The sequence below is a fragment of the Malurus melanocephalus genome, unplaced genomic scaffold (genome assembly GCF_030028575.1).
Source record: "Malurus melanocephalus ecotype Western Australia unplaced genomic scaffold, MMel_1.1 scaffold_74, whole genome shotgun sequence".
NCBI classification, from domain to species: Eukaryota; Metazoa; Chordata; class Aves; order Passeriformes; family Maluridae; genus Malurus; species Malurus melanocephalus.
This window is the reverse complement of record NW_026623306.1, coordinates 1,171,692-1,242,605: the sequence shown is the minus strand read 5'-3', so window position 1 is coordinate 1,242,605 and position 70,914 is coordinate 1,171,692. Positions and strand designations below refer to the sequence as shown.

The following is a 70,914-nucleotide window of genomic DNA, read 5'->3' as shown; positions in this document are numbered from 1 at the left end:
TTAAGGCACTTGATTCTATGATAGCATTACCGTCCTTGAAGAAACACAATACATTAATGGTTTTTATTGCTCATATTCCTTGAAAGATGCATTTGTCCTTTCAAAWCAGAGACATTATGTTCTAAAAATCCATTTCCAATTGAAAAGCCTCCCACTGCCTACATGCAGGTGTGGATGTTTTCTGATTACTGCTAATCAAACTTCAGGGTTGCTGCATTTCCCGTGCAAGCGAGAGCAGGATAAATGCATGTTAATGAAAGAGAGGAAGCAATGTTAGTCTCMAGGATTAAAACAGATGGGTTTACTCTGACTTCCACTGAGTTTGCAGAGAGGGAGCAAACATTTATTTTAGATAGAACCTGTTCAATTAGATGCACTGTTTTTACATACTGAGTGTATAATGAAAAATGTGTTTATATCCTTTGGGATGGCTACTCTGCAAGTTGGGGTGGGATTGTCCCCACTCAGTTTGTCTCCTCATTGTGTGAAGGGCAGTGCTGCACCATTTTGTGGCTTAGCTTGTGAATAGCACTTTGGGGCCAAACATGCAGCACAAAACRGCCAAGACAGGAGGCAGGAGAAACTTGGTGACTCCTGGCTTTGCACAACAAGGCAGCACTCACCTCACAGCTCTTCAGATGCTTTGTCAGCACACCATGTTGGAGTGAGCCTGGCACCGTTTTGTCAAAGCACAGGCTTAAACATTTCAGTGGTGTACAGATCCAGAGCTAAAGACACTCTAAGGGAAACAAAGCACATACTTTTTGGGTTACTTATGCCYGGTTTTAATAAGTTTTTCAGGATTTTTTTGCAAAGTACCACAACCTAYAAGGTAAATTAGAATTTCCAAAGCTGAAAGTGGTGCTGAGGACCCTGTGCTCTGCTTTCAACATCAATCCGTGTTTGAAATCCAGGTTCATTGGAGTGGGCTCCTGAGTACAGAAGATTTTCCTCCCCAGAGTCTTTTTCTGAGAYACCAGCAAATGTACAAGTAGTATTTTGACATCATAGGTAGAGCTGACTTCTTCAAATCTTCCTTATGTTCTTTGGTTAACACRTTTCTGCTTTTTAGGACTGCCATAGACACTTTATAGACCATGTAGTGTGAGAAGCAGTGGCTGTGCTGACACCTTTGTAGAGTTGTGGCTTCCAGCTCATTGTGAGCTTGGCAGTGAGTCTGTRCTGGAGGTTTTGCTGCCTGTATTAGGTAAGTGCTTTTTCTCAGTTCATGTTCCTCACTCCACCTACTGTCTGGTACTCCTGTTGCCACAGACATTTAATGTGCATGTGTTCACAGACATTTAGTGTGCAATGTGTGACCAGAGTCACTTGGAAAGTTCCTTGTATTCAGTAATAAATTGTACCATTTTCTCATGTAGCTGTTGCAGAAAATGTTGCAGTTAATTTCTTTTAGYAGTTTTTGCCACTCTGTGATGAGCAGCTGTTTGGGGCAGACTGCAGCTTTGCAAATGTGCACTCAATAGCCTTGTAGAACCAGGGTAGTGTGTGACTTCTGTTATGTCTGCTGCCTCCTTTGACAGAATTTCTGCTCAGATTAATTCTTTGTACKTTTTGCTTCCTGAAGGAAAACAGTGAAATTACTTGCAGTGACATTCCAATAAATTTTCATTTCAGTAAATTAACCACAGAGAGGCCACTAGTGACTCAGGCTGTTTCTTTTGATTCTTTTTTAAAAATTAATACTTTATTTTAAGAAAGAGACCTGCACAAAGACTGCACTTAAAATTGTTCTTTTGACCCAAATGGGCCCCATTCAATCTCCTGGCARTCAGAAGAAACACAAACCCCTTCTCTTAAGGGAGCAAATATAAGTGTGTTCTCTGTCAGTATGGGCAAATTGAACCTCCCTGCATCTTTTGGTTTCTCTGAACCACTCAAAGGCAAAAACCTTTTTAAACCTTTCTCTTTGCAGACTTCCACATACTTTTGGGGAAAGTGCCTCCCCAGCAGGGCCTGGTAATTGGCTGTGAGTTTCCAGGAGTCAGTAAAAGAAGGTGGATGGGGCTGATCTCTTGTATGAGCCCATCAGTTTTTGACAGACAGGCTTAAGGCGGAGACTAAAACATGTTAAAAAAAACATGGGATCCTAGCAAGTATGAAGAATGTTGTTGTCTCATCCCTTTGCTTTTTAATGGAGATTGCTCCCTCTAATACATATGAACATAYTGATTTCTCTTTAGAGTCAATGATAAAATGTGTTTCTGGAGCTTTGCTTTTCATTAGGCTGCATTTGTTAGCAGTGCCAATAAATCATGACATTGAGCTAAATGGAAGCAATGCTCTGTTACCCCCAGTGTTCTGACTGGGGCTGTTGGTTTGATACATCCGCAGGGATCAGCCTGTGGTCGGAGATGCTCCCTCCCATGTGCTTGGGAGGCCCATGGCAAGGGGCTTAGGGGCTACAGAGGTTCTGGAAATCCTTCCTAGTGTTTGCTGGAGCTACCAAGCCTGGACTTGGAATTTTAAATTGTGAGCTCAGAGACATGAGGGATGCAGGGAATATTAATTCTGTTATATATATGACTGAAGCCTTTCTGGGGAAGGTGATAAGGCAGCCCTGACCTGATAAGGGCAGCTCAGAGTTTTAATGCAAAGAGGAAATGGCAGACTGTGCAAATGATATCTGGTGTTTTATTCCATGGAAATCTAAGAGAATTGTTCAGTGGAAATGGTTTGAGGCCTTCTGCTAAATTAGGTGCTTGAAAGAAAATGAGCTGAACCTTTGGGTCACACCAGGAGCCTTTTTACTGAGTTGGGTGGGTGAGTTCTGKTTTCACATGGTCTTTGCTGAGTTTCCTCTGATTTTCTTGGTCTGAAATGGGAATTTTTGGCTGAAAAAATAATTGGTGGACCAAGCTTTGCAAAGGACAATGTATCTTTCTATATTGCATCTCATCAAACAAACCTTCAGAGGCCCATTTACCARATTAGGACTGGAAAATCATCTCAGGCTGCTCATTCAGATCAACAACTTTGGCTCTTCAGCTTTGCTTCCCTGGGAGATAACAGAGCAGGGCTGTCTGTGCCAGACAGGCTGCTTTGGATCCTCTTCTGGGGAACTGGGCCAWTGGAGAGCTTCCATTTTTCAGTAAAAGTATTTTAAATACAATCAGGATTTAGTGYGCATTATAGCACCTCTGCTAGGACAGAAGCTGGGAGCAGCAGGTTTCCACTATTTGCCTTTCTTCCAATTCCAGGTACTATTCTGCTGGCTGGGATTTCTGATACAATCTTAGTACTGGCATGAAAATAACAGCGTATCACATGGCAGGTAAATCTCTTTTCTTATCAATAATAAAGCACTTCATTTCTTGCATATTGTTGCAATGACAGCACAAACAATAAAACCTGAAGAGCAGTTACACTTTGACACAGTTGGAAGATAAACCTGGGATGATCCTTATCACTACTACAAGAAGCTACTCTCATTTWTTCTGCCTCTCTCTCATTGCAATGAACTGCATTTTCACACTGATACTTTGCAAGTTATCTTTTTTGATGCTGAAGAATCTTATCTTGTCTGCACCTCCCAGAGTGCTGAAAGGACTGCTGTTCTTCACCTGSTTGTAGACAATACCCTACTGTAGTCAGCTTGAACTAAATAAGTGCTTGAGGCCCAAGGAGGGCTTCCCTTAGACTGCCTCTGTGCTGCTGGGTTGTTCTTGCTTGCTGGCATATTGCTCTTTACTACAGTCATTCTGTTTGTGGTGGTTGAGGAAYTGGTGAGTTCTCTGCTGGAAAGTTTAGCAGATGTGGGAAAAAGATTGCATGCAGCGACTGAAGGCTCTGGTAGAGGTTAAGCAGATAGCTCTTAGGTATAATAAATACAGATAATTCTGGCTTGAGACACAGGCTGTAGAACTGCAAGGCCCTTTATAGCTCAATTTCAATTCAGGTCACACGGGCTCAGCCAATCAACCTGCTAATCACCTTCCCTGTGTTCCTGAGCTAGGCAGCAACACTGCAAATCCTGTACAACAGCTAAACCCTGAGTGCAGCTCCTGCACCAATGCTCACCACGTTGCTCCTCCACAAGCTGCCTTCTCTGTCCTCTGAGCCTTTCTGGTGGGCAAAGCCAGCATAGTCGTGCTTACCAAGATGGGATTGATCAGCCTGTGYACCACGTATGACCCTGAATTCTCAGATCTGCTCATATCTTTATCTGGTATGGCCACCACAGAAAACATGGGGGAAAAATAATAAAAGCAGGAAATCCTTTCTGGATTTGTGACGTTTCCTCTTTTTCTCTCCATACAAATTAGTGGTGTCCTTATTACTTTTGTGTTATAAATCACCACAAATCCCTACTCCCTAGTGTATAACGCTTCATCTGCTCACATTTACTACCTCATTTTCTCAGCTTCTGAGATACAATGRTTTCTGCTCATATGATGGACCTGTGTTCTTGCTTCACTCTTCTGCCCCTTTCATCAGACTAATCTCCAGCTTCCACAGAAGCTGCAAGCCTCACCTTGCCCTTGGAATCATGGTCCCTTTGTTGCATTTCATGACTGCAGAAGGACATTAGTTTGCTTCAGGCACTTATGTAGAGAAAAAGATGTTTTTGATTGCCTCCACAGAAGTGTAAYTTAAATGAGAGCAGCCTCAGACTGTGGAGGGACTACAGAGAGTAGGTTATTGTGCAAGGGTCACTGTGTGGAGGCTTTAACAAAACAGAGTTTCATGAAGAATATAACAACAAATGAAAGCAGGACCTTGAGATCTCAAGAGGAGACAATACTATTCTAATTCCTSTAATGCAAAAGCAACAATCTCCTTAATAGAGAAAGCCAGAAAGATTAAGAGATGCTGCTTACAGCTCCCAGGCATCAGCTGCAAATACAGTGATCTGCCCTCCTGTGAGGCTGGCTGTCCATGTTGTGCCTCATGAGGCTCTGCTGCTGCATGTGGCTAAAAGCAAATAGCTGTGGCTGGAGCAGCTGAAGGTGGCCTGTGTTGTTTCCTGTACAGGAGGGCAGAGAAACAAACCCCAAATCTCACCTCCCATTAGCACTGCTCTGGCAAGGCAATGGCCAGCAGGAACGCAGAGATCACCTGGAGCAGCATCTGGAACAGAAGGGTGCAGCAGGGCAAAATCACCTAACTCRGTTCAGTGGGATCACCTGGAGCTGTTGCCTGCCAGAAACCTGTCCAGTTGTGTTCCCGGTGCTCCTTCAGGAATGAAAGAAAAACAGAGCAGTGTTTTCATCCTGTGCCAAATGCCAACTATTAAGAGGTTAGCACTGGTAGCCAAGGGAACAGTCCTCCCACAGGAAAATAAGAAAAGCACAGCTGAGCAGCATGTGGAGAGGACAGAGCACAAAAGGCTTTTCTGACCCTGAGAACATTTGGGTTTTATTGTGGGGTTAGGGTTGTTTCTTTTTTTTAATGTAGATGTCTCATTTTAACCTTTTATCCTACAAGCCAAAGTGCTGGGGTACTCTTCAGCCTTTAATGGGTTCTCAAAAAGCTTCAAACAACTATTGCAATCCCATCAACTAAATACGCAGCTGGCTCTGAGCTCAAAAACTGCCTCTTTTTCCAAAACTCAGACCTGTGTGTGTGCGTGTACCTACTCACAGCCCCGGCTACAGRTGGGAAGTGAAGAAGCCCATGAGGAAAGGATGCATTTCTGTCCCAGCTCTCACCTCCTCTGCCACACAGGGAGTTTAAGTCTGGCTCTTATTTAATAAAAGCCCATCAACACCCATGTGTTGGTGCCATAGAGTCATATTCCCACTGGGAGTTTCACTCCATATGGATTGCAAGGTTAGTTAACAGCAGAGATTTTCAWTTGTGAAAGATTTCCATTTCAGGTTGTCCAAACACCTTGCAGATATCTGAGAGTTAATTTGATCTGATTTGAGATTCTATTTCAGAAAATACCTGATTTGAACATGCCCTGATCTGGATCTGGTTACTTCATTAAATTAGGATTGAGATGATTTCCTTTAGGAGCACGCATAGCTGGAAAAAATGATCATCTGTTTATATCCAGAGCTAAACAAGGTAGTCCAGCAGCTCTGAGGAGCCCTCCCAGGCTCCCTGTTGCACACAGTGTAACTTTAGCTCTTTCTGTGCTCTGGAGACATCAGGGAAAAAAGCAGTTTGATACTGCCCTTTCCTGGCATCAATAGATACTTCAATGGCCAAATTAAATTACCTGTCCTTTTGGTTTGCTGCCTGAGCAATGAGAAAAAATAGAATTTGCTTTGAATTAATTAATYATATGATCTCATTTTTGTATGAGGACAAGTAGGTTCTAGCTAGAAATAGTTCCTCTCCTATGCAATTTATTCCTCATCATTTCTGTTGTGAAGCTGCCCTTCTTTTCAGACTCTACTATTTTAAAAGATCCTGTTTTTCTTCACCAGCTCTGCAATGAATTGTCCTCTTGGAGTGATTGAGCYGAGTTACACTCCAGCAAGTCCCCTAAAGCAATCACACAGGTCCYAGGTGGGGGAAGCTGATGCTTGATGTGCTGCAGGAAGTGTGCAGTGTCCCTTYGGTTTTAACTGTATTCATAGGCTGRGCAGGATTGCACATAGCAGGCCCTAACAAGAAATAGCATTTATGTTTGTCACTTATTAGTTCAAGCCTCCAAGCACAGACAGTATTGATCAATTCCYCTCCACACATTCATCCGATCCATTTGCAGTGGCAGGACAAAAGCAGAGAAATAGCTCATATCCCASACTGCACAAGTACCTTACTGAAAGAAAATTTTCAAGCATTAAGCCTCAATGTAATTAGTTTTCAAGGCTGCATCTGTTTCCCAGCCTCACAATATCTGTGGTTCAGCCTAGTGAACAGGAACTGAATCAGAAAGCTTTGTTCTTTCATACTCACACATCAAAAGATGTTACCAACTCTCTTTTTGTCACCCTCTGTATGTCCCCAGYAACRTTAATGCCTTTTGAGAGCACCAAGSAAGGCGTGAGCAGCCTGGACTTGCAGCCCTTCAGCAGTGTGAGCAGCAGGCTCTGAGTACCAGGTGCTCTCTTTACCTCTGGATGCCATTTTCCCATGTGTGTACACGATGCTGGAATTTTACCCTGGCAAAGGACCTCACCTTTGGCTCTCCAGAGGSCAGTATTTTCACTGGATCTTCAAAGATACAAAACTTTTCCACAGCTGGACTCAAAGCTCTCATTGATTGTTGTAATATATCTGTCTGTGGCATGACAGCAAATATTCTGGATYAGTACTGAAAAATGCAGAGGGGAAATAGTCACTGAAATCAAGGGGAGTTTATGTATTTATTCAAATCATAGGTCAAAACCTTTTCTTGAAACTGTTCCCCAAAGATCACAATGGGGAAAATAGTATATATATATATTTCCAGAGCTCTGCAATATAAATATAGCCTTAGGTTACAATTGTAACTACAATTGTATAATATCTAAAGCAAAATTATCCTGCATTTGAAGGGACTGAAGGCTTTAAATTCTTCCTTAAAGGGTACAAGTGCTGCATAAGAAAATACCCTCTGACCATAGGCTCTAGCTTAACACACATATCAGGATGGCATTAAATTAGGAAAGCTCATAGAGAATTAGAACCAGACACTAGAGATCACATATCTCCTGTCATTTATAGAACGATATTAACCACTGCTGTTACTTTGTGTTGTAGTTTAAACCATCAGAGGATCAGCATCATCACTACGGTGTGATAGYGTGATCTGGAAATGGCCATACCCTGCTGTGGGAACAATAAACAGAACAGTCAGCAAATATCCCAGCATTTCAAGCTGCAGTACACAGAAAATAGAAATCACCAAGCCAGGTACACTGCAGAGATGTTTTGGCTAAGTGTTAAAGGGTGTGGGAAGCTTTCACTGTTTGCTGTAACAAAACCTTTGTGCTGCACCTATAGAAACCTTCACTTGCATTGAACTCGTGCACATATTCTGTGGCTTTTGTAACCATATCAGTCCCTGGCATCCTCTGGTATCCACTCCTGGGCTGAGGAATATGTGAAACTCATAAAACCTAGCAGAAAAGAACTTAGAGTAAGCTCAGGGTTTCAAAAATACCTAAAGCTTTTCACCTCAAATTATATATAATCTCTCTGAGGGCCAGCATCTCATGTTCATGAATACCACAGTGTGAGCTGTCAGTCTGAGGCAAGTTTGGGTTCCTGTGACAGCTGATGTCACTCTATCTCAGCCTCCCTGACAAGTAAGGTATTTTATATTGCCTTTGTGTCAGCTGCAGAACAGATAAGTAAAACAATTCTGTAGAGAAAACATTTCAGTTAAAAAGGCRTAGAAAATAACTTCTCTGAAGGGCCACTTGCGGTGTTGGCAGTGTCACAGCTCCTTATTTTCTCTTCAGCAAMTGTTGATAACACTTGTGCTGAGGTGGCTATCACATCTGTCTGGAATAATACTCTGTAAATATTATCAGAACAGCATTCAAAGGCCAGTTTCCCATCTTAGTATTTCTTGGCTTGTAAAGAATTGACAGGTCCTTGCCTTGCTAAATATCACTTGGAGAATAATCAGTTTGGGCCCCTATTGACATGGTGTGACCTGCAATGAGTCTGTAGCCATTCAGTGCCTTGTCCTCCTTTCCCGAGCTCCTGACATATTCCAGGTTTCCTTCTCAGGAGTTCGCAGAAAAGGTTGTTGCAAAGCAAAGCAGCTACAGTTTCCTGGGCAGGAAGCTCTATAGGAACGTGGAGTCCTTCCAGGGGCAGGAGAGCTGGAAGGAAATCAACCCAMTTCTTTTCAGTGTTTTTGGTGAGAAAATGAAATGTTCACGCCAGGCCATTATGTGTCAAAATARGACTGTCAGAATAAGGAACTTCTAACATAATTTCAGGTTAGTTTTGAAAATCATCACAGCCAAACAATTAATGTTTTCTTTGATGGCTTTCTTGCCCCAACTCTGTATAGAATGGCTCTCTGTGAGCTGAAAAGGACTTGCTGAAGTGCACTAGAATGGTGGGGGTGACAACTGCTGTATAAAYATGCGGGGTTTTCATCTTCTTTCTTCCTTCTTTTTTACCAGTTGCTAAGAAAAACTCTCCAGAGTATGTTTAAAGCACTGTACTTCAGTTTTGCATAGACAGAATGAGAACTTACAGAGAACTCCCACCACACTCGTGAATTGGAGCACATGAATGCATTGCAATTATGCTGTTCACAAATCTCTATCTGAAATCACCACTCCAAATTTGGCCTAAATTTTATAATTCCATAGCACAAAAATGCCTGACTGGTTGATTAGGGGAAAAAATATTACAAAAATATTTAAAAAAAATATTACATGGTATGGTATTACAAACAAGACTGCAAAAAACAAAGTGTGTCTGTAAGAAGTACAAAACATATTTGGAACAAATATAGCAGTGATAATTGTAACTAATGTTAAGAGTAGAAGGCAATAGCAACAAATCAGAAATATGTGATATAGCCTGAAATTAGTGTAATTAGTRGTTATTGTGCTCCCTTCAAGTATGGATACTGAAAAATGAAAGCACCGGGAGGCTACAGATAGAGCAAACGAAATCAGACATCAAAAATTTGGCACAGAATTGGTCCTTATAGTCTTAAGATGCTTGAGGAAATATGTTTTGTGTGGATTCTGGGCCATATTGATACAGTGTCTGAAAAATTAGAGCAGTGTTTGGTACTGAAATATGTGCTAGGGACTTTGGACAATCCTGAATTTTGGACTGTGGATTTCTGGATCAGGGATGTCATTATGGGTGCACTCAAATGGCCTAATGTCAGGATCTGAATTGAACCCCTGGGTGTTGCCCAAACACAGATTATTGCAATAATGATACAGCTGGCTATACTGCTTATTTTCTGTTCTGTTTCTTGCTGTACCATGACTCCTTTTCCTTCCTTTCTCTTCTTGCTTCAACCCCCACTAAAGAGCTAACCCTGAACAGAACTGCATCATTCTGAGGTTYAGTGGATGAGATGCTGTGAAGCATAAGAGAAGGAGGAATTCTTCCTTCTTCATCTACCAAAGAAGAAGAGCTGCTCCAGAGTTCTTCTCTCCCACATGATGAAGTGAAAAAATTGCCAACGGAGTGATTTTTTTTTCTGTACTGAACAAAAAGTTTGTGCTGTAACAAGGAACACTACTATTTTTGCTTCTTKGTGTGACAATGACACAAAGTCTCCCAGACCATCCCTCTGGGTGGGTGTGCACAGCCACAAGAACTCCCTTCACAYATACATTGCAGAGAGGAGTTGTTACTGATGGCTGAACAAAAGGTCAGCAAGYTGCAAAACTGCTTTTATTACAACATAGCACAGAAACTGAACCACCAGAACAAGTCTCATTTTCAACAATATCATGTGGCTTCTTTACCTGACAGCATCTTTTGTCCAGAATTAATCYAAATGACACTTAATGACACATGATGTGGTGTCACTGTTTAATCACGGTACAAAACCAGCCCTCCACTGGAGATCTTTTCACAGCTGCAGGAAGCATCCTGCAGAGAATGCTTTCATCATTTATAGCCATGTATTCACATGTCTATTTAATTAATTAGGGTTGGTCACCATTCCTTCTGAAGTATATTGCTGCTTTATTAATGGAGGTTGGCTGTAAGCTTAGATCAATGCAARCAAATGAAAGAGGAACCAGACAGTGCTTTAAGAGCTGTGAAGCTGAGATAAACTCCTTTATTTCTTAGGAAACCCACTGATCCTGAAGAGATCAACAGGTTCTTCCATATTTCCAAGTATTCCATTATGATCCCATATCTATCACTCTTTCTTTACGACCTCAGAGGCTTTGAAGAAAGTTTTCTTCCCAGGAGAACATACAATTTAGCCTTTGTAACATCAGGTAAAAAGAAAGAAAGAGCAGGGAGATATTGGCCTTTTGGTAATMCTCCCATAATACCACAGCAAGSCAGTTATAAGCTAAGATTTACAGGACAATTTTCACCTCTTAACAGATTCTGATTATGTCTGCCAAACCTTGAGGCTGAGAATAGACTACTATTCATAGTCTGTACTCTGCTACAGACTGCATTAACCACATATAATTTGTAATACACTGCAATGAGACTGGCTGACATTTTTTGGATGCTTTGCGCCTTTGGAGGGAAAAGAGTAACATAGGAGAGGACCTTACTTGTCTAATGCATCTGTTACAGAATCATCAAAAAGATAAAAAAGGTACAGGTGTGCCCAGAACAGGSAGCAAACTGTTCAGAGACAACCTGAAAACACAAGAGCCTGCCTTAATTTGGCTTTGTCTTTTCAACYGGTGGTACAAAATTGGATTACACTTCATAAATTTATCTTACACACTTGACAGCTTTATGAAAATGGTTTGTTTTATACTGTTTAAGCTCTGCAAGTCAGTGAGTTCTCAAGTGCTATGAAAAACCTCCCCCCAACAAGCACTTTATATGTGGCTTTAATTATCCAAAATGGGCCACTTTACTGAGGATGTTTTTGGGTGCCTGTTTGCTGTGTTGATTGGAAGTTCCTGGGAGGATCACTGACAGTCACTAGTCCTGATGGAAGAAAGCTTCTCTGGTGCTTGGGCTGAGAATCTGAACAAGGCACTCTGGGGCAGTGAGCATTAMAGGGCTTAAATATCACCCAATTCTCCAGTGCCTTGACCCACCTGTAATTGCTTACTTCTGAACACATGGATTCCAAACTGTTTTATTACTAGTATTAACTCCACAGATGTAGCATTTACTTACCTTTCCCAAGTGAAACAAACACCCAGAACAGTACCTAGCAAAAAATGAGGCAAAGTGTTTTCTTCTAAGAGCTTTACCTTTTTGAACTGCCAAAAATAGATAACTGTTAACAGAAAAATTACTCTGGCTTTTGCCACCACTATTTGCTTTTCCAGGCTGCTGAATACCAGAGCCAGACCAGTGCAGTAATGTTTTCATACACTGCCATCTGTTGTCCCAGGGTGCCTGTGTCACTGCTGTGCTGTGCTGCTGGGGTTTTTATTCCAGCAGCAAACATATCCTTCCTAAGAACTCGGTTAAATTGGAAGAATGCCTTTAATTCATCCATGCAGTGAGATTCCAACGACTCTGCTTTTCAGTTGTGGCCACAGCCMAATTAGTGCTGCTTTTAATCATGCTTCACTTAGTTCAATAGTGAAGTTTGTATCTTTATTCACTTCAGAGCTGGAGGATTCATGYTCTAAATGAGCAGTAAATTTACAGCAGAACATATACGCACATCACAAACTTCACATACATTTACACACACCAAAATTATAAAGGATCCTRTCAGTGTATGAATACATTTATACACATGATCCTGCTTATTTAAACAGCTGTCTCCGAATCTGTATGTTTAGCTACAGGTGTATGTAGGATATAGATTTGAGTCCAAGATCTGATCAGTTAGCACTTTGTTCCCTAAATCTATATTGTAAGAAATAGAAGTTGGTGTTTCAGAAGCTGTCAGGAAAGTAAAACAATTTGTGTGTGAATAAGGGGCAATCACCTGTGTTGGGAGAGCAGCCTAAAGCACTCAGGCACATATGACAGGCAGATACAGTCACAAACCAGTTGGCAACTGGAGGAAATAAGGGAGCTAGGAATTGGCCTAGACCTACAGAATTACTGATGAGTATCCCCGTCTTAGAGCAGGTCATTCATGTGTGCAGCTATCGAAATTCTGCAAATGCTTGTGATGGCACAGTTCTGACTGCCCAAGCTGGGATTAMCATGATTTTTGTGTTAGAACCGCTCTGAGCACAAGCCTTGGTATTGAYRCACTGGACACGAAAGAGAACTTTARAGCTTGAAACCAAGGGGACAAACTCCCAAAAAAAACAGAAATTTCTGCCTTCCTTAAAAAGAAGGGAAGGATCTAAGCAAACCACTTAAGAATCTGTATTCAAAAACACAGAAAGGCACAGCAGAGCTAATAATYTGTTGTATCCACAAAAATATAACTTTATTTGCATATCCAAATRCAGGGTATTTATTTAAGTGAAAATTGTATGCTTACAATTTAAATAACTAGCTCACTTGCCATTTAAAATCTCAGTCTTAATATTTGCAAGCGCTAGTTTTACTCCCCAAGTGTTAGGGAACTTGCAGCTTCTTTCTGCTCTTTGTGCAACTGTTTTGCCCTGTTTTTCAGATCCTCTGCCTTAGCATCGTTCTTCTCAACACCATCTCCCAGTTTGTACATGCGACTGGCGTTGGCACAAGCCCACACGTGCCCCAGCTCACAGCCCTTCAGCGAGTACTTCAAGGCACGGCTCATGTCCTTGGGGACCCCAGGTGCTCCTTGCAGGTATATCACACTGAGGTTGAAGCAGCTTGGAGCAAAATTGCCATCACAGCCTTTTGTGTAATAGTCTCTAGCAACAACAGGGTTGGGTTTATCGTCGTTGACTCTCCTGTCCTGGGCCAGCACTCCAGCACTGTGACATGCATTTGCTGACTTTTTCCCACCTTTCTCACACGACTTCATGAAGGATTTGTAGGCAGCTTTCAARTCCGGGCTGAGTCCACCTGCAAGCCAAGAAACAAAGCATTATGGTGAGGACATGCTAAAACAGCCGGAAACTTGTAGATGTTTCCCACCAGAAATACAGCACCCTTCACTTTAGGTAGCCAACATTTAGGACTTCAGAGACTGCCTGTACTTACCTATTATACAGATGTAGTTATAAAAAAGTTACACAAAGTTAACCTACATCTGATTTTTCAATTTAATTGAAGCAATTTAAGGTTCTTCATCCTCCCCCTACTTTTATACGGTGACCATGAGAGGAGCAGGACAGGTAGTCGCTCCTTCAAGGTCAGGAGGACAAGCAGGTGTGAGGTGGCCAAGTATTGGAAAAGGTCGCTCAGGGAGGTGGTACAGTCACCTGCGACTCGAGCGGCAGAACCCCCCTGCCCACCTTTGCCGAGGGCCTGGTAGGCCCCCAGTTTGTAGCAGCTCTCGCTGTGCCCGTGCTCCTCGCAGTTGTCGCGCAGCACCCGCGCCGCCGCCACGAAGTCCTTCTTCACGGCGTCCAGGTAGTCGGCGAAGCGCTGGCAGCCTGCAAGGTACGGGCAGGGGCTGAGCCTCCCACCGGCCCCGCAGCRGCGGGCGAGGGGCGCCAGCGGGGCCCTTACCGTCCGGGTCCTTCTCCTTGAAGCACTGGTAGCTGTACTCCACGTGCAGGTTCTCCAGGTACGCCCGCACCTCCTCCTCGTCCGCGAAGTTGATGAAGCCGGCCATGGCCGCGCTGGCTCACGGGGCGATCGCCGCGGCGGCTCCCACGAGCGCCGAGCGTTCGATCCGGCACCGCCCCGCGGGGCCGCCCCTTCCCCGCCCGCTCCTCCCGCCCTTTCCCCGGCCCCACCTCCGCCCCTTCCCCCGCCCCTCTCCTGGCCGCACCTCCAGCCACTTCTCCCACCCCTTTCCGGCTGCTCCTCCGGCCACTCCCCTCGCTTCTTCCCCAGCTTCTCTTCGCGCACCTTGCTCTGCAGCGCCTCTYATTACCGTTCCTCCCGTGCGCCGCTTAGCAGCACCGCTCCCTCCCGGGGTCACCGGGAACTCTTGACAGTTCAGCAGTTTTAAGCGATAACATACTGTTAGTATTTTAATTTCAGAATTTTGCACCACTGCCTACATAATTCTGAGGTCTGACTGAGCACAACTCGTAAAGTGAGACATGACTACACATTAATAGTGCTCTGCATGGCCTAGGAACCAGGGCTGCTTTCCCCATTCCTCAATCTACTTCCTGCACTCTTTTGCCTGGATTACCAGCTCAATAATTTTCATCTCCATTTTAGAACAGGGGTGCTGCTGTGAGAGACTGCTCCCAGCTATGGCCCCTTTCTGTGGTACCACAGAAGCTCTCACAGGAGCTTTCTGAAGTACTGGAACCAGCACTGAGCAAGCAGTACCAGGGGCATTGGAAATACCCAGAGACTGGTAAGCATTTAACACACAACAAACCCTGGTTCTCTGATGATCTGAGAATCACAGAATGGTTTGGGTGGGAAGGGGCCTTAAATATCACCCCCTGCCACAGCACGTACACCTTACATTAGACCAGGTTGCTCCAAGCCMCATCCAACCTGGATGTGAACACTTCCAGGGATGGACATCCACAACATTATGGATTAATTTAACCTGAATGTGATAATAGAACACTTATACAAAACATGGCACACAATCCAACTACAGCAGTTTTGAGCACAAACTAAATTTATTGAGTAAAGTAGCACATTAGAAATCTGTGTGATGAATTGCTTAAAAATAATCTGAGTTTGCATTAAAATAAATTTCAAAGACTATTTCCAATATTTGTTAATGCTTCATCCCAAATTATTTCAGTTGAGTTTTTGGGAGAAATAAAGCTCAGTTAAATCCTGTGCAGAAGCTCACATAGCAAGAAGCCTGACCATTAGGTTAGAGCTAATTGTGACTGACCGTTGCCAGCTGGACCAGCAGCAAACCCTGCCAAGTGCACGGCTGAAACAMCAGTTACAGCTTCTAAAATATTTCCTTAAAACTTTTCAGGCTGTCCAAAATTTGGGTTGCRGTTAAAACACYATATGAAGCTAAACTCTTGTTTTCRATATGCATTGGCCAAAACCCACTGCTATGGGTGTGAGAGTGCAGTAAGAAAATACATAACGTTTGGCCCATGCTAGCTGCAATCAGAGAATGTTTGTGTGAAGTCTCTATTCTGGATGGGGCCTTTGGAAGATGAATCGTTTTTGTACCAGCAATACCATTTCTTTGGAAATCTGGCTTTGAAAACATTTCAGTGCGCACAGGCTCAGCAGAAATTCCTTGAGTTTGTTAGTTTAAGTCCTTGAAGAGTCTGCTCTTGCTGGGATTTTGTCTTTGCAGTTTCTGCTKCCGACTTGAGCCGGTGCCAACTGAACCATATGGCTGCTCCCCACCAGGTGAGGAGAGGATTCCTGRATACAGCAGGGCAGGCCGAGAACAGGCACTGGGAGCACGAGGTCAGTCTGTCACTGAAARTTTTTACTGTCTGAGCCCAGTTTCTATCACAAATTCAGAAGACATCTGGTGATAGGTTGGAATGATTCAGTGAATTTAAAAGAATTTGAAAGAACAGCCTGGAAGCTTGCAAAGACATTATGAARTGGAAGAAACAYGTAATGGACTAAGAATAATAGTACAATCTGCTTCCTTATCTAAACAAATGTCTCTRTCCATAATTATATAAGTTGGTTCTTCTAAGCAGATTAGGTTTTTAARTGGTTAAATTCAGAACATGAAGATYCTTAATTCTGTGYCTGTCAGATCCTGAGCMCRTAATTTATTTTYACTACACCAGCATCCTAGTCTAAARAATTAGAAGTATAACTGACCTTTGTTATGTAGTCCTTCAACTGGTAAAACTGTGTTTCCTAGTATATATAGAATCTTTTGCCATCTTGTAATGACAGAAACATAAATAATTTTAGCAATTGTTCCTTAATATTTATTTATTAGTCTTGCTGGTTTACAAACAAGAGTTATTCAAAGCTTCTGTATGTAGAATCAACAATTCTTTCAGAGTAAACTCTTAATAAAAATTCATTTTATTTGGATAGGGTATTGGTATCACTCTTTACTTTGTATCCTGGAACAAAAAAACCCCAAACTATTCTCTTTACCAACAACATATTGGTTGGGAGACACATTTTCTTCATTACGACTGTATCAGAGACGTGAAATTACTTTGTATGTAATGGTTTGTGCTTATGGCAAAACTCCCTTCCAAAGCGGGTAGGAAAACCTATTGTATTGGTGCAGGTTATTAATCATATTACCAGAATAAACCAGTTTGTGCAGGAAACACTTAACTTGCAGAGGCTTGTGAGCATAAAGCGTGAAGCTGCCGTCAGTTCACCGCTACGAGAGGTCCCCAGGGACGCAGAGATCCTGCTCACTGCTCCAGCCGGGCGCTCACCGGCGCCTCGGTGTTCCCGGGTYCCGGCTCCACAGCCGAAGCAACCAGGCCGAAGAAAATGTCCCACACACTCGTAAAAAGCGAGGCCGATGCGCCTTAATGCGCAATGGCCCCTTCTSCTCGCACTTCGAGCCTCAAACGCGGCTGTCGAGGCTCCGCTCACCCAGCACGGCACGAACCTGTGCTGGCGCAGCCCCTTTAAAGGGAGGCGGGTTCCCGGCCGGCTGAGGCACCATTCACTTCCAGGTCGGGGGGGTAAACACAGGGGAAGGGAGGGAGRRAAAGAAAAAAAAGAAAAGAGAAGGAGCCCAGCGACGGGACCGGCTCGCTGGGCGCTCGCCGGCGGCACCCAGCGCCGCGATGGTRAGGGGGCGGTGAGGGGGTGGCGGTGGCGGGCAGGGAGGGAGGGAGGGAAGGAAGGAGAGAGGCAGGGAATGAAGGGGAGCTGCCCGCCTGCGGTCCTGGGGAGCCGGACCCGGCGCAGGTAGCCGAGGTGACCCCGGGGAAGGGGCCGCCATGGCGGCGGCGCGATCCGGCTGAGGGGCTCAGGCGGGGCTCCCTCCCCTCCCTCCGCCGGTAGCGCGGCCRGGCCGGGGCAGCCCCGCCGTTCGTTGTGTAACCGCGGCGCTGCCGCCCGTTATGTAAAAGGGCGCTCGGGACCCGGCGGACGGCAGCGGGGGAGGCTCGATCCCGGCCCGGTGCGCCCCGGTGTCCCCAGGGCGCCGGGAGGGCGGTGATGACCCACCACCCTGAGCGGCCCCTCAAGGCACCGTGCGGGCGGAGCGGGGCACAGCCCCTCGGTGAGGGCACAGCCCCTCGGTGAGGGCACAGCCCCTCGGTGAGGGCACAGCCCCTCGGTGAGGGCACCGCGGCACAACCGGGACTGCACGGCACAGCCGCCTGTGCCTCCTCCGGCCCCCCAACAGCATTTTCCCCCTGGGAATTGCTTTGTCCAGGGTCTGTCTGAGGGAAGCCGTGCCAAGGCACGGTGCGTGGGCCTCGCTGAGCTCTGGCAGCGCGGAACTGCCAAAGGAACAGCCTTTCCCTGCTCCAGACAGGCCGGAGCAGAACATATGGGAGCTGTTTGGATTGCTCCTCTGCTCCAGACATGAGTGTGCAGATTTGCTTTTCAAGGACTAGCAGGAGCCTCCTGGGCGATCTAGTGTCAGCCTTTGGCATTAAAAGCCTAATTTCAATTCCCGAATAAAGTTATGTATCATTATTTTTGACGTAGGTACATTTTGTGCCTGCTGTTMTAATCTGTGAACTAGGGTAGAATTTAATTGTTTAACTATGTACTGCTGTCTAAATTTATGGCAAAATTTCCAGTTCATGGCACTTCTGTATACCTTTGTTGCTGTGCACACAGTGTGCTTCTCCTTAATGGCTTTTTTACATTTATAGTTTATATTCACTGTGCTGTATTTATTTATAGGTAGCATTTGTATCTCTCACTTTTTGATCCTCTAGGATAAGAAAAGCTGGGTTTATTTCCTATTCTCAGTGTGGTTTTTTCCCCCCTGAGCATTCTAGTAGCTGCTATGTTTAAACTGAAATAATGCAGGTRTCTTTTAATGTGAATAGCCCTGTGAGTTCTTCCAAGTGTCTTATAAATGGCCTAATCCTTCCTTATTTATTCTTGATGCTTCTCCTGACACCTTCTTTGGCTGCTTCACATTGTTTTCTTATGGTTCAGCAAACCACTGTTTSCACTCTATAATTTCTAATTTATGAACTCGTATCTTGATATTAATCTTGATATTAATCTTGAAGTTCTTGATATTAATCTTGAAATAAGTGGCCTTGCTATGTCATTCTAATGTGACACTGTTTAATTTTGGACCTCTCGTGATCTCTGCCGACTTCRTATCAGTAGCAACTTTAATCACTATATTCCCACTTCTTGTGCCAGAATAGTTAACATTAAATTTGAGTTTTGAGCATAATCCTTCCTTGAATCTGGTTAATAAATCACTTACTTCTGTTTAATTCCACTTAATTTAAATAGGATAATCATAAAGCTTTCTCAGTAACATAAATCATGGAACTGCTTATTTTTCATTGCCTTTYCTTTGTTAGCACTCAGAAGAATTTTGATGGCTGCTGCTTCAGTGTCTACTTTTTAATTGTTTTAAGAATGTTCACTTTAAGAAAATAAGTAAAGTTTTGGGGCTGTGGAGAGGTGGAAAACATCCAACGGTATTTAAAGCTGATTCATGGAGTTCTCAAAATRTGGAGGATAATGTTCTTTGGGAGAACCTTTCCAACTGCCCTGGCAGTTGGAAAACCTCAAAGCTGTACTGGTAACATCAAGTTGAAGCAGGTTTTGCATTTCAGTTCACCACTGTATTGGATTACTCTTAGGGCCCAGGAGCCTGGCAGCTTCATCCCCCTGTACAATTTTGGTTTGCCTTGATTAYATTAAGCACTTTAAAAGTTATTTAAAAAAATAATTATTTTAAATATGCCTTTAATAGTCCATCTAAATGAATTTATTCTTCTTTTTATGTTATTCCATAAAAGTGCTGGTTTTAGATGTGTCACATTACTCTCATAATGTATGTTTTAGTTAACGAAGGCACACCAGCTTGCATCATGTAATGCATAATTCTGTGTTTTGGGGAATTAATTTTTATATTTGYTTCCTGGCTACTCAATTAATTTGATAGAATAAAAGAAACTGGGAGGCTAATTGAAGTATCAGATAATTAAGATGACTATGAAAAAGTAAGATAGCATAATGGAAATTCTACTAAAAACTGGATGATCTTTATTATATAAAAAAATTCAAGTTTAAATGCTTTGCTATGGTTGACACACTTTGTAGTTCTGTTCTCATTAGACAGAAAGTGAAGTGAGCTGAAAAGACGTACCAGGTTTGTCTTCAACCTGACATTCAAAGTAGAGCTAGAGAAAGGAGCCGCTTCTCACCTTCTGAGAGCTTAAATTCAGCTTTAACTGGGCAATATTTAGGATAAGAGAAGTGAGAAAAGAAATGCCTCCAGCTCACATGAAAGGCTTATAGACTGCGTTTGAGCTGTTCTATTTCAGGAGCAGACAGTCTAGGAAATTGTGTTTAGAATGYTTGTCAGAGGGCTTTATTAGATACAGATAAAAACATTTTGCCTACTGGCTCAGGTTACCTCAGAAGYCTTTGTTAGGGAAGTTTCCTCAGCTTTTTGGCAGCAAGTTGAAGAAATATTACAAATGTCTCCTATAACCTGAATGAGTGGAGTTAATAAAAACAATACTGTGTTGTTTGTAGGTRTAATTGATTGCTGCTTGTGGCTTTTGTTCCTTGACTGTATAGGAATGTCCTGAATGAACTTCCAGTGGGATTATATAAAAATTAAACCAGCATTTCCAAGGGACAGATTGGCCACTCAGAGGTACTGGTTGAAAAAATAGTTTTCTGAGTCATATGCCAGTGGCCTATCTACAGGGCTAAAAATTCTCATTGGAGTTTGCTCACTGATACATAAAAGTGTTTCAGTTTTTCTGGCAGAAAGGAAGGAACAGTTCCAGGAGGAATGAGGAGAGCCAGTATTCTGGTTTTGTCATATTTGAGCATCAAATTAGAAACACAAGATCTAATGGGAGATGTGGATGTCTTTGCTTCAGTCAGAATGATTTTCATACATCCTTGAGTAAGGGTTCTGATTTTTGTTTGAGTCATCAGCTGTCATATAAGTCCTGAGTGTATGTATTGATTTCAAGTTCAAAGGAAAATTTTCTCATTTCATATAACAAATGTACTATTTGAAAATAACCAGGTTGGGTTGGGKTTTTTTTTTAGAAATACTTCAGGCATCATAGCACACTACAAAGAACCAAAAGTAATTCACGGTTCCAAATTCTGTCCTTCCTTTTTTTATCAGCTTGAGATTGGAGACAGCCAAAATTGCTGTTTTCTGGTATGGGAGCAGCTTGCATCACAAAGTAACTCTTGTTTTTGCAATGATACAATGTAATAACAAAGCTTTAAAAAGAATGAAAATTAGGCACTTAGTGAAACTGAGTCAAAGGAATTAAAAGTTGCATGTCAAAAGCTGCAGAAAGAGCTTGCATTTGAATAATTTGGAGATTATAGTTCCCCAGCCTGTACTTAAGTCTTCAGGAGCTATAAAACTGCRGTCTCTAATTGTTGTCAGTACATGATTCATTAAAGATAGGCTCCATTGCATCTTTGCCCTGATGTGGTACCTCCCAGTCCTCAAATACTTGAACCTTATTTTAGACTACTTATCTCTGTAAACTTATTCATGTTTCTTCTGTATAACCTTTTACATATTTCTGTACTCCTGTGATCAGCATATTAGGCAAGCGAARCGACGGAAGTTAAATGAGCTGCGAAAGAAAGGTGAAATTATCCAGAACTTTCAGTATAAAAGGGAAGCTACTATTTTTCCTACAGATGAGATCTGGCAACAGTTGATGCTGTTATTTTCAATATTGTCTGGGGGAGTATGTACCAGTCACTTGGCCTTCTTTTGTGTGGGGCTGGGGATGATTCACAGTGCTGAGAGTCATTCTTTATGTTGATTAATCTGTGTGGCTGAAAACAGTGGGTTATTATTAGACATGGAATAAAAAAACCCTTTGAGATTTTCATGTATCAATGTACAGTCTCAAACTTTGAAGGAAAAGATCAAGTTTATATTCTGCCTTGTCCTTTGTACCTCGATGTCTGCTATAGATGATTTCCAGGTGCACAGTGCCTGGAAAGAGGAAAAGGATTACTGTAATAGATGTTAGTTTATTACTGCACAAAATTTGGAATTAAACCAGTTCTTTTTGGGTTTTTTCTTTGATCTGAAGCTGTACCTGCCCTTTTCAGTATCAAAAAATGSTCCTATATGTGAAATTTATCTGCAGTATTTGCATTTCTTATGTAGGTTGGTAGTAGACTTTTAATAYGGGTTCACTTAAATGAAGGATCAAAAGAAATGGTTTTATTCGAGAAATAAAACTGTTTCTTAAAATTTTCTTTCAGTCTGTCTTGATTGATTAATTCCCAGTAGACTTCCTAAATCAGAATTATTTTTAACGATTGTTTTTCTTCCTCTGGGAACACAAGTAAGGTTCAAGCACAGCAGACATTGATTCTAGGGGTGCCTGGGGAAGGAAGCTCCCATCAGTTTGGCCAGTTGTTCATTGAGTGACGTGACTTTGCATGGCTCTGGGGGAGATGTCTCCTCTTGTAATATTTGCYAGACTAACAAAAAAGACATTATAGAGTAATGGAAGGTTCATAGAARCAATTATTTGACTGTATCTCCTTTGTTTCATTGTGTTTTGCATGTGACAGGAGGAAGCTTCTCCATATTCTTTACTCGATATCTGTTTGAATTTCCTGACTGCCAACCTAGAGAAGTTCTGCACAGAAAGGCAAGATGGAACACTTTGCTTGCAGGAGCCAGGAATGTTCCCTCAAGAAGTGGCTGATCGACTGCTGCAGACGATGGCATTTCATGGTAAAAACAATAATTTCTGGGTCATTGGTGAAAATATTTCACTGGAATGTGACACTGCAGTTCTGCTGTATTTTCTAGTAGAATCGGCTGTTGCAGCTGTTAAAACTGTGTTCTGTAATCTCTTAATACAGAAATTTTGTTATTTTTGCTTTTCACAGCTTCAGCTGAGCTTTGCATTGCCACAGAGATCTAAATAGAAAGTTCTTTGTCTTAGTTTATGATTTTAATTTTTTTTTAATATGATTTTCCTTTATTTGAACATTCTTCAAATTTCTTTCAATCACTTCAGAAAAAAAAATATCCTACTACTTCTAGCACCAGTATCTCTCAAAGAGAATTAACTGATTTTTTTTTTTTACTGTGAGCCTATGTGCTTAAGCTAGAAAATAACATTTTAGAGTAGTATAAACCCCTTGTGGTATTCTTACAGTCTGTGTTCTGGCTTACTGGTTCTCCGTCAGCGCATCTCTGAAGAGAGGGCTGCCCTCTTGTTTGCTTGCTTTAAACATGGTGAAATTTGTGTAATAAAACTTTTTACCATGAAAAAGTGAATGTGCAAATTATACTAGAGAAGAGGTAAGAGACCYATTCCTTGAGATCCTGGAGGCTTTTGTTAAAAAATGAGACATGACACTAGAAAAATCACTGTAAACTGACCAAACACCCTACCCTGTAGGTGCTGATTTTATTTTGATCTTACTGGGCAAGTACTGGTGTTCTGGTTTTCTCAAGTTGTTCTGGTTAGAAATAACAGAAGGAATGGTCCTAAAGAAGACAAGGTAAAAAACCATAAATCTTTAGTATACACTGCTTTCTGATAAGGAATTATTTAGAGTAGTCCCAAGAAATCAGATTCAAGGAAACCRAATTACCAGAAACTTATTACCAGTGCTGGCAGTGGTGAAGACACTTCCAAACACCAGAATGTCATGAACACACAGAGTGGAGGACAGAAAAAAGTGTGTGACAGACAAACAGGGTGTGGCTAAGGTAGGCCACAGAGAGAATCTCAGCCCTTAAATGAAAAGGTAAGCAAAAATTAAGAAGTAATTTAGTTATACCTTAACCAAACTATAATTATATTTATTGCTTTTGCTTTTTCTGCTGCTTACCAGTTGTTTCATCCTGTATTTTTACTTTCCCTGCAAATGAGGGATACACTGACTACTTAGTCAAAAGTGCCTGAACCATTTGCTCCTTAGAAAGGTCTGCAAATCTTGATATTAATTTGACTTCATCACAGAGGCAATTACAAGCCCATGACTTAAATCTGAGCTATAGTGGCAATGATGTTATTATTCAAATACATTGCATTTTTATTTAATTTTCTTCTTTAAGTATGTGTGAAGATAGATTAAAAGCCAGGAATGTTGACATTTATAATCCTGTAGAGCAAAACTATGACATGTTCTTCCTACTCCTTTTGTATGGATGCTTGTGYAGCAGTACCATTCTCATGGAGTTTTGTAATCCTTCTGTTGGTAAGATACCAAGATTGGATATTTGTATGCCCAATGCATTTTGGTAATTCTGTGCAGGGAACTCACTRTATTGTTTCAGTTAGGATGTTGCCAATGTGTTGCAAGAAAAGGCTACTTATGCATTCTTTCTATAGAGTAAAGGATACTAAACAAAATTGCTGCATTTTCTTTTTTTCATTGCTGTGTTTTTCTCCTTCCCACCCTTTCCTTGCCCTTCTTTTTCTATTCTTTGAATCGCTTAYGTTTCCTTCTCACATTCAGCTTGTTTCTGAGCAACACTCCTACCTTCTTCATATAGGACTTAATTAGCTTAATTTAGTATTGATCCTACTTATGAGTTCAATCAAATGCTAGATTGTTTAGTTAAAACAAGATGAGAACAGGTCATTGAGAGGTGGTGCAGTCTTGAGGTTAAAGGAACTGTGGCCAGAGGAGGAATGCACTCATAAATTTTGAAATTCTGTTTTAAAACACACTTCTAACCAGTTTAATGAGAAAAATACAGCAAATGAGGGCAGCAGTCTGATTGTTTTTGAATCATACCCATATTTTATTTATTGCTTGTTCTATTTTCTGAACCAAACAGGTAATGTGCATTTGCTGTTTCCTAATTTATCTGGCCTATTCTTAAACCTGGAATTTTCCAAATGTGAGATCATAATCTTCAAAGTAGAATCTCAAATGTAGGATTTTTGGATGGGTGGCATAATGTTCCAAGGCAAACCACTTTGTAATTACTTCTATCTGCTAGGACTTTGTACTCTTTGGGTCCTTAATGTGAAAGTGGTGTTGTGTAACACTGGAGCCAAGCACTGATGCTGTTTTCCAACAGGGCTTCTGAATGATGGAACCGTGGGCATCTTCCGAGGCAACCAGATGCGCCTGAARCGGGCCTGTATCCGGAAAGCCAAAATCTCCGCCGTGGCTTTCCGCAAAGCCTTCTGCCATCACAAGCTGGTGGAGCTTGATGCCACGGGGGTGAATGCAGACATAACAATCACAGACATTATAAGYGGACTGGGCAGCAATAAGTGGATCCAGCAGAATCTGCAGTGTCTGGTGCTGAACTCACTGACTCTTTCTCTGGAAGACCCCTATGAGAGGTGTTTCAGTCAGTTGTCCGGGCTCCGTGCTTTGAGCATCACCAACGTGCTGTTCTACAACGAGGACTTGGCAGATGTTGCTTCCCTTCCCAGGTTGGAAAGTCTGGATATATCCAACACTTCTGTCACTGACATAACAGCACTTCTCACCTGCAAAGACCGGCTCAAGTCTTTGACCATGCACCACCTGAAATGCTTGAAAATGACCACAACCCAGATTCTGGAAGTTATAAGAGAACTAAAATACCTGAATCACCTTGACATTTCGGATGACAAACAATTCACATCAGATATAGCTCTTCGTTTACTGGAGCAGAAAGATATCTTGCCTAACCTCGTGTCTTTGGACATTTCTGGAAGAAAACATGTCACAGATAAAGCTGTGCAAGCATTCATTCTGCAGCGGCCCACAATGCAGTTTGTAGGACTGCTAGCTACTGATGCCGGCTACTCGGAGTTCCTAACAGGAGAAGGAAACCTGAAGGTTATGCGGGGGAATTAATTTCACTGAAAAAATAGAATGTGCAGGGAAAATAGACCTAATCATTTGTAACAAATGTATTTGGGTGTGTTTCAGAAGGAGGTTGTAGGTTCTTTTTTTCTAACTATTAATTGTAACTACTGGTTTTAGGTCAAATTCCTACTTAATTTTTATATAAACTACATTTACATAATACTGTATATATGCATATGCTTGTAAGAAGCATCTGTTTTCTGTGCCTTTTCAGTGAAACTTAGATCCTGATTTAATGTATCTAAGAGAGCTGAACTTTATCTGGTCTGAAGCCATTTACTGGAATAATATTCTCYGATTCCAGACAGCATCTATAATAAGTCAGCAATGTGTAAGAGGTGGAGGCAGGATTTGCATAAGCTTTGAGCAGTTCGTGATTAACATGGCAGGTACAATGAAGCTGAATAACTCAGCTGCTATTATGCTCCATCACCACTGCTATTTCCTCTTACAATACTKCTACCCACCTTGAAAGGTCTTCTGGTGATGAATGCAACACCCAAGAAACAATAACTTAGGATGAAAGACTTCCTCTTCTGAACAAATCTTGAATTACTTAGCCCCTTAGGATGAGATGATGTTTTCTGAAGTGCATGTATTTATCCAAATGTAGTTATTGGAGAGTGAGCCTACTGTGAATGGTGCCTACAGAATTAATGAAAAAGGATATATATAAGACATGTCAGTGGTATACCATCTTTGAATTTTCTTTTCCACTGTGCTTTGAGGGTGATGGAAGCTGCAGAAGGAATGAGGAAGAGAGCCTAATGTGTCCATAGTTTAGTCTGTCTCCCGTGTAAGCTGAGTTTTCCACTATCATTTTAAAATTCAGAATGCTCTGAAGTGRAGTAACACAGCTACACAATTTTACATTTTCGTTCTGCTGAAACATTTGACAGTTTTTAATGGCCAGGTCTCTTGAGTGCTTAGTTGTCACAGCTGATAGCAAAGTGTCTGAATGTTGAAATTCATAGTTGGAGAAAGCAAATTCCCCTTTGGTATGATGAAGTACAGCATCAGGAGGTTAYAGGTCATGTTTGATATAAAATAATACAATGTAATCCTTGCTGTTCAGAATATACGCTTCATAGGATTGTCTGTGCCAGAAGAAAGTTCTAGTAATGTGAAAGTCACAATGGACTTGTAGCAGTGTGGTTAGCAAAATGCAGTTTGCATTACTTCTTTTTTTTTTTTCAAAGGCATAGTTGTCAAAAGACTGTAGGCTATGATTGGTTTCATTTAGTTTTATTTCATTTTTTTGTTTGTTTGGGGTTTTTTTGTTGGTTGGTTGGTTGTTTTTTTGGGTTTTTTGGTGACCTAAATTCATTAGTAGCTCTACTGAAATATTCAACAGCTTAGTCTAGATACTGCTAACAAATAAACAAGACACAGCACTCATGGAAACAGTGGAGGTAAAATATTACTGTCTTTACAGCAGCCCTGTGAAATTTGATTATGAACACTAGGCAGATGCTATRGTTGAGAACATGAAGCCAAGTGGAAATTTTTCATGTAGGGTATAATTGGCTGCACAACATGTCAGTAAACATGGTTGCCCTGTTCTAATCAGTACAGAATATAAAATAGAAAATCCAAGATGCTGTCAATTCTCTCAGGGCTGCAATATATTCCTGATCTCACAAGTTTCAAAAAATATGCCTGGATACAATACAGGATGCACAGAATGTGACACTTTACTCTATGAACATTTGCTTTTTTTGTATGTGCCATGTTAAGTAGAGCAAGTTCTGCATGCTGCCCTAAGAATTTTAAAAAATTGGGATTGCAGCAATGAATCACTAAATAGCAAGACTGAGGAACAAATCTTCAGTTAAACAATTTACAGTTATAAATAGAGAAAATATCACTAAATGGAAAATATAAAAGACTGGCAATCATTTGCTTACTGAAGGACTTGGCCAAATCACTGCCTTTGAAATTGCAGCTTTGCATTTTAYGAGGACAAAACTTTGAAAGTAAAATGATGACATCTTGAACTAAAGATTATTTTTGTGTTCACAGGTGTCAGGAGAAGCAAATGAAACTCAGATTTCGGAAGCACTGAAGCGTTACAGTGAACGGGCCTTCTTTGTGAGAGAAGCACTTTTTCATTTATTCAGCCTGACACATGTAATGGAAAAAACTAAGCCTGAAATTTTAAAGGTAAAATAATAGTTTTGATGATTCTCATGCATTGTTTCTGAGCTCATCCCCAAAACCCTGGTGTAAATTGGTTTRTAAGCTTTTATGGTTTTGGTTGTGTTTTTTTAAGGTTAAAATTGTAGTGTTAAAAATAAAGAACTATTTAAACAAGAGTGATGTAGAAGCTATCCTGTAGTGTTTTATATTAGGTAAAATTAATCTGTTCTAATGTATCTAAATCTAGTAGCATGTAAATTATTTTTTTCACATAGCTTTGAATATGTTAAGAAATATTCTTCAGATGCTGAACTCTGTCATTAGAGCCTATCTGTTTGGATTCAAATCAAAGGTTTGTCTAGTCTTATTCACCAGACACAGCAGTACCTTCTGCTGATGCTCACAAAACTGTAGTAATAAGGAAGGAATTTAGTGACAGTTTTTCTACTGTCACCTTCCAATATTTTAATGAGTGAATGGATATTTTTAGTGTTCTGTATGAGGCTCTAACCTGGCCTAGAAACTTCCTTAGAAATCCATTCTAGGCATTGACTTTCCATGTGTAGAACATCAGAGGTGGTTTAAGTTTTGTAGCAACCCTAAAGAGGCATCAGTAGGACACATGGTTTCTGGTTTTCCTATTCTCTTTGATGTTGAATAAGTGGCCTTGAATTTCCTGGCATCAATATAAAAAAGACTGTCGGTCAATAATCAACAAGAAAAATATTTTCTTAGGTGAGATCACAATCAACATATATAGCCAAAAATCCTTCAGGAAGAAGCTGTAAAAAATCTGTCCTGACCTAGCAGCTCAGGATGTGATTTGAAATGCTGATAACTGAATAACAAACCACTACATAATTACCACTGCACTGCAGAAACTCTGTCCTACTTCATTYACCTCTGAAAGAGTTTGGTGATTTTATCCCAGCCTGGCTCTTTCTAGGAATTTCTTGCATTCTGTGCAGCTTCTTCTTTGAGAGGTTGCCACAAGCTGTGCAAAAGGACTGAGAGTGGTAGAAGTTGCCAGCTTTGAATCACTGAGCAGAAGGAAATGTTATTCCTGAGAATTAAAATCACACCAGATGGATTTCTCACTTCAGTGAAAGGGAGGCAGAAATTGGGTGCTGTGAGTCACTGCTGTGGCCTCGAGCAGGAGGCAGATTGTTCTTGGGGTCTGTGTGCCAATGTGTAAGTACTAAGGAGGGCCAAACTGTTGTGTTGCAGCTGGTGGTGRTCGGCATGAGGAATCACCCCCTGAACCTGCCGGTGCAGCTGGCAGCCAGCGCCTGCGTCTTCAACCTGACCAAGCAGGACCTGGCAGCTGGAATGCCCGTGCGGCTCCTGGCAGACGTCACTCACCTGCTCCTCAAAGCCATGGAGCACTTCCCAAACCATCAGCAGGTACAAGGCAAAACTTCTCTGCTTTCTTTGGGATTCCCTGTCTTGTGAGTCATAGCAAAAGGTTTCTCCACATCCCAGGACCTCACTTTTAATGTTTCGTAGCAAGAAAGTATTCTGAAATGTGTATATCTGATGAAGCAATTATTTTTCATTTCTTACAGCTTCAAAAGAATTGCCTTCTTTCACTATGCAGTGACAGAATCCTTCAGGATGTTCCATTTAACAGGCAAGTTTTAGATGTCACTTAAAATGAGTTGTAGCATTGCAGAATGTTTTTCTTCTGAAGCTTTGTTCCTGGTCCCAGTTTTGCTCAGTTAAAATCATTCYAGTGTGCTGAATTTATCTGGCCTATATTGTTTTAGGTCTGTTGACCCAAATATATAGGGTCTGAATATAGGTCTGAAAAAATCCTTTGGAATRCAGGGTTTTCTTACTTCACCTGGATGGGTCTATCACTAATTGCATATAACGGAAGTCAAGATTTCTCTGGGGTTGCTTTTTGCAGACATTTCTCTAATCAAAYGTTTTGTCCAGATTCTTTGAAGTCTGCTGTTCAGAAGGTTGTGCCAAATTTTTCTTCCTTTTTTGGAGGCAATTTCTGTGCACTCTGATACATAATTAGAAGTAAGAGACCCTAAACAAACAGCTCAAAGCTGACAGAGGCTCATACAATACCTGCAATTTCACTGTGTCTGCTTTTTTTTGTATGAGGCACACTTCTGTTGTCTGTGTACATCTTTCTTTTACTAAAACTTAAAAGACTTGTGAAAATTAATTTCACTTTTAACTTCCAGGTTTGAAGCAGCTAAACTTGTTATGCAGTGGCTGTGTAATCATGAAGATCAAAACATGCAAAGGATGGCTGTAGCCATAATTTCCATTCTTGCTGCAAAGGTATGGAATTAAGCTTTGAGCTGATAGCATAATGTTTCTGAAGGCTAAAAAAATTATTGATATGGTATATTTGTTTGTTTATAGCTTTCAACAGAGCAAACAGCTCAACTTGGTGCAGAACTCTTCATTGTTAGGGTAAGTCAGATACCTGTGTACCATGACATCCTCTCCAGTGTTCATACACTATTCCTGACAATACAAAGTAAACATAAGGAGATAAAATTCTGAGAAAGCTTTAACATGTATTTTTGTGAAAGTTGTTTAGAAGGTAAGCCGAAGTGGAAAAACCTCACATGATTAWTGCAAAGTGAAATAGGAAGACATACCTTGATTTGAAATTCATTGTTTAATGTGAAAGAAGCTCAAAAGCAGAAATTTGAARTAAATGCTTGGTGCTGTACATGTTCACCTGGGATCCAGATTTCTGTGGATGACTTTGTGCCATATGTATTAACACTACAGGTGTAATTACTGGGAAAACAAAGAAATTCCTTTAGCAGGCACCACGTCCAAAGGGAACATAAAAAGTTTAATAGCTGTTTTATTTTGTTTAGTTTGARTCTGAACATGTAAATGTTTACTCTGCATGTAAATGACAGCTATGYATTGCCCAGTTGGTGCAGAAAGAAGCAGAGGAGCTAATGCATATTTTGATATTTTGATTGTTTTCTTTTCCCCAGCAACTTCTACAAATAGTTAAACAGAAAACAAATCAGAACCTTGTAGATACCACCCTCAAGTTCACATTGAGTGCACTTTGGAACCTCACTGATGAATCCCCAACGACGTGTCGGCACTTTATTGAAAATCAAGGGCTAGAACTTTTCATGAGAGTCTTAGAGGTGAGGAGTGGGGGCTTAGTGGCAGATTATCAACACAGGTTTATAATTAAAGCTTCAGTAATAAACATAAATGTTTACCTGTTGTTTGTTTTATCTTTTATCTGCAGTCTTTTCCATCTGAATCATCCATTCAACAGAAAGTTCTTGGACTTCTGGTGAGATGAAAAAGAAAAAAAAAGTTTGAAATATGTACTTGTAAAATTTAATTTTGAAAGCAATGTTTTACCCTATGTTAAACTGAAAAATGGCCTAGTATTTTTAATATTATTCTTTAATAGTTATAGTGTGTATTATTCACAATTGACATGTTTTTGGACTGTTCTTTGTTTCTTCAAAAGTTATATTGAAATTGGTGGTTACAGTAAATAAAAAGAGCTTTTAAGAAAGGAGAGCGAGGCTTCACATGCATCCAGATGCAAAAAATTGGTTGAAAGTCAGTGGAATGCAGAATATTGCACTGCTGAAATATTTTGMAATTGTGTTGGAGAATACACTAAATCAAAGGCTATCTTTAGCAATCTACATGTTAATGACTTAAAATCACTTACAGGTAAACCTCTTATTTTTTGAAGCAAATTCTTGCAGTAGACTGGAGAAGTTTCCTAAAGCAAAAGCAGTATTTTGGTATGTGGTGGWCTGGATGTATGGAAACCTCATCTGAGTGTTTATATGTGTCTACTCCCACAATATAGTTCAAGTTTACRTTTATCACCCTCACTCCATGTTCTTTCTGTTGACATATTCTCTTTTTTTSTTACTTTTCCCCCATTCCAGAATAACATAGCTGAAGTTAAAGAGCTCCATTCTGAATTAATGTGGAAGGACTTCATCGACCACATCAGTAAATTGTTGCACAGTGTGGAGGTGGAAGTCAGCTACTTTGCAGCAGGGATTATTGCTCATTTGATATCCCGAGGAGAGCAGGCCTGGACACTGAGTCGCAGCCAGAGGACGTCTCTCCTTGAACAGCTGGTACAGAAATGATGGTGAATTTTATCATAGTCTCTTCTATTTTTTCAGTGTTTGTATTTAACAATCAATGTTCTTGGTTCTGTATTTTACAGCATGCTGCCATTTTGAATTGGCCAACCCCAGAATGTGAGATGGTGGCATACAGGTAACTATTGTCTTGTGATCAAGAGTTTGGAAAATTAAAATAAAATTTTAAAAGCATGCCACATATCTACTGTCTGATATCTGCTAGTAATTGTCTTAAATGAGTTTTAGATGCAGCAGACCAGCCTCTTACAATTTATCTGTGTCTCCAGTAGTTAACCTATAGCTGAATGAACAGATGTGTGACCTCTAAAGTAATAGTATCTGGTAGTAAAGCAAGTAACTGTATCTTTTTTTTTTTAATAGGTCTTTCAATCCATTTTTTCCACTACTTGGCTGTTTCATGACACCTGGTGTCCAGTTATGGGCAGTGTGGGCCATGCAGCACGTCTGCAGCAAAAATCGTATGTATTCAGAGAATATTACCCTTAAAATACTTATTTTTTGGTATGTTATTCACTAGCAYGGAGTAGGAAAAATAAGCATTTCTAGGATACTCCCTCCTAACCCTCTGAAGAAACTACATTTGGGGTTTGTCTAAATGGGGCAGAAAGAGAGTAGTAAAAGTCCCTTACATCTCTTTTATTTACTGGAATTTTACTGTTAGATGCATAGTATCAATCCCAAAATTTGGATTTGTCAAAATTCAACTACATTTTTTGCTTGCATATGTGTTTTTATTCAAATAAAATATGCAAATATTCATGATGGGTGACAAATTCCTTTTAAATGAGGAACAATGGCCRTAGCAGGTAGCAGTGTCTTACTGTTGGAACAGAAGCTGTGTTTAATCCTCATCTCTAATTGCCTTTCTGCAGTAATTGCTGTGTCACAGAGGTCACTTTTGTAATCTCTCTTTCCCATCTGCAGAATGAGAAGKAGAATGATTTGAGAGCATTTGATGTAATGCATAAATATTGGAAGAGGAAATAAATCCTCCAACCATACCTAAATGTAGGAGTGGGCAAAGYTTCCTGGCTTTTAATGCTTTTTTTTTGGTTTTTTTGGCATAGATTTTTGACATGAATGTGTGTATATAAAGGAGATTTCCCCTGAAATATTAAAAGTGTTTTCTGTGCCAGTTTTTAATGTCCTTGATGGCAGCATATCTTTGCTTGTTTATCCCTGTCCCATAAATCACTATTTCTGCAGTGATAAGGCATCTATTCAGGACCAGCCAATAACATGGCATAAGATATAACTGCACACAGAATACTGTTTTGCTGCCCTTCATAGAGCTCATAAATATAATGAGCCACTGTCCCCAGGGTTCTGTCCAAAAATGTGTGAGGGTTTTCACATTGAAGTAGGCCTGGTATGACAAAGWTGTTTTTCTGGTCAGACTCTAGATAACAGATCTTGATTAAGGCCCTGTAATTTCTCTTTGTGCCTCAGTCCTATTAGCTTAGTGTTGTCCTATTTGTTCTATTTATTTTTAGTATTTTGTCTGCCCTCACCTCTGAGCTTTTAACATGCAGCTGAGGTTAATATTGTGCTACTCCTGATTTGAGACCAAGACAGAATTCCTGAAGTTTCGTTCTGATAGTGATTGATGCCGGAAGATTCTGGACAAAGTAGYGGAGAAACCAAATGTTTGGTAGCAAATGTAATAGCCTGGTCTGAGGGAAAATTTGCTCATTCTGAAATATAAAGGTGTATTTGGGAGGAAAACCTTCAGCTTTTGGTGCTTGGCACCAAGAAGGCTTTTAGTCCTGGAGAGGAGATGCATTTTATTTTGATCCCCTCTTCCAGATGATAGTGTAAAGTGGTCTAGAAGTAATTGGTTTCAAACTTTTTGTATATTTTTTTCTCCTTCTGATGTTTGTCTATGTTATAATCTCCTCAATGAGGTGGCCTAAAATCTTATTAGCACTGCAGTAAAGGTGATCCCCAGTGAAATGCTTGATGTCAGTATTTCAACAAGTCTGGKATTGCATCACTGAGATGAATGGTGCAATTGGGCCCATCTGAGGTAATGCTCTGTGGATTGCATTACAGTCATCCTGACCTTTCCATAACAACTTCTGGAGCTTGCACATTACATTCACCATACAGCTCTTTTTATAGCTGTTCCCTGCTCTTAATTATGCTGCAGCTGATGGAGGTGTGATTTCAACTTACTGAAGTCCTGAATGCAAGTGGAAAGCAGCCCTGGAAAGGCATTCATAGCAAATTATAGCTAATGAGAGGCCACCATCAGTATATTTGATGAACTGTTGGAGGGAACTAGTTTGTATTCATTCTCCAAGCCTGCACAAATAATGTAATGTATCTGATACCATTTTTTGGCAACAGTTCTGTCCKGAGGTTTTTGGGAAAGGTGCTATTTTTACCTGGATACTGACAGACACTATAGTGCTTTTGATTTACATTTCTTCTAGTTTGTTTATGTGCACTTTAAATGCCCAWAGAGGAGGTGGGGGGAAGAGAGAAAACTGCGTGTTGATGGGCACTTTCCAGTCAKCTGAGACAGACATGRTAACAGACCTGATTACAGCTGGAATCCTGCCTAAATAACTCGCTTGTGTTGTCACTTGGTAAAGTACCGATGCACTTCKGTGAGCACTTTAGGGAGTGTCTTAAATATTGCCTGGAGACAAAAGTGGTTTTGAATCAGTGTTTACAGTATCTGCTACCTTTACCCTAGATAATTCCAATTTTAATTCTTTTTTTATAATCCTCTTACAGCCGCCAGATACTGCAGCATGTTAATTGAAGAAGGTGGTTTGCAGCATTTGTACAACATCAAGGAAAACGTCCACACTGATCCCCATGTCCAAAGGATTGCTATTGCCATCCTAGATAGTTTAGAAAAACACATTATGCGCCATGGGAGACCACCACCGTGTAGAAAACAGCAACAAACCAAACCAAACTGAAAGCTGCAGGTAGAGGAGTGTAAAGTGTTGTCTCTGTAATAATCCTCTCTGATATGTGTGTAGTTGGAGTAACTTATAATATATTGGTCACCATTAAAGTGATTTGCTGGTAACTGTGGTACCTAAACCATGTGTGGTAACCTTTGCTGAACGTCACCTTTAATGGCAACCTCGTACACAGCTTGTAAAGGGTCACAGCTTGAGCTGGTCATACCTGTAGGGTTAGTGCTGGCTATCAGGAGATGGGACTTGCACATCTGAAAAGGCTTCAAGGAGTATTCTTTTTCTGTGACTTCTGGGAGAAAAAGCTATTCCATCCTYGTGACTGCTCTTCATAACACTGTTCACCAGTTTGGTGTTTGAATAGAACTGTGTGTGGTTGTGAGATCAACACTTACAGATTAAAACAGAAGTCCATGCATGCAGGTTACAGAGAGACTTGTAACTAAGGCGACCAAAATGTCCATTGTCTCATAACCCTTCTAAACACAAATGAGGTCTTCAGCTTCCTTTTTCCTTTTGCCTGCAAGCCATGTTCTTTTGTTTTCCTTACTGCTCGAGCAATGCCATTTTACAGCTCATTTCTCCAGAGTCCTGCCTGCTCCTGTCAAGGTGGGGACCAGCATCACATTCAGGGAAAGGGGAAACCCACTGAAGTAAAGCAGTAGAAAMAGAACTAAAATGAGACAGTACAGAAAGTATGTTTGAGAATTTAAATTTTATATCAAGAATGGGATTTTGTTGTTGTGTGACTACTTTTGGTTGTGTGTGATATCTTTCATTTTTAGAATACTGATGGGGATAAGGAGAAGGCTCTTTAGAGCAAAATAACTGACATGACTTCATCATGGAGGGGGTTGCATGTATTCATAGAAGGCTGGGGTCTTTGGTCACCTTATTTATAAGAGACTAATGATTGCTCTCATTTTCTGTAAATATTCTGTCAGTATTGTGCAGTGAATTATATTTCCAAGCCATCACAATGAGTGCAAAATATCACCCAATGTTCTATGTAAGCCCTGTGTCAAYTGCATTGTTTTGTGGAGTGTGAAATTTTACATAAAGATGCTAATTGTAACAACTTATTTCTTTATTGGGTACCTCTGGGTTTCAAACCATGTGTTAAATGAAACATATTGCACAGTGTACAGATGCCTGATACAATGCAAGTGATGGAAGCAAACGCATGTCCATTCAAAATTCAATTTAATTTCAGGTGTTGCTTTTGTTTATCTGCTTAGTCTCCATTTCCATGGCAACTGATTGATATTCAGAGACTGTTCTGTAAATATTTGGTAATTGAATTTAAAAAGAAAACTTATGTTTGTTAGCTTACTAGCAGAGATGGCTTCTTCATGATGACCATATTTTACTATTTTGAAGTCCTTTCCCCCCCAACTCCCATCCTTCACATAAAAACACTGCCTCTAATCTTCRATAACCTAAGTATTGTGTATTTCAGCAACTTCAAAAGGTACTGATCTGATAATTTAATCAGTGTTGTGTAATTGTTTTTTGTATGAGAGTATAATTTGGCTAGCATAATTTTAATCTGTGGATCTGGTTATATACAGTTTTCTCAATTCCAACAGAAATTCAGGTGGCTCTATTGAATTATGAAGGTGGTTTAAATATTAAAAACAGCCTCCAAGCTTTTGCCCACTATTCTTCTGAGATGTCTGCTATGGGACTTCTATGGAATTTCCATTACATGAAATGGGACACAAAAATGTCAAAATCGGTGTCAATAGAATGAATATAAATCAATTGCTACATGATTTTAAAATAAAGATGACAACTCTCCTTACAGTACTGTCTTTTCCTAAGAACAGGAGAAATTGCTGAAGCAACTTTATTAAAAAAAATCTACTCTTTCATGCAGCACAGAATGCAGTGATGATACTGGCATCAGGCCCGGTRTTTGGGAAACAAGTCACCTCATAAAGTTCTGCAAGCAGCTAGCACAGAGATGCTAAATACCCATTTTCTTTTACTCCCCCATGCTTCAGACAATCATGAGCAGAATTCTTTTGAACTGAAAACTATGAATGTCTACAAGGTATAAATCCACTACATCTATCTGTATATTCCACTTACAGAAAGGTCTCTTCACATTCCTGCACAGCTTGAGGAGTTTCTGCCAGGGTAGAATAATTCTAGAACCAACTTTTAAACTTGTGTTCCACCTGTAGCATTTGCCATCTTTTGTGAAGGCTCAAGATCCTGTCTCTGCATTACCTTTGCAGATGTTTACATAGAAAATTTTTATGTGTATAATTTAGTAAGGTTCCTTCACCCATATTGGTTAATTTTTGGCACAAATGAAAGTGTGGTTTGCTTTGATACTGTCATAGCATGAAGTTCCAGTGCACTATTTATCCATTGCCTTCAGATGTACATGCTTTAAAGATCAGGTGTACAAAGTTAAATCTTTATTCGGAGATTCGTACAGAAAAATGATCCAGTGGAGTAGTCAGAAATGCAGTTCAAGGCAAGGAGTTAAGCGTACAGAATAGTGTAATAAAAATAATCCTAAGAAATCAGTGAATACTCTTCAGTCCTGCTTTATCTCCAAAAACTCAAGGGGAAGGAGAAAGCATTATTTGCCGATGAACCGAGGTGGTCGTTTCTCCCTGAAGGCAGCCATCCCTTCCTGACGGTCTTTGGTGGGAATATTCTACATGAGAAAAAAAGAAAAGAAAGGTACGTTTTCCATTTACAAATCTGATGTGGTTTTAAGTCCTGACTAATTTGGCAGTAGTGCTCTAAGACTAAGACTGCTTTTCTTTCRATGAAACAAAGTTCCACAWTTTGCATTTAGGAAAATAGAGACRGGGTTGTAGTGTWACTCACAGGCAAACCATCTAAGACAAAGACTATAAAACTATATGGGAAAATAGTTTTCCGTAATCTTAAAACTTTACCATCTTAAAATACACTGAGAGGCAATATATGGTAATATTACAATAAACTATAATATTCCATTAGCTGAGAAAGGTGCATGTTCTCAAAACTTKTTGCAAAGAACTACAGGAAAAATAGTTTTTAACTTCTAAATAAAACCACTTGTAAAGCTCATTCTATAACTAACATACAGTTGTTCCTTTCAGGAATGAGTTCTGAAGGCAACTTACCTGGGCATAACACATCCCCTCAATAGCCATCCCTGATGCAATGTCAACCTGCAAGGAGAGGTGTGAGATTTGTCTGAAGTGCAGCCCTCAAAGCTACTTCACAGCTCTCAAATCAATGAGAGTAGTCAGCCACTCAGTCAGTCATAGTAAGTGATGTTCACTCCAATATTAGAACTATAGTGTTAGCATCTGTAGAAAAAAATCTGTCATATTAATTTTATCTTTAAAGAAAATCTTTAAAACCTCTGAAATGGTTTTAAATGCCTGATATAACGAAAGATTTTATAACTCATTGTTCTAAACATTTTTACTATAGTAATTTGTAAGTGCTGCTCATCTTTACATTCACCTCAGTATTTAAAAGAAAATAATTACCTCCATTCCTTTGTTTATTGCCAGTTTTCCCATTTTCACAGCAAATGGTGCCTTTATTAAAAAAAAAAAACAACAACCACAACAAACTTTTAAAAATAATTAAAACCACATTAATTCATAATAAGAGTAACTGTTGCATCATTATCCTAGCTCCAAATGACCTCTTAGTCTACAGAATAGTGCAGTAAGTTAATAAGTATTTAAAGTATCTATTTGGTGTTGACTGCAGTTCATAGATGTACACAGTGTGAGGTTTCAATGTCCTGCAGGTCTGCGTGGCTGCAGCTGGGGAGTAAAACTGTCCTGTGGGTTGAGCAGCTGSATGTTAATGCTTGTTCCTACAGAAACTGCATTCACAAAAAGGGACAGAGTTAAGAGACTAAAAGATCAGGAGCCAAGACTTCAGTTTTCAGAGAAAGGAATTTCAGGTGTTTGTTTGCTCTCTGTTAAGGGATGCACAACACTGCCTTTACATTGGTCCCATGAACAATGCACTTACCTGTGGCAGGATTTCTTTAGCCAAAGCTGTTGCTTTCTGGTAAGCTGCATCTCCCTCACTGTTCTGTGGCACTGAGTGATTCACCAACCCCATGGAGGCGGCCTGTTGTCCATCAATCTGTCTACCAGTGAAAATRAGTTCCTTTGCAAGGCCAATTCCAACACATCTGGGCAGGCGCTGGGTTCCACCTTAGGACGACAGGGAAAACACCATTTTCCAACACTGACAAATGCCCCAGTAGTATTTTGTTTCCTTACAAAACCAGGAAGGTAAAAAAATAAAGGGATCATATGTTTCTTTAATAAATAAAGGGATCATATGTTTCTTTAGTAACTGTTGGCTGAATATGTCAGGAATTTTTGAGGCATCTGAAAGGTTTTGGTATTTTGATAGAAAAGTAAAGGTGTAAAGGGACTTTCCTAAATTCAGAACAAGTCTGAGACAGAACTCCTGATTCATAGATCTCTTGTGTRACTGTAAGATACTACTCCTAATTTACATTCAAAACACTACAMGTGCTCTAATGGCAAAATATTTATAATACAGCTGAGAAAGTGAGATTTAATTAATGTTAATGAAGGTTAAGACTCAATGAAGGTTACCTGCTCCAGGCAGAAGTCCTCGTGTGGTCTCAATAAGGCCCATTTTAGCTGATGAAGCTATTTAAAAATAAATGTAGAGTTAGCTACATTTTTGTTTTGTATAACTCAAAGTTTTCTAGATTGAGCTGATCAATAAAATTAGAAACTGTTAATACTGAACTGGAACTCTATTTCTCCAGGTAGCTAGAAAGTTTGAATACTATAGTACTTAACGTCCATCTCAAGTTTGCTTACCCCAATGTAGCAAGTTTATTTAGAAAAATTAACCTTGGGTCCTAATAGGTAAAATGTAATGGATGGAAGCATGGAAACAGAAGAAGAAAGTCTTCCAGCCCAAACTGATTTAAGTTGGGAAGATTAGATCTAGCCAGAGTGCTGATCCATTATTAAGTTACAATAGCTAGTTCTACCAATAAATAGTTTTCTAAAGGAATCCTAATCTTACCTAAAAATAGACTTTACTTTTTAAGCAGGGGAGCTACTTTCCCAATAGTAACTAAATGTCAGAATTTCTTCACAAATGCCTACTCCTCTCCTGAACTTTCAAGTTTCCTGTTCAAGTTCTTCTCAAGCTTCTAGATTCCATTAATAATACACTATCATTCTCTTTTAAAAACAGTCATCAGTTACAAGGAGATTCCTCCACTGAGCAAAACAAACCTGCAACTCGAAGGTCACAGGCCAGGGCCAGCTCTAATCCACCACCCAAGGCGTAGCCATCGATTGCAGCRATTGTGGGCACAGGCAGGGCAGCTACAGAAGAGAGCATAAATTGCACTGTTGTGTTCCAGGAGTTCTGTTCCACACAGCTCTGGAATTTAAATCCTTAAATTCTAAAGCTTTTAGTTCAAAATTGCTCAAGAACTCTTCTGACACAAACTTTCTCACTGTCTCAAAACAATAAAAATGGTCTTTTTACACTTATCCCTTCTTTGTAAGAATGCAAAGCATRCTTCTTCCATGCAAAGAAGCTTGCAAATATAAAGTACTGCAACACAAAACAGGATGAATTGTCTCCTTGCAAATTTATRATGCAAATATTCAGCTGTTGTAGTTAAACAGACAAAGCAGACACCATTCCTAGTCCCTATCGTGAGGATCAGTTTTTCTGGTGCCTTTGTTAGCCAAGGCTCCTGAAAACGGGAACAATAAACACTGTTGTTTACCTCATAGTTGAGCAACTTGATGTAGCTGGAGATATCTGCTTGAAACTTTTTGAACTGCTCAGAGAGCTGGTTGCAAACTTCAGACACAATTTAGTTCTCTGCTGTAATCACCCCTCCCTGACTGCTCCTGTGACTTTTTTAATTACTGCAGTTCTGATTGGTATTTTAGACAGATTTCACTTTGGTATTTCTCTCTAGTAAGAGCAGAATAATTCATAAATAGGAAAATGAACATTAATTGCAGAAGTCCATATTACTTTTGCAAAGAAAAAGAGAATGGGGTGGGACAGTTGTAGATACAACCCCCCTGACATTCCACAAATCCATTCAGAGATTCAAACCCATGTCCTTAATTCACTGCCAATTCCTGAGTGTTTCCGAGCATGTACTGAGCAAGTAGGACAAGCAACATAGCCCTGCCTGCCAAGGATTCCACAGAAATGTGTATAAATGCTTTCTCAGAGCAGGTGTTTATTTCATGGATGTGCATGTGTTTTGTCATGTATAAGAAATCATCTTGTTGCAGTGGCAGCAGGATAGCTGGTATTCAATTCTAATTGGATCTTCATTTTAGGCATAAGCTGAAGCCATTTGGGAAGCTATCCCTAGGTGGATAACCTAGGTGTATAACCTTCCTACAGCATTTCTAAATGTTTTGCTCCAGGCGCTCTAGGATAAATTTTCCAACTGAGATAATCCTTTACCTATTTCATCCATGAGATTTCTCAGTCTTCTGACAAACTCTCCAACTTCTGCATCATCCATCTTCGCACGTTCCTTTAAGTCTGCTCCTAAATAAAGGAGAAAAGGGTTTGAATCCAGGAAAAGACATCTGAACTGTCTTCCCTCCAGTCCCTTTCAGAGGACAGACCATAAAAAAATGTCTTGAAATACAGTGTTCTGGTTAAGTGAGGTCAGTGGAAGTTGGAGGGTGGACATTTGGTCTGCAGCAGTGACGAGAGAGCTCCTCTATCCTTTCAACAGATTTCTTTATGCATTAATTTCCAACTGCTTTTCTGCATGACCTGATCAGCACACATTCCATAAGAGGAATCACATTTTTTGAGAATAGTTTGCAGAGCCTTTGCTACTCACCTGCACAGAACACTCCTTTCACCTCACTCTTGAACACCACCACGCGCACCTGCTCATCGAAGCGGAGCTGTTCCAGGACACGGAACAGCTACAGGGAGAGAGTGCAGACAAGAGAAGAACAGCTTTAGGCRAATGGATGTATATGTACACCTAAATCATAGCAAGCTCCTAATCTGTGATAGAAGTGCATTGTTTATTTTCCCTGCAGGTGGCAGGAAATTCATGGAAATATTGTAAGTGGAACCATCCTYCCAAGACCAATTCAGAATGACACATTTCCCCATCTCTTCTTTCCTTCCACTCAGAGGTGAACCATTGCTGTATCTAAACTCCCCTTCCTGTCTAGGCATCAGCCTGACTTTCTCTAGAATGTATCATCCTCAAACAGATCACCTGCTAAGGTGTGATAATATTTTTGTTGTAATTACACAAGTAAGGACATTAACTTGCATCTGAGTTAACTTCAATAAATTAACTTAAATTAGATAACTTAAATAACTCCAATATCTCTGTGCAGCCCACATCTGAGGTCACTGCAGGAACTATTACATTCTTTTTCTCCAGGCTCACCTGCCTTGCCCCAAAGCAGTCTCCCACTGACCATCACGAGATAAGTTTTTATTTTAGATTTCCTGCAACTATTCTCATTGATGTTAGTTATGGATCATGATTCCAAACACGCTCACAGGCCAGGCCCATACTCACTTCATTTACAAATACTTTTCCCAGTGAATTTCTCGCGTGGGGTCGGTTCATTAGGATTTCAGCAATACCTTAGTAATAGGAGACAATTTCAGTTATACTTCATTTAGTTCTCTGACAGTAATTCAACTGGGAATAATATCTGCATATKCTGCATCTTCTCCTTCCTGAAAATGCATATAAAGTACATTCTAAAACAATCAGTTATTTTAAAAGTGGATGTGGCACAACACATTTACAAAACCCAGTTATGCAGAACAACTGTAAAATTCAGTAGCACTGTAAAATACTATGAGTAAGCAGACTTTTAAAAAATGAACAGGACATCCAAAAACATATATCTTAGAATCACTGCAGAAATGGGGAAAAAACCCAAAACCCAAACAACAAACCAAAACCCAAATGATCCATCTCAGGTTTCTCTTTTGAATGTTAATTTAGTTGTTACTGTACAACTTACTAAGTACATTCTTTAAGGAAGAAGACCATCTTCTTGGGTTGCTGTTTGCATGAGAGCAGCATAGACAGGCCACTCTCAGTTCATGTTCCAGAACAATTTTGAAATTGCAGCTCAAATTAATTTCARCTTTATAAGCTCATCAGCAGAAAGGACTCCACTCAAGGATCTTAAGTCCAAGCAGAAAAACAAACCCGCAACATCTACCTACTTCTCCTTTGCACATGTGATTTGTAAATTATTATCCAATTCCTTCTGTGTGCTTTGGAGAGAAAAAAAAAACCACCTCCCATTTCCTTGTCAGGACTGCTGCTACCTTCCCAGGCCTTATAACTGTAAGATGTTGTTGCTGTGCTGTAGGTGCACAGCAGTACCTTGCACCTGCCTTTCTCAGTCTTTCTGACCTGTTGGAAGGTTTCTGTTTATTCCTCTGCCTATGTCAGTGGCCAGCTACTGAACCACATTGGAATGGAGACATGGGTGACAGCGCGCACCAGCGAAGCAAATTCAAGGCTGGGTAACTACTTAATGTCTTCATAGCCAGCAAAATACCAAGAACTGTTTATAAGTTCTTGCAACAGTTACACAGAAAGCAAATTCACTGGCAATCTGAACCAAACCTCAAACTGTGGCTTTCATGGATAAATGTGCACAGACATTYCCAGGTCCTATCCTACTTTTAGCACTGTATGTTATTGCTGAAGGAAAAATGTTAAGTATGCAAACCAGAACTTCCTGCGTTGAGCTCTCCTGCACACACAACTTTTTTTAAAAAGTATCTAGCTATTCATTCGGTGTGTGCGTTCTTGATAAAAAGTATCAAGGCATAACTGAAAGCAAAGCAACAATGAGCGCTCCAGGGCTGTCACCCCGGCTCGGGCAGCGCGGCGCTGGGAGCACAGGACCCCGCTCACGCCAGGCCGGGCGCTGAGGCGTTTCCAGCAGGAACTGRCGGAACCGAGCGGCCGGAGCCGCCCCTGATCGCACTCGGAGCCCCGGCACTCACCGCCGCCGGCCGCGTTCAGCAGCACCTCCGCGCCCCGCCGCGCCTCGGCCGCGTCCGCCCGGCCCCGCGCCCCGCGCAGCGCCGCGGGCACCGCCCGCCACAGCCGCAGCATGGCCGCCGCTGGAACCGGCACCTCCGCCCGCCCCGGGCCGGGCTCCGCGCTCCGAGCTCCGCCCCTGAGGGAACGGCCGGCCGCAGGGGAAGGCAGCAGCGTTTACACAYCCCTGCAGTGGATGGGTGAGGAGACATTCGGTGCCTCAAACGCCACTGCCAGAATCTTGGCTGAAGTTTGCACCTAGATCTATGGAAGGCAGGAGGTGTCTGCCTTTCTGCCCGAGCCGTGRAGATCCTCAAGGTGGGCAGAGGGAGGGAAAGGGAAGGACACCTGAAGTGTGAGMTGATGAGGGTCAGCGCAGCTCTCACTGTAAACCCATCTGTGAGTAACAAGCAGCATTTCAGAAAAAAAGAATGATTTCGTCAAGTAGCCATCTGAAGACATCTCTGGAGGAAAAGAATCACTCAAATAGGTTTGAAAAGACCTCTGAGATCATCAAGTCCAGCCTATGACTGATCATCACCTTGTCTCCTCGACCATGGCTCTGRGTGCCACGTCCAGTCTTTCTTTAATCACCTGCAAAGACAGTGACTCCACCACCTCCCTAGGCAGCCCATTCCAATATGTAATTACCCTTTCTGTGAAGAAATTCTTCCTAATAGACAACTTARCTCTCCTCTGGTGCGACTTGAGAACATTTCTCTCATCCATTCGCTTGCTCCCTGGGAGCAGAGCGTGACCCCCCCGGCTGCACCCTCCTGTCAGGGAGTTGGGGAGAGCGGGAAGGTCCCTCCTGAGCCTTCTTTTCYCCGGGCTGAGCCCCCCCRGCTCCCTCAGCCGCTCCTCACAGGACTTATGCTCCAGATCTTTCACCATCCTCACAGCCTTCTCTGGGCCCGAAGAAAAGTGGCTTCCTTGCACCTCCGCTTTGGAAAAACGTCGGATAATCCCCAGGCCGGGGGGGGATTCAGGGGATAAGCAGGGATGTTTGCAGGAATGGCCGTGGATGTGCTATGGACAGGTACAGCCCGGGCCGTGCCCCGCCGGGGGCGCTGCTCCTTTAAAGGGCGGTGCGATGGTGCCCCGCAGGGGGCGCTGCTCCTTTAAAGGGCGGTGCGATGGTGCCCCGCCCGCTGAGCCCGCCCCCGTCCCCTCTGCCGGTGTCGCTGAGGGCCCGGGGTCGCGCCGGCAGCAGCAGCAGCCTGAGGAGGAGAAGGGTCTGTCACCAGACATCGCCAYCATGCAGCGCCGGGTGTTCGTGGTGGGCGTCGGCATGACCAAGGTACCGCCGCCACCGCCATCCCCGGCACCCGTGTGTGTGAGGGGGACACGGCCCGCGCCAGGCCGGGCTCGGCGGCGCCCCCCCGGCTGTCCCCTGTTGGCTCTCGGGGGTGCTGCGGGAGCAATCCGCGCCCTCCCCGGTACGGGTGAAGCCCCTCACGGGGTGCGGTGGCACCTCCGGAGCGTCCTGGCAGGGCCGTGTGGTCCCGGCCCGGGCTGCATCGGCTCCGCGCAAAGTTCACCCTCGCTCGGCGTGTGGGGAGGCCGGACCSCGGCCAAGCTGAACGCGGTGCTCCGCAGAGCAGGTCGATAGAGCAGCCTTGCAGCGGGCACAGTGTCCCCGTGTCCCCGCAACCGCTGGTCCTAAGGGGCTCAGGGAGGGCAGGGGCCCTGTGGGGTCTGTCCTGGGTGTTTCTGTACTTGGCCCTTGGGTTGTGAGTGCACAGTTCGCCCCGCTCAGCTCCTTCACAGCTATCCCAGAGCAGGGTGCAGCCAGGCGAGCGTGGGGCTCTTCTCTCAAGTGACAGAAGAAGAGGAACTGGCTTCAAGTTTCCACAGGGCATGTTTAATGTTACAGTTAGGATGAGGATTAAGTAAAGTTCCTTCATCGAAAGAATTGTCAAACCGAGGAAAAGGCAGCCCTGGACAGTGGTGAGACCTTGGAGAGACCTGAACCCCCAAGTAGAAGTTCACTTAGGGGCATGGTTTAGAGGTGGATTTGGCTGTGCTGGGGTAACAGTTAGTCTTTTAAATTTTTTCCTAAAAACGATTCTGTGATTTTCAAAGGGAAGCAAAAGCTGAAGGGACCATTTTTGTCTCGATAGATGAACCACAAGACAATTGACAATCACCAGAGTTGTCAGGAGCTCCTCCCCCTGGCCACCTTTTAAATAGTAACTTTTTTCTTGTTGCTGCTTGGGTGTTTTTCCAGCGTGTGAGGTGATAGGGGCAGAATTGAAAGGTTAAAGACAATTCTGTTGATTGTGTTTGTTGGACTGGATCACAGAATGTAGTTACAGAAATTATTTGGCTTCACCTTGAGCTCACTTGTGATGTGCTGATGGAAGAGACAAGTAAAACCTGTCAGACACCGTATTGCATTGGAAGTATTTCACTATGAAATCTTTTAGGACTAAATTGTTTCTATTTTATCAATCTTAATGATGTAATGACTGCTAAAAATCGTTCCATCTTCTCACAACAACAGTCCACCTTTCCTGTGCTTGTAACTGTCTATTCCAGAATGCTGCTCATTTTCAGAAGTGAATCATCTCAGTTATCAGTTTAGCATGATTTGAGGAATTGTCAGTACTCCCTTTCCCTCTCTGTTAGCCCAAGCAGCAWCAAGCAATAGCACTTGGAAATTGTAAAGATTTTGTGCATGCACTTTTGAGTCAATTAAATTACATCATTTCCATTATTTAAAACTGACTTCTAAATTAAATATAAAGCTTTTTAATATACAAATTTGAGCAGAAGATTAATTAAATCTYACTGTGATTTATTCTTGGGTTGTTTTTCTTCCTGTTCTCTTGCCAGTTTTCAAAGCCTAATGAGAAGAGCGCTGATTATCCTGACATGGCTAAGGAAGCAGGTAATTTARTAATAAAGCATTTTGTTTGATTGCTGATGCATATTTTAGGTCTTACAGTCAATATTTTTATTACACATATGAAGGAACAATTACTGTTCAGTAAATAGRTGCATATAAAAAGCAGATCTAAAACTCAGACCACTTTCACAAAATCTATAACTGACTTGTCCAACTCACTGCCTTTCAGGGCTCAAGTCAGCAGGATGGCTTAAAAATGTGTTGTGCACCTAAATAATTTAATACTTACCTATATTATTCAAAACATATTTTCATTGGGATGAAGAACCTTGGTGCATGAACATAGAATTGATTGAATGAAATTTTCTGATAAAGGGGCTTGTTCAGAACTCAGAATACTGTGAAATTGTCCTTATGAGTATGAAATTGCTCTTATGAAGTACATGACTATATTAAACATTTGCATCACACAATAAGAAATTTCTACAACTCTCTTGTTTGTGAATGCAGTAATCATACATACTACTCTAGATTTGCTTGTTATGCTTGTTAAAGCTGCATTTATTTTTCCCTTCAATTTTAACCTTTTTTTCAACTTTTAACTGTTTTTTAGGCCAAGCAGCTTTAGCTGATGCTGGGATTCCTTATTCAGAAGTGAAGCAGGCATGTGTGGGTTATGTTTATGGTGAGTAATGTTGTTTGATTGGGATGTGACAGTTGCAGACATCTGTGTGGATGAAGTATGAGGAATGCCATCAACAAGCTTTCTGTTGAGAGGAAATCTATTTCCATTCCAAAGAGAGTTTTCCATTTACTTTCCTTCTGGTTCTCCATTAACGACTATTGTGGCAACTGAAGTAAGGTCAATCTGCTGTGATACCTAGAGCAGCTTCCAAGCCACACCTCTAAGACCTTTCTGTCCAGTCCAGTTATGTCCCTTGGATTCACAACCAGTTATCACCAAAACAGAGCAAACTTCTGGTTTAAAAATCAGAGGAGTTTCTTGTTTCTAAAGTTCTTTACTTTGGACATATGAGAACCRTACTCAAGGTGACAGCTCAGAAGTTCAAGTTTACAGTTTAATTGGTAGCACTGCACATGCATGGCAGGATTTGCTTTTGTGAACAAAGTTTGAGTTTGTACCTTATTTTAATGCTGTGTTTCTACCTGAAGGTGACTCAACCTGTGGGCAGAGGGCGATCTACCACGGTCTGGGTCTAACTGGCATTCCCATCATTAATGTKAACAACAACTGTGCTACTGGATCCACTGCTCTGTTCATGGCCAGACAACTTGTAGAAGGAGGTGAGTTGTTTTGCACTGTACACCTAAGTGACAGGCTGGGATGCAGTAGGATGGACGTACAGGTCTTTTGCTGTGCCATGAGCTGTATGAACCCAGTCAGTAGTGCAGTAAGTGCTTCTGGAATAACTGTTTGGAGGAATTCAGAGCAGATTGCATGAAAGTACTGCAGGCACTAGATTCTGCAGAATGAAAGGGAGAGAAGAATCTGCTAAAATTCTAGTTTTTTTCTTTTCTTTTTAACTTGAAGTTAATACAAGTGTTTAACACATTTTTGGAAAGGAAGGGAGAGAGTAGACTGACAGACTATGCTTTGAACAGGCAGATGAGTATTTCCTCCTGTTTTTGCAGTTCCTTTGTGGATTTGGATATTTTCTTGACTTAAATGCTGATGTTTCTGTAATGAGAACTATAGTAACATTGAGTATGATTGTTCCAGTATTTGTAGCTGAGACGTAAATGCTCAGTTGTCTATGATAGTTGCTGTCAGACAGTTAAAAATAAACCCTAATCCTGTAGTGATCTCTCATTCTTAAGTATCAATATGTTTGTATCAATACCTTGTCCATCTTAATTTGGCTCTCCTTCAAAAATAAAGAAGGAAGGGTGTCTGGTTSGTGTTTGTATAAATGTCTCATAATGGAATAGTTGTTAGTACATAGTGTCATTTATAATCACATTAGCCTGTAAATAACCACAAAYSCTATTTTAAGGTTTGGCAGACTGTGTTCTGGCACTCGGMTTTGAGAGGATGGCAAAAGGATCCCTTGCTTCAGGTGTAAGTGTCTGAAAGTGTTGATCTATTTTGTGTTTGTAGATGAGATACACCTCATTCTCTGAGGTGTAGTCTCAGTAATACCAGTTGCTGTACTGTGTTGATGCAGATKATGACAAAAGAAACCAGTATTTTAATCCACAGTATTTTTTAATGAGTTTTGTGATTCTGATGGTAGCCATGACATACTACAAAATATAAATTCTAAAACATTCCATGCAAAATTTGTGTGTCATGTTTTTAGTATTTTGCCAAGATTATGTTATAGGCTGGGTTAATGGGGAAAAAYGAAAATACCAGATAAAATATTGAAGCTTGGAGTAACTGAAGTGTCTTTCTCAAACAACACAGCARATCAAAGAAGGAATGGCCTAATGCTTACTCAATTGGCCTGTTAGCACACTTTTCCAAAACCTAAGGGCTTCTTAACTCTTACTTGTTTTTCCTGGAGAAGTGTGTGGGGGTTTGTTTATATTTTACCTTAAGGCAAGCTGTATTAGAGCCCATATGTTATTTAACTACAGAACTGCCAAATTTGATAATATATAAAAGGGTTTGGGTRAAAAATGTTAAATTCACCAAGTGACAAAAAAGAGCAAGAGTTATCTTTTAACATGCTTTACAATATTTCATCTAAGCTTCATTGAAAATTCTGTTGACTGTGGGATTTTAAGTGAAGTGAAAAATACCTAAAGTCCTCTGATTAAAATAGTGACTGTGATAGAAATAATGTAGCAGTGATCCTTGCAGTGCAGTGATTATAATGAAAGAAAGAAAAGGAAATTATGATTTATTTTGTATTTCTGTTTTCAGTTTGCAGACAGAACTAATCCAATGGACAAACATGTGGAAATTATGATAAACAAATATGGCCTAGCAAGTGCTCCTGTGGCACCTCAGCTGTTTGCAAGCGCTGGCAAAGAACATATAGAGAAATATGGTCTGTTAAAATACATTTTTTTTCATTGTCTTCTGTTAATGAAGTGATTTTAAAATAATAGGATTTTGTTTTAAGAAAATGTTAGCATTGAGGTTGCATAACTTCCTGCATTTTATCCCTGTGCCTTAGGATAGGTAGATGGGCTTGGGGCTGAAATGTTTGGTAAAAGCTGTGGGGGATTTAGTTTCATTTAATATCTAGTACTTGGCTGCTGCCACTGCTGTTTGTAACCCCCTCACCAGACAAGGGAATTGGCTCTGAGGTAACAGCCTGGCCTGTTGTGCATCTTTATTTGCACTTATTTTTAGACTGTTACATGGAAAAATTTTAGACTCTAATATTCCACTGCAGCCATTTTGCCCTGATAGGAAAATGAGCATTTAAGTTTCAGTCATATAATAATCTGTCAAATAAAATGCACCTATATTCTGTGGTTTTATGTAAGTGTTAAATATGCAAGTGGCTTGTTCTGTCAGCTAAAACTCAGCTTTGTTTAGGAGTCTTTATCTAATTTTGAGACCCCGGTTGAATTCTAAGGAAAGCCTTCATAACAGTGTGTCTCTTGTAAAGATGCTGGTAAAGGTCAGATTCTTATGACACAATATTTAAACTGTTRTGTTAGCACTGTTTGAGCAAACAAAGTATTTCAACACAGCTTTCTTTCCCCTTTTCAGGGACAAATCCAGAATACTTTGCGAAAATTGCATGGAAGAATCACAGCCATTCAACCAACAACCCGTGAGTCAYCTACTCTGCCTCTGTAGTGAACATCCCTTGTTAAAAAAATTAATGCACAAAAAATTAGTATTTTTAGAATATTTTCAGAATATTTTTTTTATTATGGAATGGGAAAAGAAATAAATTATTCTATAAAGATATAAAAGTAAGTTCTCTATCTGGTGCCTTATACTTTGTAAAAACAACTCTATAGCTGCCTAACAGTTTGATTATTAGTATGTCTGCTGCTCAAACTTGGCATCTGTGTGTTTTCCTTAGGTATTCCCAGTTCCAAAAGGAGTACACATTAGATGAAGTTCTGCAGTCTCGCAAAATTTTTGATTACTTGACTGTCTTACAGTGTTGGTAAGGAGAGGACTTTGCATTCTGAAATAGATCTTGGTGTTAAGACAAACATGGTAGGACATCTATTTAAATAAACTCTGTGTGTAAATAAAAATTTACAGATTGCTTTAAGTAAAACTTTTTATAAATAAAACAAATGTGGAAACTTTGTCATGACCAAAGGCCAGATACTTGTTCACAGTGTAATACAGTGAGCTGAAATATGCTTTGTACTTTGGGGTTCTCAGGTAATTCTGTATCTTTTTCTAATGTGCATCTATTGTTGTTAAATGTTAATTCTTCTCTTCAGCCTTTTCTATGCATTCTTAGAGGGTGAATATATGTTCACAGCCAAGTTGAAGCTTTAATTTTTCCTAAATTGGAAAAACTTAATGATACATTTATATTTTGATATTATGATTTTCAAATATCTGGTATAAATATTACTGAAAATACCAGTAAGCATTGATGGAATTTATAGTTTCAGTGGTATCAGCCAAAGAAAGTGGGGTTTTGTTTGTTGGGTTTTTTGTTTGTATTAAAAGATAAATCTATGGAAGATCAACAATCTAATSAAGATTGACATTACTAATTTAGAATAATGACATCATGATTTTTCTTTTAATCAGTCCAACATCAAATGGTGCTGCAGCTGCAATTTTGGCTAATGAGGAGTTTGTGAAAAGGCATAAGTTGCAGCCAAAAGCTGTGGAAATTCTAGCCCAGGTGATGGCTACTGATTATCCAAGCACATTTGAAGGAAACAGTTGCATGAAGATGGTAGGTTTACAATTCTGTATTCCCTGGTWCCCATTGGGGTGTTGTTTCTGAGGTTTTTTGTTTGTGGTTTTGGGTTGGTGTTTTGTGGTAGTTTTTTTGTTTTGTTTTTGCTTTAGGTTTTTGGTTGGTTGATTGGTTTTAGTACCTGCAAGTGCTAATGATGCTGTGACATTTTCATGTTAGCAARCAAACATATTACACTTTGTGGTGAGTGTAAAATTGATTTAATTTGGACAGATATGGAGTAAGCAAAGAGTATGGTTGTGGAATGACAGTAAGTAAATTATAAACAGGCCATCAGAAGCCTAGTTTTAAACAAATTATTTATAGGCTATTTTGTAAACAACTTGAACAACCAAAGAAAATTTCTTYCATTTTTCTGTTTGTAGTAGTAATGAAACTTAAAATAATCAAGTGGATCCTAGAAAAAAGTAACAAGACAATTTCAGGATTTGTTTCAATGCTGTTGTCTRAGTCATGCAAAGGAATAATTTGGCTTGTAAGCAAGATTGAGGAAATAGAGGATATTCCCCAGAAAGGTTTTGCATGTCAACAATAAGCTTTAGAATGTATTATTTCTTTCTAGACAATTTGTATTATGTGAATGTCAAACTCTGATATGTGATGCATCAAAAGAAATCAGAATGCCACCTCATACAGGTTACTTCTACACTGATGGGATCAGTAGAAGTACATTTAAAATGAAATGTAGAAATAAAATTGTGAGCTCTATTTCTGTAATGATATTTTAACATAGAATTTCTTCCTTTTTTCAGGTTGGCTATGATATGACTAAAAGAGCTGCACAAAAATGTTTTGAAAAGGCAGGCCTAAAACCTGCAGATGTTGATGTGATTGAGCTTCATGACTGCTTCTCAGTTAATGAATTTATCACCTATGAAGCTCTGGGACTTTGTCCAGAAGGTAATATCAGCATTATAGATCACAGGTTTTTTTTTTTTTTTAATGGACAGAAAAAAAAAATCCAAATTAAAGACTCCTCTGATTTTCCCTCCATTTTCTGGGCTGTATTCTTACCTACCCCAAGATTTCCCTCCATCTATATATTTCCTTATAAAAAGATAAAAATGGGACAAGAATTGCCTGTGGAGGGTCCTARCAAGTCAGTGATCTTTGAAACATCTTTGCCTCAGAGTTGTTGGCAAATTGTCAAGTGTGTCTAAAGTCAACTGTGTAACAATCCTCAATCTGTCCAGATTAGTTTAATGTCAGTGAATTTGGTAGATTTACAACAGGTTAAATGGCAGCACAATTTAGCTCTATGTATATAAGTAAAATGATTAAAATTTTCCACTGAAGAAGGTATTTTTTTGATTTCAAATAAATAATGAATTGAACTACTACTTCAGTTCATTATATATTTAAATTCTAAACATATTCTTGCTTTGCATAGATTATCATGTAATACAATTTTTTTTTTAACTAATTGTGAGAAAATACCATATTCTGACACTAGGTGGTATAATAAGTCCGAACTTTCTTACTGGAACAGCATTCAGGAAACTCCAGGAAAACTTCTGATGTGTTTATAGGTCTTCAAATATTTGCCTTTGAATGTTTGCTTTCTACTGTAATTTTTTCTGTGTTTTTATGGTATCTACAGTAAATGTGATATAAGCAATTCTCATCAATGTAGTTTGGCTAATTTCAGTCTGCTCTTTGTGAAATATGATTTGTAGCATTTCCTAGGTTTTGACTGACATGTAGCATCTCTGGTAAGTTACAGCAGAATTGAAAAATCACAAATAAAAAAGAAYATTTTTCTTACATAAATACTGTTTTACAGGAAGAGCATGTGACCTGATCGACAGAGGAGACAATACTTACGGAGGAAAATGGGTTATTAATCCCAGYGGTGGCTTGATTTCCAAGGGACATCCTCTTGGTGCCACAGGTATGCAAAACYATTTCATTTTGTCACACCCATTAGATGAGAGATACAGCTCTTGAGCAGGCAGGTGCTTTCCACTCTTGCTTGAAACATTCTTCCCAGTCTCCTGCTTTCCAAATAAGCCAAGTGTTAGGGCTGGTTGACACAGCTTAACCTTTTCTATATAATTGCTCAATAGTACAACTTCTGATGAATAGTTTGAATAACTATTCTAATATGATTTCATCCTTTGAAAATTTTAAGTTTGGAGGTTTTCACTGCCTCTGAATAGCCTGTGCCACTGTTAGCTGTATTAGAAGCCAATTTTGTTAAGTCTTAGATGTCAAAATATTTAGCTGATGTTTACAGAAGCTCACTTGGTCACCATTCCCCAGCAACATAGATTTGTTTTTTCTTTGTTTTTGTTTTGTTGTTGTTTGGTTGGTTGATTTTGTTTTGCTTTTTTCTTTAAACCACTGTGCTGTTTCTAAATGAGTTGGCTCTTGAATGAAATGTGTTTGGATCGTTGAGGCTAATTCACCTTCCTTGTTTGGAAATGAGAAGTTGTCAGAAAACTGGAGATTAAACCTTGTAAACCACCAAATCTTAACCTAAACAGTTGTATCACTGAGATATAATATACAGTTAGTGTGGGGGGCCAGGGAAAGTGTTAGCAAGCTTTAGGAAAAAAGGGTTCCAGATAAATGAGWCTGTGGGTATCTGTAAGAGGATGAGAATATTGCGTTGCTGGGTTTGTGTTAATTTGTATCAGTTAGACTGAGATAAAAGTAGAGGCAGTTACCTGCATTGCTTCTGCATTGCCATGGGATGGAGCAAGAGTTATTAAAATGCAGAAAATTACATGTCTCCAACCTGTAGGTTTCATTTCCCTTGGGAACTGTCTTGAGACTGGTTGCATGCTAATCAAGGGTCATATAAATCCTCTTAAATATACGAACCATTCCAGGGCAGGCTGCACCACAATACACACTCTCTCCTGGAGGCTGAATGTGAATGAAACCTGTTCATTCTCATCTATGTCTGGAATTTTAAAATTCCTGCCTCTACTTTTATACTCCTTAACTCATCCTCTTCATAATGTTCAGTTGGCAACGTGTAAAATTCAGTGTTGAAATGCAGATTCCTTGTCTGCCTTGTCCAAAGACCTGTGCAGTTGTCTGKGAGAAGGGGGAGAAAGGGATGGAGGGAAGGAGAAATGTGTGAGAAATGTCCAGAGAAGGGCAAGGGAGCTGAGGGGGAGGGTCTGCAGCACAAATCTGTGAGGAGCAGCTGAGGGAGCATGCAGGACTCAGCCTGGAGAAAAGGAAACTCTGGGGAGACCTTCTCACTCTCTTCAACTCCCTGAAAAGAGGTTGGAACCCAAACAGCTAGAGACAGGATGAGAGGATACAGCCTCAAGCTGCACTARGGGAGWTTTAGGATGGACATCAAGAGGMATTTCTTCACAGAAAAGWTGATTAAACATTGGAATGGCTGCCCAGRAAGGTAGTGAAAYGTTGARGGAAAGACTGSMYATGGCACTGAGTACCGTGATCTAGYTGAGAAGCTTGGTGCTTGGTCATAYGATGRTCTTAGARCTCTTTTCCAACCTGATTAACTTTGTGATTCTGTGTGTGCGGTGGAACTTAGGGCAGAAAGAGCTGACGGAATTGTTGGGGGAGAATGAGAGAAAGCATGAGTGTCAGGGATGAGAGAGAGTCAGGGTTGCGAAGAAAAGGGGTGTTCCCCTTAGTTTGGGTTTCCCCAGTTCACTGTGGGCAGCTCGGATACCCAGAAATGTCTCAGATCCCATTCCCTTTCCCGGTCGCTGACGCGCTCTGCGCTCGATGTTTCAGGGCTGGCGCAGTGCGCGGAGCTCTGCTGGCAGCTGCGCGGCCTGGCCGGGCGGCGGCAGGTGCCGGGGGCGAAGGTCGCGCTGCAGCACAACCTGGGGCTCGGCGGGGCCGTGGTCGTGACGCTCTTCAGGATGGGCTTCCCCCGGGAGCGCAGGTGAGCCGGGGCTGACACTGACACTGACACAGACACACACGGGGGCTGCCACGGCACGGGGGGGAACCGCGGGCTGCGCTGCCAGGCCTTCCGGAGCGCTCRGCTGGGGCTGCGCGCAGAGCGTACTGCTGGCTGTCCTGCTTCCTGTGCCCTCAAAACTTGGTTATTTTAGAGTTATTGGCTGTCTCTGCGCAAGGCAGAGATCGTGCTGCGAACTAAAACACTCAGAACTTGTAACTCTTGTGTAGCTACAGCACTGCAGGTATTTGCTGAGCTTGCAACTTACTATCGTGTCATAGTGTGCACTGGGAGTTTTTGGAAAGCTCAAACTGGCTAGTAAGAATGGCTTATGTGACTGTCTGTAAGGAAAAGTAATGTTCAGAGGAAAAAAAGCCACCAAACAAATAAAAACCCTTCCAAGAACAGAACAGGCCACACTAAAATTAATTGAAACTAGGTATCTGCCAAAACYAGCAAGACATCCATGGAAACAGAGAAACCACTGCTTTCACTGCTGAAATCGTTACTAGTTTAGCTCCATGRAGAACTGCTTTCAGCCCTGTTTCRTGTGATGCTGTAAGTACTTCTTGGAATTCAGGTGTGTTATTTGCCCAGTCCTTGCTACAGAATTTGCACTTGCAATTGTAGCCTATTTCAGAGGGAGAGGAGAAAGCTGTTGTGAAGCTGTCTGCACTCTGCTGTTGTATTTCTGTGCCGGAATGGACAGGAGTTGAGAGAAAACACTTAAAATTTGTATTATAGTAGTATTGCAGGGGAGACTTTTACAATACAGTTCCCTTTTTTTTTTTTTCCTTTCAGCTTTGCTTAGAAAAATTGACCTGCCCATTGTGGCCATTATGGGCATTTTAAAACTCAATGCCAAGACTTTATATTTATTTTGAAAACCTGTGAACAGTAAACTTTGTTATAGATTGGCCTTTCATAAAGAAATGTACGCCTCCTTCCCAGCTCATATTTCTAATGTTTGTACAGTTCTTGGGAGGTGACAATATAATTTTGTGGAAGAGGTGATGAGAGAATCCACTGAACTTTGCAGGGCTGCAGCAGTGACTTTTTGTAGCATCAGGAGTGATAATTATGTCTCTTTTACAATCTATTAGTTACCATGTGAGAAAAAAAGATATAGGAAAAATATGTCTTCTSATGGATTCCCTTCAAACATGCTCACAAAACCTGTCAGTGGGTGTTGGTAGAGTTTAAAATCTGAGGGAGAATGAGGGGAAAAGACTGTTACAGGGAGTACAGTTTTCTTCATTGCTTTGAGCTTTGTCTTTAAAAATACTGTCACTTTATGGAACAGAGAAACTGTTGCTATTTTTATATCATCAGCCTTGAGGTGCTGCTAGAAGTAGTCCCTCCTGTCAGGGAGRGCTTTTCATGTACGGATAATATTTCTCCTGAAGAAACTAAGTCTAATTTACTRTGTCTCATTTCACCTTTGCTCGTGTTCAGAATTTTAAAAATACTTTAAGTGCAACTCAACCCAGAGAAATCTTAGCAATACTCATTTCATCTTACTCCAGAGAAGCTTAAAACCCTTTAATTCTCCCAAAGGCTGTGTGTGGGAGATCCATGACACACRAAGTTGCACCAATGTATATCAGACTTTGGAATGGAACAGTGTGGCTGATGTGCTCAGGCGCCCCTTACGTAACTGAGTTATGAWGTGCATTGTGTAATTAAGGGAAAGGTGGTGAAACTTCATGTTTGTGAAGTTTCATGTTCCTTCACATCAGTTTCCTACAGCAGTGGACATACAATTAATCTGATTCCAGATCAAGCCTGTGGCTTCAGTAATAGCTGATAAGAATGTACATCAAAGCAGCAAGACTTGATCCATTTTGCATTAGTTTTTGAAACAGTTCTGTGTTTTGTTTGGTGGTTTTTTTGAGCCTTACAGTTTTTCATCCTGGCAGTRCAGCCTTGGTTTATTGGCAAAGTGAATGTGTCTCCTTCAGACAAGACAGTGCCCATTCTTGCTACCCTCTCACACATCTGGAGGGCGGTGTCAGTACCACCCCAGTAAGTTCCAGCAACATTTCTTGAGCAGTTTGGTCACTTCAGCAGTATCAAACCTGACCACAATTTTGGACTTTGCTGCCAAGAGATGGTAATAGCTGTAAACTTGTTCCTTCTGCTGCTTGAATTGCCATTGCTTTGGATGTTTCTCTGTACTTTGGCTCTTTGTGCCCCTGCAGAAATGAAGAGTTAGCTTTCATGCTGCTATCTGGCCATGCAGGGTGATAGCTCCAGAGTATAAAAAATAAGATTAATGATTTACTTTCATTATAAAATGAATTTTCAGTTCATGCACATAAAATATCCAGCTACCTGGAGTGAATCAAGCTGTCAAACCTATCAGAGAGCAAACTTCACTTTGATACCAGAGTTGCTCTATACTACTAAAATGTTTCTTGCTGGTGTTAGGCCTATTCATGATCATTTGAAGATGCTGCAAATGTGATTTAAAGTATTTAAATTAATATTTTTTTTGTTTCAGCACCGGCCGTATTGCGGCTGTGCCTCTCAGTGCAGCTGTTGATGGATTTAAATCAGATCTGGTCTTCAAAGAGATTGAAAAGAGGCTCCAAGAGGTATTTGACTACTTTTTTACCTACAACAGGATTTTAAYTCATAACAGAATGTGTGTGAAACCTGATGGGAATGTGTTAGCATCCATCACATCTTCAGCACCTCTCATTGAAACAAATGTACAGATTTGGATTTTRCCAGAAATCTTTCTACACTGTGCCATGATTTTAAATTACTTTTTTTTTTCTGGATAGTTCCTACCCACACTAAGGCTATTCCAGTTGAGGCAAGTCTAGGTTGTATGTGAGGAGCTTGCAAACTAACCGAAGAAACTTTTTGGTTGGTGTTAGGTGCTTGCTATGTAATGGGATTAGAAGATGAAATCCAATTTTGTCAAACTTAGGTCAGGACAAGGCTATTAGGACAGTGGTAACTTTTGTTAATTTAATAGATTTCAATATAAATAGTCAGTCCTATTTGCGTTTGTTGGTTTAGATTTTCTGGATGGTTGTTTAAATGATGCCTAATAGGGGGTAATAGATATTTTTATGTTAGTAGAAATGGGGAAGGTTTTAAATTTCTTCTGGTAAATTCAAACTATCTGAAAATTATGTTGAAGTAAATGACTAACTTTCTCATTCCATGGTCATTACAGGAAGGAGAGCAATTTGTCAAGAAAATTGGTGGAATCTTTGCCTTCAAAATAAAAGATGGTCCTGGTGGGAAAGAAGCAACTTGGGTAGTAGATGTGAAAAATGGTAAAGGCTCAGTGGCAGTTAATTCAGGTCAGTGCTCTTTTATCATATCATTACAAAAAAAACATATAAAACTAATGAATATACACTGTTTAAGTTGTAGTGACATTGAGCAGAAATTACGTAGAGCTACCTTAATTTTAAACTTCTAAAATCAAAMCTCAGGAATTTTATTGTTCTCACCTCTTGAAATTTGGGSCAGAAATGTAATTTGTAGCTGTTTSTTCAGTTGYTTTGTTGGAGAYGCTGGTAAGCAGTAAGCTGGTCTGCCTTGCCAAGTTACTTCTTTACAATTTATCAAAGATGTAATTTTAATAATAAGATGAGTGTAGGAAATGATGTGTGCAGGTTTTAGCCCTTTAGTATACACATCAGTCTTTATATCAGAGCTTATTAAAATAATTTTCCAGCTTATGTCTAATAAGAAGATCCTAGAAACTTCTGTATTTGAATTAATTCAAATGAGTGYTTTTAAAATGCACATGTTGTTCCCATGGAAGAAGAGGGCAGGAAATGCCTGAAATGTCAGTAGTGATTATCTTCAGAGAGTGTCACAGGGGAAAACTCATCTATTCTGAGCTGATCTTCATACTAGCAAATGCAGGCTTGATAAAACCGAAAGTATTGTCAGTGCTTGCAATGAACATTCTGTCTGATTACAAGTAGATTATMATTTATTTTCAAAGAATAAATTGGCTTAGCTTTTCAGGAAGGTCCATCTTTCTTCACTGTTRGGGTGGTCTGTGCTACAAGGTGGCCCAGCTGCCTGTTGGCTTTGGGTGGCTTCTTGCTGWTATTTTTATAATGGCTCTTACTTGTACACACTCAGGTACCATTTGCTGACCTGTGGTATGAAGGGACTCTCCACAGACTTGTGGCTCCCATAACTGTTTAATTCCTCAGTTTGAACCTTCATAAACAACTCCTGTCTTGCAGATAAGAAGGCAGATTGTACAATCACAATGGCTGACACCGATCTGTTGGCTCTCATGACTGGCAAAATGAACCCTCAGACAGTAAGTACAGCAAAGATGAGATAAYCAGGGGACTGATTGGTTTAAGTTGAAACCTTTTCAGTGTTTTCATCYGAAACTGCCATGGCTGATCTGAAAAATGACAATCCTTGGTGATCTCTGAACAAATCAGCCAAAATAAGATTGATCAAGGACAGTATCTACTCATCTGAACAGGGACATATCTCAGATATCCTGCAGGGAGGTATCCTGTGTTATATCCCACAAGGGGATGTAATAGTGCTTGCTTTGCAGAGAAGAGGGGCAAATCAGTTTTTGTAACATGCCATAAGAAAMAAGAAATGTGGGCCTCTGTTTGGAGGGCTTTACCCTCGTACCTGACATTAGTGTAAGGAGTCATCTTGATGCTGACAAGTAGAAATTGAGGTGAGCATCCACTGGATGCCTGTGATTATTTGTTTTTTGTTTGTTTGGGGTTTTTTGKTTTTTTTTKGTTTTTTTTTGTTTGGTTGATTTCAATTTTTTATTCCTCTATGTGCCAAAAGCAGTCATAGTGTGCAAGTAAACCAGATGTTTAAGCCAATTTCAAGTTGCTGTGCTGTGCTTCCAAGTTTGAAATGATCTGTGTAACTGCTTCAAGATTTTTGTCTGGTAATCATGGGGTAAATTTTGCCAACTGAAGTATGTCTAAAAGAAGTTTCAAGATAAAACACATTGTGAAAATGTAATATACATGTAGAAAATACAGAAGCAACTCCAGCTTTACATCTACAGTTTGTATATTTTGGTGCATGCAGTTCACCTTTTAACAAGGTCTGGAGGAAAAGATTAAAATCTTTTGCATGTCTGCTTCACAAATGAGATTTGTAAAATTGAAACAAAGCCAGCTAAGGATGAGGAGGATTTGAGTTAAGAAATCAGTTGTGGCACCTTCTGTCACTGTGGCTTTATTTTGTGCAATTGAAATAATCAACTTGTCTGCCGTGAACACTCACAACCAAAACTTGGGGTGTTCTGCACAGATCTATGGTTGGATAATCCAACAAACAAGCAATACCCAGTTGATTCTCTTTAGRTATCACAAACCTAGTAAGAATACAACTTCCTCAGTTTGCTGTTCTACAGTCAGACAATGCATTTGTTGCTGAATGTGAGGTGTCTGCCAGAGCTGTTGGAATTACCAAACTGCACATCCATAATAGCCCATAACTGTCTGGAGAGGTGATTTTGGGAGTGTATGTTGTACTGCATTTCACAGAATCTTCTTTCTTTTCAGGCATTCTTTCAAGGCAAGTTGAAGATTTCTGGGAACATGGGCATGGCAATGAAACTTCAGAATCTACAGCTTCAGCCAGGCAAAGCTAAACTTTGAGCTCAGTAGAATAAATAGTCAGTACTTGATATTCTTGACAGAAAAGTAGAATGAAACTAGACATTATCAATAATATGGCACAGGCTGGGTTTGATTGGACCTCTCTCACCTAAAATCTGCGGTTAGAGATCTTAATTCTCTTAATAACTTCCATCAGTTTCTCTATGGCTAAGCTTGAGACACTAACACTTACAAATGATACATGGTGGGGTTTTGTGACTGTTTTTGTTCTAATCAATATGGACAATTTTGTAAAAATTAGAGCTGAATTAGGCTGCTTACTGTTGTTCAGGTTGGTTGGGAAGGAAAAGAGGAAAGTTATAGATAGTTTGACATATCAATGAAATGAGTTGCATTTTTTAAAGGCTGTAATAACAAGTCATACAAATGCTTTCAGACTTCCATTCTAATAAATTTGCTGCTGCTTACATTAAAGTGATCTTGTAAAGGGGATCTCTAACAACATTTTTTTAGAATAGGTTTTAGGAATTTGCTATAAAATACTTTTCTTATTACTACTTTGGAATTAAAAGAAAAAAAATCCAGAAGTAAGCAGGAACTGGAATGTTGCTTTGAGGTTCACAGGATTTGATGATACTTCACCTTGAAAACAGATTAGATTTGCCAGGAGGGCAGAGAGAGAATATAATCAAGGTATTACCTGTTTTCTCCTGGTAAAATCTGGTGTTGATCATGATGAAATTCTTGTCAGTAATGTAAAAGCTTTAAGTTCTGTTTTGGGAAAATGTATTCTGGTTGGATGTTTAATAGAAAATTAAATATACTTTTCCTGTTCTTCTGTGTGTCTCTTGCTCAAATTTTAAACGTGAATTTCATGGTAATGTACTGAACTTGAGTGTTTCAATCAGGTTGTCACAAAGGACACTGCAGACATCCGCTTCTTCCTCCTCAGCCATTGTTAGTAGATGCTCCATAAACTTCATCTCAGTCCATAAAATATATCTCATGTCCTCACATACTTGGGCTATGACTGAGGAACTTACACTGAAACTTTCACTTCCCTGGTTTAACTGAAATAATAATAAAAATGAGCAAATTCAAGCCAATCATTCTCCTTCCTACTGTGAATGGTGACAGWTTGCTGAGCAGTAAGAATGGCCCTGCTGAATCTTCTGGCCCACTGGATTTTTCTCACTGTGGGTACCTTGGAAGAATATGAAGATGGCCCAATCATTTGGTTACTCAGAGTACTTTCCTAACTGCCAGTGGTTGTCATTTTTTTTRTGCCAGCTCACAAATTTGAGCCTGAAGTGGTATGTTTGGATTGTCCAGTTTGGACATGAGTTTGTCCAGTCCCTTTTCGAATCCTTGGACAGCTTTTTTAGCACGGATCATGAATTTCTGTACCTACACATCATATACAATTGAACTTGCTCCTTTCTATCCTATACATTACAGTTTTACACCTCTTTGTTTTTTGGGGCTTCTTTTTCTTGTCTGGGGTTTTTGTGGGGGCTTTGTTTTTTACGGGGAGAAACAGTGAACACCTTCTGCAGAGTACTCCCAGTCTTTATAGTCTTGTGCTGTCACCTTCAGGTTTCACCACTTAAAGAGGTCATTCTATTCTCTGTCACATGGAGAGACCCTTGTCTGGCCATCCAGCAATCCTTCCTGTGTGCTGCATTCCCATTGTCCTGTTGAAAAGTTGTCAAGATACAAGAGCATTTTCTGCTGATATTTTTCTTTCCCCAGTTGCTTTTCTGACCACTCCTAGTTTTGCAGTGRTGTTTTCTTAGATCTCTTAAAGCTGGGGGCTCATTTCTTTCATGCTAACTCCGTGCTCATTTCTGCACTGTGAAACTGCAATATTTTTAATTATTGTTCTGTATGCATCAGTTCATTTGTACTGAATTTCATCTGTCTTTTACTGCCCAGGCACTCAGTGTTCAGCTCTGGTCTTTAATATCTGCATGAATCAACAWTTGTGACCCCACTGTTCATCTTTTCCAAGGCATTAGTTTTCTGTTAATTAGGACAAATAGGGCATTGCTCCAATGTCAACTTTGTAAAGTACAGTCTGGTCAAATGAATCAGGTTTCTTCCTGTRTATTGTTTATTGACTTATCTAAAGGATTGGAGTAGATAGGAGTCATATCTCTCAARTAAAAGCAGTGTTTAACTCCCTGTAAAATAACATTTGCTATTGTATCCCCTGCTTTTTCCTAAGTTCTTGCCATTTGGCTTGTGGGTYAAAATAAAGGGGAATTACAGGATTGCAGCAGTAATTCTATGCAGAAAACAATTTTTTCCTCCTCTTGAATTGCTGATACTAACTGAAGAACTGGCAGATGTCTGTTACGCAAGGTAAGAACATGCCTTTTTCAAGAATTTTGAGCACAGACACAACATGCTTTTGACCACTGTKTAATTAAGGCAGTAAATGAATTTTGAAGTGTAAACAAGATAACATAGATAATAAGTAGTCCATCCCAATAGTTCAAGTAAGATGTGCTCAACTGTATAGTGAGATTAAGTTTTCTTAGGGAGGAAATGTTGCACAGAAATATGAAGGGAAAAAATGGTGCAAAAATAACTTTTGAGTTTGTTTGCTACCAAGACACATAATATCCATGGCTGAGGCCCTGGGCTTCAGAGAAATCTGGGTTTAGACAGGACCGAGGCTTTCAGGTTGGAGCACCTGCAGATGTGACATCATTATAACACAAAAATGCCAGATGAAGCCTTCAATTCCCATCAGCAGAAGGTAGAGGGAGTAGTGCAGAGGTTAACACAGCCTGCRGCTGGGAGAACTGCTCAGGCTTGTACTCCTCTTGCAGGATTTGAGATGGAGCAAAGGACAAAGTCATATATTTACCCCATCTACCTGCTAATGTCTTACTTAGACATCTGTCTTGTATGCCTTCTTCACCTTCAGCACCTTTTTTGTGTTAYAACTTGCTGAGTAATTTACATATATAATGCTTCCCCTGATTTTTCTGGGAGTAAGGCAGGGGGTGTATTTTCTAGAAAYCCCAAATCGTCCATGTGCAGTCTGCAATGTTAGAATATCATAACTTTGATTCAATAAACTTTACAGTGGATAGAAATAACTTACTCTCACGAGGAAATAGGCAAAGCTCTGCGGTACAAAGCAGTTTTTGACATTATTAAGTTTTATTACTCATTTTTTGCATAACTCAAAGCATTACCTAAGCTCATACCATTTTAGAAATCTTGCTACAAAAGTTATCTTTCTCACTCCCTAATGCTCTGTTCACCAAGCAGCATTAAGGCTCTGTTCTCCAGCTACAATCCCCTGTAGCTTTAGATCAGCCTTTTTTATGAAGTTTAGTCTAATTCTGCAGAATTAGAAAGGAAGCTAGAGGTACCAAAAGGTGGCCAGTCACTGGACATAGCAATGCTTTAATTTTCATTTCAAAGGCCTTGTGTATAGGAAAATAATTAATTGTAATCTTCTAGGCAGAGGGTTTGGTGTTCTTAGACTCCCAGCTCACATGTCTAAATCTCAGCTTTAGACATTAAAATACATGGGAGGGTTGTTTGACCTTCATGGACTCTGCTGAATACTTCTTACCCTTTACAGCTATTGGTTTGGGGGTTTTCACAGCTTTAATAAAAGTGTAATCATTTGATGGCCAGAGGTGTTAGCAGGTTGGCAGGTATCTCTTTATTCCTTTTGCAGAATACGTGTAATTCTTGCAGATWGGAACTTATATTATAAAGAAAAAAGTAAGAGAAGCAAATGATTTGTCAGATTTGGAGCCAGTGAGCAGAGTAATTCCTGTCTTAGCAGATTTGACTTGCAGGAATTTGAGTGAATGCTTTGGTTTTGTAACACAGATTTTAAACTTATACTCGAGTTCTGTGTTTTCAGCCCTGCTGCTTTGCCTGATTAGAAATAGGTTCAGTGCAGAACAATAAACTTTTGAAAATGCACGTGTGTGACACAGTCTGGCAGGTGGCATCATGGAGGCTTTACCTGGTACAGGGCAGTGTGGGGTTCCAGCAGRGTGAGGAGGCTGTGAACAGCTGAGCACAGATCTGGCAGCTGGGTTAAAGAGCTGGCTTTTTGGGCAACAGATCATTTCAGGATGCAGGAGGATGGGACAAAGGGCCTTGACTACATCTTCCCTCTCAGGATAGAAAAAACTGCAGATAGTCACAAGGCTGGTTTTGTCCATTTCCCATATGTCCAATTCATCTGAGGTCARATTAAACTCTTACCTCCTTGGAACAGGAAATCCGTCGCTTCCTGTTCTGCAGAGCACCGAGAGCACTGCATGTCAACTCTCGTTAAGCAGAAAAGGGTAAGAATGCAATTAGCCTGGTGGATAAAAGGCAGGGAAAAGTCTCTTAACTATGAAAAATCAACACTTGAGGAAGCAAACCACATGTGGAGAACAAATGCTGGAAAAAGCCCCAACTGTTTGGAACAAATGCCTTTATTACTAAAATAAACAGCAGCRTAATTTGTTGGAGTGACAGTGTGAGCTGTTCTGTGCCCTGTATCTGTAAGAGGAATTCATCGCTAATTTGAAAGCAGATGGCTTTGTATGGCCCTGGGTGGGTTTTCTGGGAAATGTTAGTTATATGCTGTGATACAGGAAGAGAAATATCCTAATAATGCTGCAGCAGGCTAAAAGGAACATGGATASTATAAAACAAGTACAAAATATGCTGTGTCTGCATCCCATATTTCAGGTAGATTAAAAGCAGTCATGGATTTTTAATTTTTTTTTTTTTAAACCATACATATCCTCTGGGAGAACAGACACCTCAGAGTTCATTTGGATCAAGGCACAGATGCCAATAGGCTCATGGCCAGGCACTGTTGTGAATTCTTAGGTTTGAAAAATACTTCCCGTGCTGCTTTGGAGACAAAAACCCTTTTTTACTCCTTGTGCTTTGATTATTCATTTTTTTGAAGCAAAATGACTGCAAGTTACTTAGAAGAATTTTAATGGGKTTTTTTCTCTCCTTTTGTATAAAGGTACGATATCAGCACCTAGCACCGAGCTCCTCGGGAATGCCAGTATTTCTGTGGAGTCTTAATCAARTAAAAGGTGAGAATAAAGAACACTTTGTTACCTTTTAAAATACAACTAAAACTTAAATCTCCAGAATGCCTCCTGCCTCATTCCAGGCAGATCACGAGTGAGCTGATGGCTGTAGAACCACTGTTCTTGCAGCTCATGCCTCAGTAGATCTGCTTATACCTTTTGTTGTCTGCCATGTTGCTGTTTGATTGGCATGCCTGTTACTGAGTTTATCATATTATCATATCACATCTGCCTGTTTAGGACAGTGACAGTAGTTGCAAAGTGAGAACTGAGCAGCTCTTACGTGGAATGTGTAGCACATGGACATGGCCTCATGCTGAGGGCTACAAGAGTATCTTTGAAAACTTAAGAACTCAAGGTAGCCAAGCCTGTCCTTGATCACCACAGGGGATTTTTGCTGCTGGGCAGTGCAGAAGGTTGTGKCCTGCACAGAGTGCTGTGAGCCAGGCCCATTGCAAAGCACTGTTGTGACACACACTGTCACAACTGCCCCAGAAATTGTTTGCCCAAGGACCTGGTTCTCTGCCATCTCTGTGATCTGAAGAAATAATGGTACCAAAGTTTAAGCTGAGTTTAAGTTTCAGTTTTTAAACCTGGAAATGTTTYTTCATGCAGGCTGCAGCCACCACTCAGGCCCAGCAGCAGGGAACATGCAAGAGAATGAAGACTCAAGTTTGGAGATATTTCCTGCAGCTTAWTCTGTGCTGTGAGTCTTACAGTGGAAATTGTTTGCTCTGAAAGCTCCAGAAAGATGCAGTGAACAGAAACAGTGGGTGCTGAGCCCACATACCATGGTAGAGCATAGCGTTTGGCTCAGTGGTGTGTCAGAACACCTTTGGATTTGACTCCAGCTCTGGTTTTCCTGGGAATTTGTGTGGATGATGGAAATACAACACTGGGTCTGGAGAAGGGAGATTGTGAGTTTGGGATATGTTKATGTAGGAGAGTAAGATGTGGAAGAAGTGAAAGCATGAAGAAAAAGGCTGTACAAGTAATTTGTAGAATGGTGTAAGGGTGTGTTACCTTTGCACRTGGGATCTGGCCTGACACTTGTGTGTCTGTTTCCCCACTAAAGGAGGCACAAYGTTCCTTTCTCTATAATGTCCCGTGCTTCCCAAATGATACCTGACAGCTAATTACTATAYTTCTACAGCAAAAACACAGATAAAAATGCACTTTAGGAGAAKGGTGAATGCTGGTCACTTCCTCTCCCTTGTGGGCTGCTCTGGCATCAAGAGTGAGTGGGTTAATGCCCCTACTCCTCCTTTGTGCCTGCAAGGAAAACATAGTGATCCCCAAATATAAGCACTGTTTTCCTCCTCCCTGGAAAAAAATGTGCACATTTTGTTGTATGGACTCAGGGTACTGTAATACAGAAAGGGTAGCAGGCAAATGTGTCCTGGATCACTGAGTCACTAGGAAAAAGCAGCCAGCTTTGTTTTGTTTTTATTTTTGTTTCAGTAAAAAAACACTTCCCACTCTAACATTTGAAACTTCCACGTGGCACACAGGGGGATCAGTTGCAGTTGATATAAGCCTGGATGAAGAGAGGGAGGAAATAACTTAATTGCTTTAGACTTCGGTTCAGCTGGAGTGGAGAGGAAAGAATCAGTGTCCCTTCTTTGGAATTCAGCAAGAAGSTTGTGTTGTTGGTGAGGACAGATCTTCTGCAGGTTTTGTGGAGGTACTGTATGGAGCACTGTGGGACACTCACAAAASAGGTGGCTTTATATTTAATATAGTAACTGCTGTCAGGGACAAAAAGCTGTGTTGCTTTCCTGGGAGTATTGCTGCACCTGGAGCATACTGTTATCAGCTGTATGTTCCTGTTCTTTCACCGAGAGAGGGGAAATAAGAAATGTGAGGCTTCTGGGCTGAATGTGTGCGTGTGTGTGTGGTGGAAGGTTCTGATGTTAGTGCTGAGATGTGGGGCATGGGAAACAAAAAAGATATTGGGTGTTACAGCAAATGTGGGGACTTTACCTCTAAGAGATTTGCAGTTTCAGCCTATTGATTGCTAGTCCCTGAAGATCAGTTGATGTATTGAAAAGGAGGGAGAGTTATAGGGGAAGGAGATAAATGCAGGGAAAACTGCCGATCTGYCTGTTCCTAGCTAATTTGAACCAGACCCCCAGAGAATGGGAGGACATTCCCACCTGGGATTCAGATTTGGGTTGAATGCATCTAARCTTGAAGATGTAGTAAGAGTGCAGCTCCAGCTCCTGCAATGAAATGAGAAAGCTCACACACGGTCTCTGCTTCTCTTCTGCCAATTCCTGCATGCTGGCTTTTGGCTTCGCTCACGGATCTTGTAAACTGTGTTGACAAAAGTAATGGGAGATTGTTTATTTCCCAAGTCTTTATATTCAGGCCATAGCTGCTTCCTCTTTCCTACTCACATTTTCCCATATGGTGGCTTTGGAAAATTCCTCTTCGCTTTCGTTGGGAAGTACAGGAAGCTCTCACTGGTAGAGGGTTGCCTTTTACTCTCTCTAATTCTGCTGCTCACATCTGGAAAGGATCTGGCTTGGAAAGGGGAGACTCGCTCTGAGCTCAGTGCATATTACTGACATGGCATGAGCTGAGAGAGCCTGTGAGGGCAAGAGAAATGTTCTTCCCCATTCATCTGATTTCTGACGGCAAAGGTGAGTTTTCTATTTTTTTATTTAAAGCTGGATTGTCAGAAAACCTGCAGCACTAGCCTGCCTTTCTGCTGCAGCTTTTAGCCAGGATACTCAGTGTAACAAACTCAGTTAAGCTGTTGATTTTGAAGGAGAATCCTCTCCTTCAGTGGATGTTTTTCCCATCTGTGTGTGTGTGTCCTGTGAGAATGTATGTGGAAAGTAATAGGTAACAGAGATGAGATATTTTGAAAGTGATTCTGTTGTTTACCGGGGTAGCTGTACTCACTGAGAAGCATTCAGTGACTCCTGAAACTTCAGTTTACCTCTTGAGACTGTGCCTTTTGTAGCACTCTCATGCAGTGAGGCACCAAAGGGCAGGTATCAGTTGTGTCTGGATTCAGAAAGATGCAGCCACAGAAARCCTTGAGCTGATTTCAGTATCACTTCAATCTTTGGGTGGCGTAACCTGATCCAAAGCCCACCTGCAGCAAGGGAAGAGGACTGACTGTTTCTAGTGGGTTTTTAGCTACTCCTTCAGAARCTTTCTTAATAAAGCTTTGAATCAGGCCCATGGGGATGAGTTGAAATGGAGTGAGTTACCTCAGCCTTTCTTTGAACTAAAAATCACAATCTTGCCTGGCTTTACTGCCTGCACTCCAGATGTACACAGATGTTCCTGTATCCAAAGTGTCTCACTGTGTTAGAGCAGCATTCCCTCCAAAGGCATTGTAGCAGACACATACATATTGATAAAGGGGTGAGATTGCCTCAAAATCTTAGTGTGCAACAGATAGAATATTTCATGTTAATTTTCTAACRTCTTTCAGCAATAGATGTGGAAAATTCAGCATGTTGCAACTCTATAGAGTCCAATACCAACTGCAGTGTAACAACTGTGCTATAGGAACAGCACTCGTGTTGTTACAGCAGAGTTGATTGTGACCTGTACAATAGAAGTTTTTTTTTGTCTATAGTTTCTTTTCTAAGTATCTATAAGGGTGAGCTGTTATAGAGGAAAAATAGTTTCTTAGAGAGCTGAAATACTTTCTGAGATKATTTTCTCTCAGATTTCTGAAATATTTTCTGAGATTAGGTCACCAAATACTAAGGATTTTATTAATCTGCTGTTGGCATACTCACATGGCCATTTTTGGTCTCGGTGTTAATATCTAGCTGCTATACAAGGAATGTTTTATAAGAGAGATGAATTTCATTCTATTCAGCTCTTACAGATATGGAAGYTGTAAAATATGGAGCAGGGGAAAGAGGGATCAAGCACAAAATGATAAATATTTAAAATAATCTACCCAGTATGTTTGTAGAAAAGACCAGGACTTAAGCAAAACCAGCACCCACGTTTTGGGATGCTATGCCCTGTAGTCCCACCTGCTCCCATTTCTTTAAGCGTAAGTCAGCTTTTAAAGGAATTATTTAAACACTTTCATGACTGGGACTGAGAGCAGGATKCTCTCCAATGCTTCCCAAGCACTCAAGCCCTCCTGGTGCAAAGCTGCAAAGAGCTGTGAATGGATGTAAATGGAGACATGAAGTTCTGACAGCTGCCAGTCTGGCTCTGTGAAGTTCTTGYTTCTGATGCAAAGAAAGAATCTGGGTTGGCAGAGAACAGAATAATTATTTCATAAGGTCATGAAGCCATCGTGCCTTTTCACCTTAAAAGATCAGCCCAAGTCTTTCTCATCACTGTGAAATTCTTTCTGAAGAATAGCAGAGAGGATAAACGATAAGCCATAACCAGCCCTGAGTGCAAACCTTTCTGTATGAAATCTGAGAAGGGCAGCAAGTGGGACGGAGGGGGCTGGGTTAGGGCCAGCTGGCTGCTCCAGTAGATACTCAACTTCTGTTTGGATTATTTTAACCTGCTGCCAGAAAGATAAAAGCTGAACATTAGCCAAGTGTCTTAGGTTCAGATCAGCACTGTCCAAAATCCATAGGAAGCCCGTTTTATTTTCAGTAGCTGCGAGGTTTTGTTGCTCGATGCACGTGTAGCAGCCCCTCCGAGAGTCACTCTTGTCCAGCYTCTGTGTTTAAATAACGAGAAGAGTTTCTTCCTATGCCAGACTCTGGGGAACGGTACGATCGACAGCCACATTGAGCTAACATTGGATAACCCCTTCCCTAAATCTGCGGAACCATCTGGGGCTTCTCAATATGAAAAAAGGAATAAATAATTCGGGGATTCGG

At 40.7% G+C, this 70,914-nt stretch overlaps 5 protein-coding genes across 6 annotated transcripts in view; 3 read left to right on the top strand and 2 right to left on the bottom strand.

The window, feature by feature from the left end:
- Window positions 1-12,901: 12,901 nt before the first annotated feature.
- Window positions 12,902-14,306, bottom strand: LOC130574023 (cytochrome c oxidase assembly factor 7). Its single transcript, XM_057366971.1, has 3 exons — window positions 14,116-14,306; window positions 13,899-14,039; window positions 12,902-13,506 (listed from the first exon to the last, which is right to left on the bottom strand). Exons 1-3 carry the CDS (start codon window positions 14,219-14,221, stop codon window positions 13,058-13,060), a joined length of 696 nt encoding a protein of 231 aa, XP_057222954.1. The 5' UTR covers window positions 14,222-14,306; the 3' UTR covers window positions 12,902-13,057.
- Window positions 14,307-17,180: 2,874 nt separating this feature from the next.
- On the top strand, window positions 17,181-37,087 carry LOC130574057 (protein zyg-11 homolog B). The gene is made up of 14 exons (XM_057367022.1): window positions 17,181-17,285; window positions 22,231-22,396; window positions 24,710-25,464; window positions 27,517-27,657; window positions 28,861-29,037; window positions 29,199-29,263; window positions 29,832-29,931; window positions 30,016-30,066; window positions 30,612-30,773; window positions 30,881-30,928; window positions 31,548-31,745; window positions 31,838-31,890; window positions 32,136-32,233; window positions 34,518-37,087. The coding sequence occupies exons 1-14, from the start codon at window positions 17,283-17,285 to the stop codon at window positions 34,706-34,708; spliced, it is 2,208 nt and encodes a 735-aa protein (XP_057223005.1). The 5' UTR covers window positions 17,181-17,282; the 3' UTR covers window positions 34,709-37,087.
- A 38-nt stretch (window positions 37,088-37,125) lies between these two features.
- On the bottom strand, window positions 37,126-43,846 carry ECHDC2 (enoyl-CoA hydratase domain containing 2). 2 transcript variants are annotated; one of them, XM_057367023.1, is made up of 10 exons: window positions 43,745-43,843; window positions 42,285-42,352; window positions 41,580-41,667; window positions 41,189-41,275; window positions 39,979-40,071; window positions 39,319-39,375; window positions 38,717-38,904; window positions 38,218-38,268; window positions 37,843-37,890; window positions 37,126-37,385 (listed from the first exon to the last, which is right to left on the bottom strand). In XM_057367023.1, exons 2-10 carry the CDS (start codon window positions 42,333-42,335, stop codon window positions 37,308-37,310), a joined length of 741 nt encoding a protein of 246 aa, XP_057223006.1. In that variant the 5' UTR covers window positions 42,336-42,352; window positions 43,745-43,843; the 3' UTR covers window positions 37,126-37,307. The 2 variants fall into 2 exon arrangements, with proteins under 2 accessions (XP_057223006.1, XP_057223007.1); XM_057367024.1 differs by lacking the exon at window positions 38,218-38,268 and having other exon boundaries at window positions 43,745-43,846.
- Window positions 43,847-44,859: 1,013 nt separating this feature from the next.
- On the top strand, window positions 44,860-61,841 carry SCP2 (sterol carrier protein 2). Its single transcript, XM_057367021.1, has 16 exons — window positions 44,860-45,081; window positions 46,620-46,674; window positions 47,246-47,317; window positions 47,806-47,937; window positions 48,648-48,712; window positions 49,523-49,649; window positions 50,324-50,387; window positions 50,646-50,732; window positions 51,341-51,491; window positions 52,268-52,415; window positions 53,299-53,406; window positions 55,239-55,392; window positions 57,914-58,007; window positions 58,601-58,730; window positions 59,637-59,716; window positions 60,951-61,841. The coding sequence occupies exons 1-16, from the start codon at window positions 44,875-44,877 to the stop codon at window positions 61,044-61,046; spliced, it is 1,770 nt and encodes a 589-aa protein (XP_057223004.1). The 5' UTR covers window positions 44,860-44,874; the 3' UTR covers window positions 61,047-61,841.
- Window positions 61,842-69,724: 7,883 nt separating this feature from the next.
- The window catches only part of PODN (podocan), a 22,893-nt gene continuing 21,703 nt past the window's right edge, over window positions 69,725-70,914 (top strand). The window contains exon 1 of the mRNA XM_057367020.1: window positions 69,725-70,914. This exon is cut by the window's right edge and continues 405 nt beyond it. The gene's annotated coding sequence lies outside the window, so the exon portion shown is untranslated.